The sequence below is a fragment of the Rattus norvegicus genome, chromosome 14, assembly GCF_021556685.1.
Source record: "Rattus norvegicus strain SHRSP/BbbUtx chromosome 14, alternate assembly SHRSP_T2T, whole genome shotgun sequence".
NCBI lineage: Eukaryota > Metazoa > Chordata > Mammalia > Rodentia > Muridae > Rattus > Rattus norvegicus.
The window spans coordinates 2643945-2716033 of NC_141547.1; the positions used below are offsets into that span (position 1 = coordinate 2643945).

The 72089-nt window shown below is 45.6% G+C and overlaps 1 protein-coding gene, 1 long non-coding RNA gene and 1 pseudogene across 9 annotated transcripts in view; 2 read left to right on the forward strand and 1 right to left on the reverse strand.

The window, feature by feature from the left end:
• Positions 1-281, forward strand: part of LOC102550678 (uncharacterized) — a 1215-nt gene extending 934 nt beyond the window's left edge. The window contains exon 2 of the long non-coding RNA XR_015637682.1: positions 1-281. This exon is cut by the window's left edge and continues 50 nt beyond it. This is a non-coding gene — a long non-coding RNA (uncharacterized LOC102550678).
• Positions 282-30849: 30568 nt separating this feature from the next.
• On the reverse strand, positions 30850-53115 carry Cdc7 (cell division cycle 7). 8 transcript variants are annotated; one of them, XR_015636693.1, is made up of 12 exons: positions 53012-53068; positions 52325-52509; positions 46115-46198; positions 45759-45894; positions 42808-42901; positions 42582-42724; positions 41625-41874; positions 40969-41064; positions 39958-40133; positions 39056-39138; positions 37034-37137; positions 30850-32264 (listed from the first exon to the last, which is right to left on the reverse strand). XR_015636693.1 is itself a non-coding variant. In XM_087583743.1 (12 exons), the coding sequence occupies exons 5-12, from the start codon at positions 42883-42885 to the stop codon at positions 31876-31878; spliced, it is 1365 nt and encodes a 454-aa protein (XP_087439869.1). In that variant the 5' UTR covers positions 42886-42901; positions 45759-45894; positions 46104-46198; positions 52325-52509; positions 53012-53068; the 3' UTR covers positions 30850-31875.
• A 430-nt stretch (positions 53116-53545) lies between these two features.
• Tmem258l3 (transmembrane protein 258 like 3) lies at positions 53546-53911 on the forward strand (annotated as a pseudogene).
• Positions 53912-72089: the final 18178 nt, after the last annotated feature.

The window sequence follows — 72089 nt, forward strand, 5'->3', positions numbered from 1 at the left end:
GACGAGGGCCGCCAAAGTCAGTGCCACCGTTAGACCACGCCGTCTTCAGAACAATTTCCCAGGCTTTGAAACAACTACAGATGGATTGCCGAGGTGTCTCAGAGGGAAGGGAGTTGGAATGGCACTAGCTAGGAAGCTGTATGTTGATATGATAAAAGGAATTTCCTAGGAATCCCGATCTCCCCAATATTTTTAGCAGTGTGGTTGAGTTCCTCCCATGATTGTCGAGCACACCATGAATTTTAGCAAACCTTCGTATTAATAAATCAATTGAACACGGATTCTTGTCAGTTCACTCCTTCATTACGTTTGTGCTGTACTGTTCTTTCTGCCCCATCTGCTGTGCCAACTCTATCTAGATTCCCTTACACGGGTCGGACTGGGCTTCTCCTGAGGCAGAGGTGGGTGTAGGATAAACCGAGTTTCTTGGAGAAGGAAGTGACTATGAAGAACGCTTCTTGGGAGATACGTGAGGAAACTCCACTTCATACACTTCCCTGGAAGGTCCTAGTAGATTCAGGCCACAAAACTGTGTATATTATGGCTAGGCGCGTCCCTTAAAAACCATTACAATTCTCTGTGTTCTCACTCTCCTCTAAGTCCAGAGGTCAACAAGGCAAGATGATAGGACTGTAGACCCCTGAGTCACCACTGGAAGGAGTCACCGCCACGCCCCCGGGGATGCTTGTGGCCTGGGGGTTATTTATTATAGCCTAGACTTGGCTTCCCACAGTGTGGCATACTTCTTAACTGTGGGACCTCTAAGTTTAATATTGAAGAAGACAATGACAGGTCAGGCAAAATGAACACTTCCCCACCGGAAGAAAAAAATGATACATTAAACATTAACAAGAGCAACAACAACAATAACAATAACAACAACAACAATAACAACAACGACAATAACAGTAATAACAACGACAATAATATTAACAATACAGCAACAACAATAACGACAACAAAACAATAACAGCAATAACAACACAGAACACACCCAGACACCAGGGTTCCACACGGAGAGGTTTAATGAAAGAAGAGTAGAAGCGGAAAGGCAGGCAGCCATGGGCACGTGGAGGGGGCTGGGGATGAGGAAGGGGGCAAGAGCAGTGAAAAACAAAGAGCAAGAGGGGTGCGGAGAGGGTAAGAGGGAGGAGGGGCAAGCAGCCCCTTATGTAGTCAGGCACAGCTGCTGTTGCTAGGCGACCGTGGGGCGGAGCATACCTGGCTGTTGCCAGGCAGCTGTGGGGGTGGAGCTTAAACGGTATACCAACAGCAACCAAGTTCTCCATGAAGCCAGCTTTCCACCTGAGTGTGGGCATGGCCTCGGCATTCAGCGAGGTGGAGGTTACAGAAGCGTTTCAGGTATTCGATCACACTGTGAACCCTGAGATTGTGTCATTTACTAAAAACAACTGTTTCTAGCTGTGTTGTGGCTCAGCCTTAGCACACACCTGGAATCCAAGAGCTTTCTGCTTTGAGTACTGCAAGCAGAATTCAGTAAGGTCAACCACAGGTCAAGAGGCAGAGCAAGCAAGCAGTGGACAGGGAGTGAGCATAGGATGTTTAAGGAAAACCATAGAGGAAGAGGGAGTCAGGAGGACAGTGGACAGGAGGGACGTTCCCTTTGAAGGATGTTGTTTGAGGCAGCGTTGAGAGGCAGGGATTCCTGGTGGGATGGGTCAGCTGAGATAGAAAGTGCTTTCTCTGCCTCTCTGGGACAGCAGGCTTTCACCCCAGCATCCGACGAAATCGAACTATCGAGGTCTTGTTAAAAGACCACACAGAAGTTTCTAGGAAAATTCCAATTCACAACCTGGAACGCCTCAAGACTGAAGGAAGGAATGGATGGATGTCCTTAGAATGGATCTGTAGAACTGGAGATGGCCCAGTGGCTAAGAGCACTAGCTGCACTTCCCAGGGGACCTGAGCTCAGTCCTCAGCACCTATATCAGACAGTTCACCACCTCCTGTAACCCCAGCTCCAGGTGGTCTCAACTTCTGACCACTGAGGCCACCACACACATACCACACCCTCACACATAAACACAAATCAACTTTAAAGAAAAGGAGCATCTAGTTCTCTATTCTCTCAAGTTCACAATTTAAATGAGGTAAAATAGAAGAAAAGAAAGAGAAAGTTGAGGTCTTTTTAGTCTCAGGGTGTTAGACTTGGATTTTCCCACCTGAGGAAGGCTGTCCTTAAACATGCCCCTACTCGCCTGTTGCTTGCTTGGAGAAATCCTGTGATAACTCTGCCAAAGCTTCTCTGTTGAGCTCTTAGTAATAACAACTGGAATCAGTCCAACTCTCCATGCATGCTTCTCGGCGTCGTCCCCCCCCCCCCCCCCCCCGGAGCTGGGGACCGAACCCAGGGCCTTGCGCTTGCTAGGCAAGCGCTCTACCACTGAGCTAAATCCCCAACCCCTTTCAATTTTTTTTTTAAGCGGTTTTTCTTGTTAATGGATTTTCTTTGTTTTGTAACTGACCCCCTCCAGCACTAGGATGGGGGAAGGGTACTTCGTTCCCTGTGTCTCTCACACCCTCAGCAGCAGGGGGAGCTCCATAAATGCTTACTGAATAAATGAAGGAGGGTGAGAAGCAAGTGTTTTTATTTGAGACAGAATGGCACAGCCGAGGTTGGGACCGGTCTGAAGGAAGAGCTATGAAGGCAGCCGTGTTTGTGTGAAGGGTCAGTCAGCTTCTGTGGCTTGACACCTGAAACTTACTTGCTTTCAAAGGTTATGCTACAGCAAGTCTGTTTCGGGAAAGTTGTTTCTTTAGACTTGACAAAATCCCAGTATCACGAGTGAGCCTTTTGTTATGTGTGTGTTGGGGCCATTATTTGGCTGTGGGTATTATTTGGTTACTGCTACTGTTGGATACGAGGTTCTACTGTGTAACTCAGGTGGCCTCCAACTCAGGATCCTCCTGCCTCAGCACCCCAAGTTCTGGAATTATTAGCAACCACACCCAGATTACATAGATTCCATCTAGTGGAACCTGTGTGTGTGCTAAACCTTTGCATTGTAATAATTCTAAGGGTGTGTGATATCTTATATACAGTGTTTGCTACAAAAGCTTCCAGAAGCTAGTTCAGTTTTCTTTCTTTTTTTTTTAGATTTATTCATTTATTATATATAAGCACACCGTAACTGTCTTCAGACACACCAGAAGAGGGCATCAGATCCCATTACAGATGGTTGTGAGCCACCATGTAGTTGCTGGGAATTGAACTCAGGACCTCTGGAAGAGCAGTCAGTGCTCTTAACCACTGAGTCATCTCTCCAGCCCAAGAAACTGCCTTTATTTATTTATTTTTCTTTTTTTTCCTTTTTTTTTCTGGAGCTGGGGACCGAACCCAGGGCCTTGCGCTTGCTAGGCAAGCACTCTACCACTGAGCTAAATCCCCAACCCTGCTAGTTCAGTTTTCAAAAGAGATGAAGTCTTAGGCTTGAACCGGCGGAACTTGACCCGACATCTCCAGTTTCTCTCGTTTTTCCGACCTGAGTTATCAAGAACTCACAGCGTGTGGCAGGAGACTCTGCTCTGGGACCTGTATTCAGATGAATGGTTAAAATGTCAGTTTGAACGTGAGAGCGAAAATGGAGGAGGGAGATCCTGAAGGTGCCCGCTATGGCTTTGCCAATTTGACACAGCCTGGTGTCATCTGAGAGGAGAAAACTCCTCCTTGAGGAAGTTGCAGCTCAAAGAGGCCTGTGGGCATGTTTGGGGGAGGTGTCTTATTAGACGATGTGGGGAGGGTCCAGCCCACTTTGGGCTGCCCTACATCTAGGCTGGTGGTCTGTGCTGTACAAAAAAGCCAGCTAAGTGTGAGAGAGTTGGCCAGAATGTTGTGTTCTCTCCTCACGGTTTCTGCCCGCCATTTCCTGCTTCAGTTTTGGTCCTCTAAGAATAAACTTTGCTGATCACAAAACAAGAACTTCTTGGAAGGACTGAGGGACTCACACAAACCTATCTTCAGGCAACAACGGAGTGCCGGCTATGTGCCAACCATCCTACTAAGAGCTCCACGGACACTTCATGTAATTTCTTACAAAGTGTCAGTAAGGAAAGCAGTGCTGATCTTTAGTCCAAAAATGGAGGCCATGTATAGGAATTCGAGTGAGTGACTACAATCTCTCCAACTTTAGTATTTTAATTTCCCATTTGGAGGGCTATGTCGCCCCCCTCTTCCCGAACCCCGACACACATATTATGCTTTTAGAGTAGTGGGGGGAGGGGATATCAGCATGGAATAAGAAATAGGCATATTTAGGGTGGTAGGAAAAAGAGCATGCCCCAGGGTCTGAGTCCTGCTCTGTTTCTGCATAAAGCATTAGCTTGGCTCCTGTTACCTTGTAAACATAGCTTTCATCTCCTCAGATGAGATGAAGAGAGGAGAGGAGAGGAGAGGAGAGGAGAGGAGAGGAGAGGAGAGGAGAGGAGAAGAGAAGACATGAGATGAGGAGGGGAGGGGAAGAGGGGAGGAGGGAAGGAGGGAAGGAAGGGGAAAGGGAAGAGGAGAGGAGGGGAGAAGGGGAGAGGAGAGGAGATGAGAGGGGAGAGGAGGGGAGGGGAGGGGAGGAGAGGAGAGCTGTACCCAAGCTTTACACACACACACACACACACACACACACACACACACACACACTCACGGCTTGAACTGAGCCCAGAGCATTTCTATTTAACTATCCCTAGGCCCAGGCCTGGAAGCCTCTAGCCTCCGTACCATCTCATCTTCGGCAAGGCTGGACCTTGAAGGCTTCAGCTTCCAGCCTCTGGCTGCTAACCTAGGCCTAGAATGTTCCAGCCTCTGACTGAGACTCACCGCTGAGCAAACTCACCCTTCTTAGTTCTTTCTGAACTCTGGTTGGCTGGTTCAACTCCGCTGTGCTGGCTCAAGCTCCTCTCAAAGCTGACTGGTTCAAACTGGCTTCTCTCGGTTTCCCACTGAATTGCTCTGCTTGGAAAGCTTGCTTCTGAACCTCCACATACTGAACTGCACTGACGGTAGGGACTGAAAGGAATGGCATGAACTCAACTGCACTCGACTACACTCAGCCCCGCCTGTCTCCCCTCTCCCCTCTCCCCTCTCCCCTCTCCCCTCTCACCTCTCCCCTCTCCCCTCTCCCCTCTCCCCTCTCCCCTCTCACCTCTCCCCTCTCACCTCTCACCTCTCCCCTCTCACCTCTCCTCACAGCCTTCTTAAGTAGCCTCTCTTTCCTGTCCTCATGAGAGTTGGGCGTACACTATCTCTGACTCATTCTGTCAAACATTTCTCTGATTTATCACGTTGTTGGGCCCCTCGTTCAGGCGCCATCGTTTGGGGTTAAAGGTATATACTAAGGGTGGTGTGTCTGTATCTCTGGGGAGATCACACAGACCTAGGTTTTTGAATATGAGCCCTTACCAGAGTAGCCATGTCCCTGGATTAAAATTCCTCTACATTAGCTGCTTCTCTCTACTTGCTGGCCTATAAGTAGAACCCACCCTTGCAGTCCTGAAACATCTTTCTCAAACAACTGAAAGGTGATAGGTTCTAATTCAGGTTGCCTAAATGGTCTTAGTGTTTTAACTTGTAGAATGCCACCATATAACCAATGTAATCACAGTAAAAATCCACAACCCATCTGCATGACAGGAAATAGAAGTCATTCTGTATACTGTGCTCTGTCCCTGTAAGGATGGACATGGGGAATCATATTTCTATATCAACACTATGGAGGCGGTATGGGGTAGCCCGGAAAAGAAGCGGGTTTGGGATCTCACTAGCAGCCTCTGTGGAAGGCAGCTGGTACAATCTGGCAGCCAAGATGAGCTGTGTATGTCCTCCCACACTCCCCAACATCTTCACTGTCTGGTGTAAATAACAAAGCTTTGAGATACTTCTTTGCTACTTTCTGAGTGGAAAACATGTATTAACTTCACGTGAGGTTTAACTCCATGTATAGTTTAACCAACATAGAAAGGGGTCTAGTGTGGCCATCTTCCCATAAAAGGCAGAGGTGAGTCAGAGTAAGTTTCAGGCACAGGGCTAGGGCCCTTGGGACAGGGAGACTGGGTAGCTTAAAGGTGTTGAGTAGCCTTGGTCTTGAAGAAGCTCTGTGGATGATGCGCGAAAACACAGAAACGATTCAGAACACAGAGTCCTGGCCACTGCAGTAGACATCATGTATAGAGTGGTGTGTGTCTGACTTGTTCTGAGAAGGGGAAAGACTTCTATGTGCACAAAGTTGTGAAGGCCTGATAAAACAGCGCTTCTGGGTTACAAACATCGATTTCGGTAAGGCATCAGATATTCTGAGGCAATCACACTAGACTTTAAATCCTGTCTGTGTCATGTAGACTCTAAAGCCTCAGCTGTGTGCTCACAGTGGGGACAACTTGGTTATGATTATAAAAACAGACCAAGTGCTGAGCACAGTCCCTGACTGCACAGTAGGTCACATCAGTTAGTTAGTGCTGAGCACAGTCCCTGACTGCACAGTAGGTCACATCAGTTAGTGCTGAGCACAGTCCCTGACTGCACAGTATGTCACATCAGTTAGTTAGTGCTGAGCACAGTCCCTGACTGCACAGTAGGTCACATCAGTTAGTTAGTGCTGAGCACAGTCCCTGACTGCACAGTAGGTCACATCAGTTAGTTAGTGCTGAGCACAGTCCCTGACTGCACAGTAGGTCACATCAGTTAGTTAGTGCTGAGCACAGTCCTTGACTGCACGGTAGGTCACATCAGTTAGTGCTGAGCACAGTCCCTGACTGCACAGTAGGTCACATCAGTTAGTTAGTGCTGAGCACAGTCCCTGACTGCATAGTAGGTCACATCAGTTAGTGCTGAGCACAGTCCCTGACTGCACAGTAGGTCACATCAGTTAGTTAGTGCTGAGCACAGTCCCTGACTGCACAGTAAGACTGAGCGGGTGAGGAACACTGAGCAAGGCTGCGGATTCCCTCAGGCCTGGCTTGTGTTCCCAGGTGAATAGAAGAATCAGACAGGAGACTGGGAGATGCCCTTAGGGAGCCAGCTAAAAGTTGGGAACAGGATAGAATGCTAAAACATTAAGAACTAGAGTATTAAGAAGCAGGACTGGAGAGATGGCTCAAGAGGTTAGGTAGAAGACTGGGACTCAGTTCCCACATCACGAGGGTGGAGGGTGTATGGATGAACATGGATGTGTGGACGAGAGCCACAGGGTGTGACTAGCAGGTGCAGGTAGCTGCCCAGAGGCTCCGGACACTCCCCATGGCCCTCCTAAATATACTTGAGAATGCACAGTTCAGTTCTCAGGCAGATGACTGCCTACTGTGAGAAGTGACAGAGACACAGGCTCTCCCAACGCCATGCCTCCATTTAGGGGTGAGAGGAACCAGAGTGAGGCTGTTCGAACTTCATTTCCCCTCCTTAGTTTCCATTCCTCCTACGTCCTTACTAGAAAGGGGACCATAGCTCAGGCTGCCCCGGTTTAAACTCGTCACGAAGCAGGCAACGGTTCTTACGCTGTGCTGGATCTGACACAGTCGATCTGTGTGAGGCCTCGGTTCTGCATTTCCAACTCCAGAGTGATGCCGTTTGCCTGAGGACTGTGCTTTCAGGAGATGTTCCAGTGAGTGTGAAAGGTGTCAGCTGCACATCAAAACAACGTGACTGACGTGTTTTCTTTTATTGTTCGAAGATGCTATGGTGCTAGAGATTAAGTCTCTAAATAGCATGTTCCACTGAGAAGACACATTCTCAGACCACGTGCTTTTGTTTATTAGCTATATTTTTTCACCTTGCATTTTCTTCATCTTTAAAAAGTTTTATCAGGGCTGGAGAGATGGCTCAGCGGTTAAGAGCACTGACTGCTCTTCCAGAGGTCCTGAGTTCAATTCCCAGCAACCACATGGTGGCTCACAACCATCTGTAAAGAGATCCGATGCCCTCTTCTGGTATCTCTGAAGACAGCTACAGTGTACTTATATATAATAAATGAATAAATCTTTAAAAAATGTTTTATTTAATATTTATACACCCAATTCCCTTTCCCATATCCCTCACCACTTTCCTCCCAACTTCATTCTCTCTCTCTCTCTCTCTCTCTCTCTCTCTCTCTCTCTCTCCACACACACACACACACACACACACACACACACACACACACACACACAGGAGTACATTTGGTGCTGCCTGTGTGTGCATGGATGGGGCCAATATCTCAGGGCTCACATCCTGAAGAAAACTGACTCCCTCCCCTAGCAGGTATGGAGTATGACCAGTGCTAGTGGCTGGGAGGGAGGAGAATTCATAGCCCCACCCCCCGCCCCCATGCCTGGATACTTCCGTTTTCAAAGCAGGCTTTCCTTATGCACACACTGGCCGAGAACTCAGAACAACCCTCCTGACTCAGCACCCCGAGTGCCGAGGTTTATACAAATGTATCACCTGGCTAAAATAAGCAGATTCAATTAATTAAAGAAATAATTCGTCACGGACTGGAAGGCACATTGTTCATTTGGTGCGCCTCTGTGGCTTGGAAAAACTGCGCTGAACTTAACCGCCTTCATCAGGCCTCCCTCACCGTTTCCACCAAACTTCTCTTTGGGTTGGAGGGGTGCACATAATCCACTTCTTAACATCGGGAAACATGACAACAGCTGGGTGCTAAGAAACTGGGGCTGAGGGGTTAAGAGTCTCAGTCACAGTGTTTTTCAGGGGCTACAGCAAGGGTAGAGCTATCCAGGGAGCTGAAAGTAGCAGGGGGTGGGGGTGGGAGCAGACCAAAGGGTAAGCCCTAACAGAGGCCTCCCGAAAGCGACATCCGGTTTTTAAATTGCAGAAAAAAAGATGCCTCTATTTGACAAAAGCTCACAAGGCATCATGCCTAGCAGCTTCACAGAAACCAGATCTAGCCTGCCCTCCAGCCTAAGGCACTATCCCAACACTCCCAACTGCAGATAGGGGAAATCCCCACGAGCGTGACTTTTGGTCTTTCTTGCTCAACTTATGAGCTGCTGCAGTGTTCCAAGTCCCTCCCTCCTCCCTGGCATCCCCAGGGCTGCCCCGCACAGACTGAAGGGAAAGGCGAGAATAAGGAGCCTAGTACCGGGGATCTGTGCCTAGAACGGAGTTTCTGCCTGCTCCAGAGCAGGGTCAAGTGGAAGGCACAAATGGGGGGTCTGAGAGAGAGGACGGGCAGGGAGAAGGCTGCCCGGCTGCAAGACACAGAACCGGAAACAACCCTATCTTTGCTTCATTGACAAAGGAGAATGAGGGACTGGAGCCAGGCTGGCTTAAACTGAGTGTAGAAAAGCCATTTTGTAATTCACAGCCCTCGGGGCGTCCGATGGAAACGCTGGCAAAGCAGCTGGGCCGGCGCGCACACTCCAGGAAGCAGGACTATGAGCCGTGAGATGATTGGAGGCTCTGTGGTTGTGGACCGGTTGCCCAGAGCCTTGGGGTCTTCCGGGATGTGGTAGGAATAAGAAGAGACCCTCTCCAGCCCCTGTGATTCCAGTGTTCTGGAGATACCTGCCAAGCAGTGGAGGCAGTGTGGGCTTCAACCGCTTCCTGGACTGGATCTGACCAGTTAGGCATTACATGGTACCCTAGAAGATTTCCAGAAGATATCAAGGGCCTCTAGGGCATCGATGTCCACCAGGGAGGGGCACAAAGCCCAAGTCAGTTGGTAGACAAGGAACGGAGTTTTTGCCCGCTTCAGAGCAGGGTCAAGTGAAAGGTACAACTGGGGCTTAAAGGGAGGTGAGCTCTCTGCTCAGCACAGCCGATCTTGGCTCCTGTTGGCCACCTAATCCCTTTAATCAATACAGAATATTGAAGACCTGTCTCCTCGGATGCTATAAGAACCTCAAAGATAAGATGACATCGTCCTGTTGGCTGATAATAGATTTCTTATCAGTGTTGCTAGGTGCATTTCTTCTACCCAAGTAATCAGAGAAAGGCCTTACTATCTACCACCCACCCGCTATGGTCATATAATAAATTAGGTAGCAGAGATGGAACCATCTCTGGGGCCCAGGAAGAACGAGGAGGGTGCTGGTATATGAATAGGACATGAACGAGCAGAGGGAATGGGAAGGCATCGTAGCAGGCAAGGAACGGTAACACAGCCAAGGACAGAGATGAACATGGTGGGCTGAGGGTGGCCAGCCTGTTTGGAGGTCACCAGGTGCTCCGCAGAGGCAGCTGGGGTGTGAGGAGAGGCTGGTGGCAGGACACCACAGTGCTTAGGAGGCTCTTCGTGGAAGGACACTAGCGAAAGCCGCTATTCCTCGGTAGTTCTAAAAAACCAGATGCAGGAGAAATTTGGGCTCTATCTGAAAGAGTTTTGAGGCATCCCGGGGCCAAGGAATGCCACAAAAATCACACCACACTACAGACCTTATGCAAGAGATTTGTTGGGGGAGGGGGGAGTATGACACTCAAAATGGCTGCCTCTGAGTGGGAATGGAGACGGAGACAGGTCGTGATGGCTGGCTTTATAGGGAGTGTGGAGCATGCGCATAGCAGAAAATACGGCAACTGAGACGTGACCGCGCATTGACCATAGGTGATGGAGGGGCCGATGGCGCAGAGTCAATTAAGGCTAAATGGGAAGCTCTGAGGAACCTGTTTCCAGATTGTGGTCACCGGACTTTGGATGGTTCTCAGTATGCCCAACCATACCCTTGCAAGAAATATGGGAGTTACTCATCTTTTTTTCTTCTTCTTCTTTTTTTTTTTTGAAAACAAAATAACAGCAACGACAACATGAGAAAGTTTCGGGTCTTTTAGGAAGAACACAGCTGGTGCTGAGGAGTTCCTTAGTTAAGCAGAAAGGAACTTCCTCCGCTGGCAGAGATCAAGATTCCCCTTGAAATCAAAGCATCCAGGATCTGCTGAAAGGCAAGGACGTTTGTTCATACCACCTCCCCGTTCTTCTCTATCCAGACTCCTACCAATGCAATGCGCGTGGAAGAGAGTTAATAAAGACGGGCAGATCGGAAGAGAAGAAGTAAAACTCCATTGTCTTGTCTGCAGAAAAGCCTAAGGAGTCTACAAAAACCTACCAGAACCAGCAAGCAAGCTTAGCAAGGTCACAGGATACTCCATTAACAGCCAATGGCTGCCAGGCCTGGTGGCCCACGCCTTCAGTCTCAGCACCGAGGAGGCAAAGGCAGGAGAATTTCTGTGAGCACGAGGCCAACCGGGGCTTCATAGCAAGTCCCAGGATATCTAGAGCTCCATAATAGAGAGACCCTGTCTCAACAAAACAAAACCATGATGATGATGATGATGGGGAGGAGGAGGGGGGAGGAAGGGGAAGAGGAGGGGTGGAAGAGGAGGGGGAGGAAGGGGAGGAGGGGGAGAGAGAGGGGGAGGAGGAGAGGGAGGGAGAGGAAACCAAGAAAAATTTTATTCATAGTAGCATAAAAGGTGTAGGGAGCCGTATTGGATTTGGACCTGGCCGCTTTGTGACTGTATATAGCTCAAGGTGGCTACCTGACTCTGGGCTGTATGGCCACAGATGCTCACCCCTAAGATGGCTGCTGTAAGATTATGAGATTGTTGGACAAAAGCCTCTCCCAGGAAGATTCAGGGAACAATCACAGGATATTTCAGCCTGAGCAAAGCTAGTGCCCTGCCCTGAGCAGATTCCTGAGAAGGGCTCAACCTTTTCAAAGAGTATGTCCCCGGAAGACTGCTGCCTCTTTGTTTAAGGAGGATATCTTGCAGTTTAGTGATTCACCTTATATCCTTGGACACTTCCCAATACTCCCCCACCCTAAGCTTCAATTCCTGCCTCAGAGCTTTAAATGCTGTACATTCCCCTCAATAAACGAGACCTTGGCAACAGAACCTTGCTTGGTCTCCTTCTTTTCTCCCCCCCCCTTGACCCTCAGGTAGCACCTCTTCGGGACCCTGAATAACTGGACCTGCTGGACGGGTCAAAAAGGAACAATATGGGTCCTAAAATATGGTCCTAAAAATAGGACCAATATTTATCTAGCATCATCAGATGTCCCAAAACTGGAGTTACAGATAGTTATGAGCAATAAACAGAACTAAGCCCAGGTCCTCTGCAAGAGCAACAAGCGCTCTTAACTGCTAAGCCATGTCTCCACCCAGGACCGATTTTTATCAAAAAGAAATGTAAAAGCCACACACTGAAAACTTCAAAACATTGCTGAGAAACTGAAAAGGGTCTGAGCAAACACAACGAGCCCCTGAGTTGCACATAGATTACAGCCCGCAAAAGCGTTAGGGTAGCAATCGTTGCCAAACCTATCGGAGCAGACATGTAATTCCAGGCTGAGTCGAGAAGACTGTAAGATCAAGTCCAGGCAGGGACCCTGTCTTAAGAAACAAAGGAGCAAAACAGAAGGCTGAAGATACAGCTCAGGGGTCGGGCGTGTGCCTGGTGCTAGGTTCAATCCTCAGTGATCAGGAAAAGCAGAGTCCAAATATTGATCTGTCACGTTAGTGTGTAGCAGACGGCATTACTCTGCTTACGTGCTTGTGTTGACAGGTTGGTTCTTCATGTGGAAATGCAGAGAACAGTCATGATCAGAAGTTTGGAAGATTGGCAGTCAAGTCGCAGCAATCAGGGAAATGCGGTGCTGACCTAAAAATAAAAACGTAGATCAATACAACAGAGCCCACCTCAGACACTGACATTCAAGACGGTGACCTGACTGTGACAAACCAATGTGCTTTCAGTAAAGGAAGACGTGCACCACTGTTGCCTTCACACAGGTCAACTCAGCAGACAAGGTGCTCTGGCTAGGCTGGCAGAAGCTATTAGGACCAATTATAATGAAAGATATGACGAGATCCACTGCCACTGGGGGGGCAACATCCTGGGTCCTGAGTCTGTGGTTCGCATTGCCAAGCTGGAAAAGGCAAAGGCTAAAGAACTCGCCACTAAACTGGGTTAAATGTACACTAAGTTTTCTGTACATAAATGTAATTACAAAATTTAAAAAAATAACTTTTTTCAGGAAAATGGGTGTAACCGGAGTTTTTTGTATTAAATGAAAAAAACAAGATTCAGAAAAACAAATACCGGATGTTTTACTCAATAGAAGAAACTAGATTTTAAATTATACATATACAGATTTATATATTTATATCATATATGTATATATACACAAGTGTGTGGATATATGTGCATATATATATATATATATGAGTGTGTATATGCCTGGGTCCATATGTATATTGTATATACATGTGTATAAGACAAAGTCTAACAATTCAATCAGATAAGTTGATTAAGAAATGACCAGGATTTAAATGGCTACCTCAGCAAAGCAGACCTATGACCTGAGAAGACCATCAGCATCATAATTTACGAAGGAAATACAAATTAAAGCCTCTCTTCACTACTGGAATACCACAGCCAAAGACTGACCCTTTCAAGTTTGGGCAAGAACTCAAAGAAACCGGAACCATAAAATGGTATATTTAATCTAGGTAATAGTTTGGCAACTTCTTAAGATGTTAAATATATTCACTGTGTGACCCAGAAGTTCCCCTCCTAAGTATGTAGGGTACGAAGACAGAGGATTGCAGAGAGGCTGTGTGCAAAGTTCAGAGCCGTTGGAAGGGGAGGGAAGGGAAACTGTGGTCGGGATAGAATAAGTGAGAAAAGAAAAAAAAAACAATAAATAAAATAAATACATAAAAATTTCATAGCCACACAGTATAGTAGTTCACACTGTAAATGTTTTAAATATCTACCAACCTCTACACACAAACAAAAGGTAGAGTAGACGCACAATGAACTACTGAGTGGTATAGGTAGAGTAGACGTACAATGAACTACTGAGTGGTATAGATCTTAGGGTTCAAACTCCATCTGAGAGAACCTAGGGTTGACCTCGAGTTAACTGACAAACTGGCACCCCAGGTTGCTCCCCAACAAATCTGCACCCCCAGGTTACAAGCCTGCCCCTGACACTTCACTTCCTAAGAACCGCCAATCAAGAAGAAAACAGGAGTTAAGTTTATGGCTTGACTCCCAGCTCTATCCAATTATGTTAAAGGCCATAATGGCCGCCAATCAGATGTGTGCCAGTCTAGAACCACCTTCTCGTCTCTATACATGCTTGCCTTAAACTAAGCTTACTGCTGTACCCTCCCGTTCTACTGCATTAGAAACTTTACTGCATCGAACTTCGAGCTTGAGTAAAGGGACCCTAATGTGATCGCATCGGCATTGGCTCCTTGGTGGTCTTTTTGGGGTTCATGAGCGTCTCCTGGCACAACACTACTATTTAGAAATAAAGATGGAATGATACATTCAACATGAGTGAACTTCATGTCACGTATTTGATCGTATTGATTCCCGCCATCTCTGAACATGCAGAAGTAAGAGGAAACACCCAGGAGAGCAAGGGCAGCAGCAGAGACTGACATAGGGTAAGGGAAGCGTTGGGGTGGTACGTGTCCTAAACTTGGATATTACTATTGTGCTGGCTGTACCACTGTAGACCTTTACTTAAACATCAACCACACAGCCTTATAATGGGTGAACGTGATACATAAATTATACTTAACGCATAGAGCAGAAAAATCCTAGAGGCTTTTGGGGGACATGCGTGTGTGCGTGTGTGTGCGTGCATGCGTGTGTGCGTGTGTGTGCGTGCGTGTGTGTGTGTGTGCGTGTGTGTGTGTGTGTGCGCGCGTGCGTGCGTGCCTGCTCATAGGAGAGAAAACACCCATGGGAGCTAGGTGTGAACCTGAGTGCATTGGGAAACATAGGTTTTCTGGGTCTGTGTATAGCTCTACCATATGCTAACCAGATGAGTTCCGTGACTTCTCAAACCTGTTTTGCACTTCGTGTAACCCTCGAGTAGTGAGCTTTAATGGCAGTGCAGGGCTAACCCCAGACCAAACACCACAGAAGACACTCGCTGGGGGGGGGGGGGGATTCTGAACTGATAAGTTCTACAAAAACTCGAGGCATTGCCCTAAACGTAGACTCGTGGGCTCTCTGGAGGGTATTGTAGCAGAATTCTGAGACACTCTCTCACTGTCCGTAGGGGCCTTATTCATGAGGGACACACACACACACACACACACACACACACACACACGCAGTCACAGACCATGTTTTCCAGTACTGATGCTGCCAGGATGGCTTCATGTGAGTGTACCACAGTTTCCCTCTCCGAGTCCCCAAGGTTGACCCCTCCTCCACGGTGGGTAGTCAAAAGAAGTCAGAAATGTCCTGTGTAATGTGATAATGACACAAACGGAGGTGGGGGGGGGGGTCACGCTGGTCTAGCTGAGCACTATGTCTATGGGCTGGAATACAAGAGGAGTAGTCTAGCGGGAGGCCATGGAAAATTTCACAGCCCCAACCTGGCATTTAGGAGCTGAGCTGGAAAGTTGGGAACACAGGATGTTACTGAAAATGGGCAAGGCTGCTGCTACCTGAGGCCTTGGCAGGCTTCACCCCCTGCCAGTCACAGGAGGATGTTGGGTCATCAGGAAATAGGGATTTGAAATAATCCCACAGGAAGGTGTGAACAACAGAAGTAACTGGGGGCAGGGGAGCCCAGCAGGCTCTCAAAGATGGCATTGTGGTAGATTCCCCCACCAATCCCCAACTCCAGTAACACATCCTGCGGGGGTGGGGGTGCTTTGAGGAGGGCAACTCTCTCCTGGCTCCGGATACTGGCAGCCAGCCTCCCGTGTAACTGCTTTAGTGGACACTTGCTATTTATTTTGGATTCCCGGTACACACTTTTACTTTTTTCTTGTAAACTCACTTGGATTGTTTTGGGAGGAATTTCCTCCTCCCAGTACAGTCTCCGTCAACACAGGCATACTGCCCTCCTCTGGTCGGTTACGGTCTCTCTTGGAACACCAAATAAGGATGAGTCATGGCCACACGGGAGAAAAGCTCGATGAAGCCCTGACTCCAAGGCCTTCATCCAACCTAATTTCTAACGCTGGAACCCCAACCCTCCTCCAGCTTCCTAGCTGTTTTTCTCATCTGTGACCCCCTGACCCTAGTCTATTAAGCTGTTTAGCTAAAGAGGGCTGCGCTCGGTCTATTCTGAAGACACGGAATGGAAGGCAGTATGTTTGCTCGGTGCCATTTTCATGGATGTGCAAGGGGAAAGCGTCTGCCTCTAGCCATCCACCTTTGAGCTTTCTGGCTATGTGAATGAATCCAGGTGAGTCTGAAGCCTTCCAGGTGTCAATTTCTGATGTAAAATAGGAATGTGGTTGCTTTTCAGCGCAGTCATGATTATGCGTATTTCTGCCTCACTGGCCTGGAAACCTGTGAAGAACCAAAGGAGAGACACGAACACGATGGACCTATCCTTCACGGGTCATGCGTTCCCAGCACTGAAGAGAGACACTGGAAACATATTTGGTAGTGTTACCAGAGAAGCTCCCGTCACTGAGGGAGTTAATAATAGTCCCCGAAGAATCTGGGAGGGGGATCTGGTGACCTTTCCCTCTACCTTCAGGATGTGTCTTTCTCGTCAACCACTCTGCGTGTTGTAAGCATGCTCTCTTCATCGCCAACCTCTTGCGCCCACATGTTTGAACCTGTGAATTAGGACATGCCACAAACTTTCTGATCTCATGCAGCGCCTGCCTGTTGAACGTGAGACCTAGATTCAAACCCATTCCTTCTCACAGCTGGGCCAGTTGGTGGGGACGGTGGTCCTTAACCTGAGCATAAGGAAAGGCCACGGTTCCCAGGCCCGGGAAAGGCACAGGGAGGCACTAACATCTTTAGAATTGACTGCTTCTCAAGCTAACAAGGTCGACATTGATAAAGCTGTAGTTAGAATCCAACCAGAGTAGAGGGTACTGACTAGCACTCTGCTGAGAGCATTGGCTGTGAGTCTGTCTGTGCCAGGACCTCTCATCTGGGGAAGTGAGTCTACATTCAAGGGAGTATTGAAGGCTATATACACATCGTTCTCCTCAACTCCTCCCCTGCCTCCAACTGAGAGCAGAGAGTCTGGTTGAAGCTGTGTGCTGCGAATCACCCCCCCCCCCCTTTGTCAGAGAGCTGTAGGAAGGTACAGCCAACTGGCCAACTCAGTCACATAGTCTCGAACTCCCCTCAGATCCGCCATCATGGTCATAGTCCTAATAACAAATGCACCCCTGACAATCTGCTCAATGTCCCCATAAGCCCTCCAGCCAATAACTTTCAAAAAGAAGAGGTGCGACCTCAATCTACTAGGTCAACAGTTCTCAACCTGTGGGTCTCAACGCCTTTGAGGGGGTCGAACGACCTTTCACAGGGTTCACATAGCAGATATCTTGCGTATCATATATTTACATTATGGTTCATAACAATGGCAAAATTAGTAGCAATGAGAATTAATTTACAGCTGGGGCCACCACATGAGGAGCTGCGTTAAAGTGTCGCAGTGTCGGGAAGGTTAAGAACTGCTGCCCTGGGTATTTCTCTAGCATCAGGTCTCAGAAGTGAGGAACCAAGAGTCAGCTCTCCAGGAAAAGCAGTCTTGGTTGACTTGCCATAATCCTGGCACACTGGAGTCCGTTCGACGTTCAGTTCCTGATGCATAGTCTTGGGACACGTTTAGACTTCTCCTCGAAAGTGGAGATTCCAGACTGTTCCTCTATCATGTTATCAAATCCTAGGGAATGCACCCCTGGTAAACATGCAAAACCACAAGAACCAGAGGAGAGCGAGGCTTTGTATTGATTATTGGGGACAGACAAAAGGACAGCAAGTGGCAGGTACTCTAGGATTCTGACAGAGTGGGAACACTGACACATGTTGTCACACAATATAATTTATAACAGATAATTTGTCACACAAAAGACCACAGTAAACAAATTTGTCTATGGAGTGGGTCCAATCGACATCTCTGAAAAGAAGTTCCTCTTTCCTCCCCACAGATCTCCAAAGCTGGAGGTGCCTTGTCCCCCAGACTCTTGTATGAATCAACAGCAAAAGAATCTTCTAGTCACAAGGGCTTGAAACATGACAGTTCGTTTCTGTTTCCCTCTTCCCCTGATGTCCACATCTGGTGCCTCTCGGGGTCCTTAAATTCTCTCTCCTCCACCTCATCCAGAAACAACAGTGTTGCCTTCCTGATAAACGGGAAAACTTGTATCATTTTCCTGGTTAGGGTTCCTGGGATGTCGCAGAACACCATCCGTGGAGCTGAAACCCAAACTCCTTGGCTAGCACCTGACATCTTTTGAGTTAGACTCAACTCCCATTTCCTTGCTCAAGTCTTGGTCCCCCACGTAGGAACATATTAACCATTGTTCCCATTGTATTTTAACGCCCTAGTGACCCATTAGGGACCTCGAAGTATCCTACTAATTAATCCATAGGTCCTGATGCACACCTTTCTAAACAGCCAGTGCACAGCCCATGTCTTCCAGCACTGGGACAGGGCTCTCACTGCCCAGTCACTTCCTCTAATCACCCTAGGGCTTTAATGCATTCCTAGGCCTTTGAGGTTGCCTGTCACAGCAGCTCAGCCTTGCCTGTCTCCTACCCATTCCTTCTTCCTGCCCATCCCTTCATGTGTCCGCCTCTTCTGCAACATACCAAAGATTTAAGGTCCTGGAAAGGAAGGGATAGTGGAAAGGTCACAGCAAACAGCTCCAAGCACAGCAAGCTTTGCGCCAACCAATAATCACCGAACGCCAGCCGTAGGCAAAAGACTGCGCCGGATCCTAGGTGGGCAGAGAGAGGAATCTGAGATCTAAAGACTAACACTAGCTATCAACTGCTCAAGGATGACAAGCATATAAACCATGATGCTGCCTCCAGGCAAGATTAAGAAGCTATGTTCCTAAAGGACAAAGTACTAAGGCTTTCTGACCACAGACATTAAGCCGAAATGGTATGGGGTGCCTCTAACCACAGTGGGAATAGAAGGCTGGGAGACAGCTCAGTCTGCAGCCCATGCCCTGATCCCTAGAACCCATGGAAGAAAGGCTGAGTGTAAACCAGCCGTGGCAGCACAGACCTCTAATCCCAGGATTCAGACGGAGACAGAAACACACAGATCTCGGTGGGTTTGAAGTCAGCCTGGTCTACGGGGTGAGTTCTAGCCCAACCAGAGCCACATGGTAAAACCCTGCTCCCCCTGCCCTCAAATCAATAAATGCATTTCCATTTGCCAGGTGTGGTGGTGCACACCAGCACTCCCAGCACTTGGAAGGCAGAGGCAAGACCTTTGTGTTCAAGACCAGTCTGGTCTACAGAGAGCATTATAGGTCAGCCAACACTCTACAGTGATACTGTCTAAAAAGCAATAAATGGGTAAATAAATTGGTAATAGCACCAATAGAAAGATTGATTATAGATAGGTAAATAGACGACAGACAGACAGACAGATATAGTGAGTGCCTTGTAATCTCAGCACTGGGGAACAGAGACAAGCAGTTACCTTGCCAGTCATCCTAACCCACTCAGCCAATTCAAAGTCAATGACAGACCCTACCTCTAAAGGGGGGAAGGGAATGCCCCTGGAGGCCTAAGATTGTCTGACTTCTCCTTATACATGTACACGAGTATGTGCACAAAGAACAGGGAAAATGAAATTCTCCAAAATTTATACTCAGAGAAAACTAAAAAGGTAAAGGCCAACTTCATCATATGCTGTGAAATACACACACACACACACACACACATGAGTGCACATGCACACTCATGCGTGCGCGCACACACACACGAGTGCACGTGCACATACACACGTGCACATGCACACACTCTCTCACACGCACACACATGCTTACACATGGAAGGGACGCAGTGTTCTCACTGCCACCTACTGCATGCATCCCAACTGCCAGTTCTAACATCTACCATCCCTTAAATGTGCCACAGAGCATCAGGCTTGAGGGTTCCCGAAATATTGCTAAGCCTCTATTGGACCAAAAGTACAAATGGTCTCTGAGGAGAGAAGTCACCACAGCATCCTTACATCATCACATATTATGAACACTACAGATGCCGACTAGGCAGAAACTTCTGAAAGTCCATGTGGACAAGGAGAAAGTTCTCCAGATTTCTCAATGGCAGGGCTAAGGCCAGAGTTCTTGGCTGATAACATTGCTATACAAGGAAAGTTTGCTGCAACGTTTCTCAGCTTAAGAGTGCAGGCCTGTGGCCACGCTCTTACAACATAGTTGGATTCATCTCACATTGTGGTGAGGAGAGAGTGGGAGGAATTTAAACATTCTTAGCTTTGCTTGGATTACCAAAACAATCCCTCTTTATTGAGTGCACCAAGGTGTATCTCGTGATCTGTCCGGGGCAAAAGGCAGGTTGGGATCTGATGGGGGAGGCAGTGGTTTTTGTCCCTTATTTCACAGGGGCTGGGGCAGAGGTTGGGGTGAAGATGTACAGAAAGGGAAGGCTGAAGAAGGGAATTAGGAAGGAAGCAGATGGCAGAGAGGAAAGACCCTGGGGATGCTTTGAACGTCCTTGCTGGAGCTTACCATGGAAATACAGTCAGCCATGCCACCGGCCACTAACAGGACGGTGGGCATATTGGAGGGAGAGAATGAGCCTGACAAACTTCAGGAGCAGCTTTCCTCCTTCCAGCTCCGAAGGTGGGGGCAGGGAAGCGGCCAGCATTTCTGCTCACACCCAAAGACTTAGAAAGATTTGCAAGGCGTCTCACTACCCTTAACACACAGCTTCGTTTCCAGAAGTCAGCTGTCTCTTAGCTTAATGATTGGCCTCCACTGCTGGGTTAGAGAGCTTAGAACCCTCTATTTAGAGGCCGAGAAGGACAGGCGTGCACGGGCATACACACACACATTTACAGTCAAACTGGACAGGGGTCCCTTGACCAGGTCCTTATAATCATCAAGGGCAGGACATCCGATATAATCTCGCACTCATTTACAAATGGGCTGTCCTAGACGGAAGAGCTGAGGATGTATCTTTTGAAGGGTTTCTCTTGGTCAAGTCTGTTGTGCTCAGCTTTGTTTGTTTCTCATAGCTAACGGTCTAGACCAACATGGGTGTGGGGCATATTTTATTTCACACAAACATCTTCCTACAGCTTCCATAAATTCCTGCTTTGCAGGTGATGTTTAACCTCCTACAAAATCTGTGATTAATCCTCCATTCAGTCACTGAAAATCTAAGCCAGCATCAAGCCTATTAGGCAACCCCTATTGCATCTTACCTGACTGAGCATATATTCTATGGTAGTATGCTGTGTACTGAGCCTCAGCGACACAAAGGCATGCACATTAGATACATACAGCCTGGTTATCCATCAGGCCACAGTCTTAGACAATAGACAGGAGGGACTGGTAATACAGACCTGAATGAAGTCCTTCTCCTATTGTGGGAGCAAAGCCATCCCTTCCTCTGGGGTTCTGTGTCTTGTGCCAAAGGAGAGACGATAAGTAAGCCAGGATGTTTGAGAAGGCAGTGTTTGAACAGGGCACAGTGTGTTCACAAGCGGGGGACTGGGCAGGAAAGGTGGTACCACTTTGGTGATACCCGAAGGATGAAGTCAGGTGCCGTGCCGTCTTACTGGCAGCCAGCCAGGCGCAGGCGGCTGAGGGGAAGTGCTACAAATAGGGATCTGCAAACGCCCAGAGAAGGAACAGAGGTGAGTAGAGCACGGTTAAACCACCAGGAGCTCGGTTCGCCTGTGAGAGCCCATGTTTTGTTTTTATGCCTTCCAAGTCTTACTGATACCCAAGCGTCCCAGGCAGCCGCCTCACGGAACATGCCGAAGGAACGTCTGCCATCTGGTGGCCAGAGGCGATGTCACAGCGCACAGCTCCAGGGTCATAGCATCCGGGTTCTGTTACTCAGTGAGTTAAGAAGTCTGATACAGCTGGCTCTGGTGGCCCACACCTACAACCTCTGCTCCAGGGAGGCAGAGAGAGGATCAGGAGTTCCAGGCCGGTTTCGGTTACGCGAGCTCCCGTGTAAACTTAAACGAACAACAAGGGGGCTTGGACAGTGAACCAGAAGTTGAGCTTGCTCTTGCAGAGGTCGTGGGTTTCATTCTCAGCATCCACATCGGAGCTCAAGCCATACTTAACTCCAGTTCCAGGTAGTCTGACACCTTCTGCAGGAAACTGGCATGCACACAGTGAACAGGCATGCAGGCAAAATATCCATACATGTAAAATTTAAAAATAAAAAAAAAAGAAAAAAGAAAAAATCCAACTATAAACAGAATACCCTGATGTGCGTTATTCTTTTGTTATCATTGCTACTGATTTATTTTACTTTTAATTATGTGTTTGGGTATCTGCATGTGACTTCAGGTGCCCGTGGAGGTGCCTAGCGTGGGTGCTGGGAACTGAATTTGAATCCTCTGCAAAAGCATTGACTGTTCTTAACTGCTGAGCCACTCCCCTCTCCCCGCCAGCCCCTCAGATGTACTTCACAGAAAAGTTCAGGAAAAATATGCAGGAATGTTCTCAAGAAATACAATCACGTCTGAAAGAAGACATGGAGGAAGGGGAGGGGAGGGGGGAGGGGACCCACTGCATCTCTGTTCTGATGCTGTATTTAGGGGCCACCTTTACCCCTCCAGACTGCAGGCACATAAACCCCGCTTTGCAGCTGAGACTCCTTTCGGTCTTGGCTCACCCCCCTTACTTCATGCTCCTCCAGTCAAAGTTTCTTTTACAGCTGATGAAGGGTAAGCAAGGAGGCACTAAAACGTTCCCTGGTTGTGCTGTTCATACTTTTAAATGTGAATATCTGAGGCCCCCACTCAATGCCCAGACGCTTAGAGATACCCCTCCCTCAGTCCCCAGCACAGAGGGACTTAGAAGCTCGTGTTCCGAGGGACGTACTTTTAAAATTAAGAAGCCGGAATGCATTTCTAACAAGTTATATTGCTCCCGGTTGATGGATACAATTTTATAAATGCAATTTGGACACAGCAATGTTGGGCTTCTCAGAACAAACAAGTTTTGGGAACTGACGTGATACTTTTAGAATTGGAGCTATCTTTAACCCCCTACCCCACTCCACCCCCCGAAAAAAGAAACTCAAAAGCCTCCAGAAGTAGGGTCCTTCCTGCATGTATATGTCAAGCGGGGACATTTTTGCCTTTCTGTGGTATTTTATAGGCACTGGCATTTTTTTTTTAAATGCTGTGACATTTGACACATGAGCAAGAGCTGAAAAATGAGACTATAGGAGAATTATGAAAACTGTGCTCACTGGTCTCTTGCACAAGGCTGCGAAGGGTTACTGTGGATAAACTGTCCACCAGCTGTTTCTCCTCTGCCGAGGTCAATGTTCTGGGAACAAAGTGCCAGTGGCTTGGGGGGGAGAGATTAGTACCAAGATGGATGGGACCTCGGGGGAGCTGGGAGGCCTCAGGACAGACAGTTCACGACAGGCAAACAGTATAACCCTTTAGATGTCTAAGAATTAAAGAGACTATCTTTAGACTGGGATCGTTCTGGTGGGTCTTGGAAATCCCTTCACGGGGTCAAGTTCCCAGGCAACTCTAAAGTTTCGGCTGACGACTGGTGTCTCTTTAGTGGTAAGAAATGTAAAGAAATGAAAGTGTAGTCTCCTCCTCCAAGAGACCTATACTTCACTGCAGGTCCCCGAGGAAGTCACAGACGTCCCCGGGGAATAGAAACTTCGTAGTCCCTTTGGCCTATCCTGAACTGAAGCACCATGCTGGAGTCCTGCCTCCATTCCAGTTGCGTTTTTATGAGTTGGGGATGGGGCTGCGGGGAGACTCTTGGAAAGTTATGCAGGAGCTTTTTCGTCTTTCTGTCCTTCTAGTTTCTTGTCTAAATCATTGGGTTGTCTGCAGAAAAGCTAGAGGTGATGCACACAAAGCGTGGATGTGTCCTTATAAAGCAAGCACTGTGAGCATGGTGGCACAGCCTGTAACCCCAGCCCTTGGAAAGAGGAGGCAGATCAAGGGTATCCTTGGCTACATGGAAGACTAAAGGCCAACCTGGGCTACACGAGACTGTTTTAAAAACAAATCTAAGCAGAAAACAAAACAGACACTCTTGTTTGGAGAGGTTTCTGACTGATTGAGCAGATTATATGTATCAAACAATTTTAAAATGTCCATGAATTTGAAGGAGAGCAAGGAGGTGTATATGGGAGGTCTTGGAGAGAGGAAAAGGAAGGGAGAAATTAGGAAATTTTATTATAATCTCAAAAAATGAAAAATAATTTTTAGGAAATAAAGAGGTTAGTTTTCAGTCTGGTAATATTGCCAAGAACGTAAATAAATTAACAAGTGAACATTCTTTCATGTTGTTTGTCAAGCTTCTAACTCCACCTGTAGCAGGCACCTGTCTTCTCCATGTAACTCCACCTGCAGCAGGCACCTGTCTTCTCCATGTAACTCCACCTGCAGCAGGCACCTGCCTTCTCTGTGTAACTCCACCTGTAGCAGGCACCTGTCTTCTCCGTGTAACTCCACCTGCAGCAGGCACCTGTCTTCTCCGTGTAACTCCACCTGCAGCAGGCACCTGTCTTCTCCATGTAACTCCACCTGCAGCAGGCACCTGTCTTCTCCATGTAACTCCACCTGCAGCAGGCACCTGTCTTTTCTGTGTAACTCCACCTGCAGCAGGCACCTGTCTTCTCCGTGTAACTCCACCTGCAGAAGGCACCTGTCTTCTCCATGTAACTCCACCTGCAGCAGGCACCTGTCTTCTCCATGTAACTCCACCTGCAGCAGGCACCTGTCTTCTCCGTGTAACTCCACCTGCAGCAGGCACCTGTCTTCTCCGTGTAACTCCACCTGCAGCAGGCACCTGTCTTCTCCATGTAACTCCACCTGCAGCAGGCACCTGTCTTCTCCGTGTAACTCCACCTGCAGCAGGCACCTGTCTTCTCCATGTAACTCCACCTGCAGCAGGCACCTGTCTTCTCCGTGTAACTCCACCTGCAGCAGGCACCTGTCTTCTCCGTGTAACTCCACCTGTAGCAGGCACCTGTCTTCTCCATGTAACTCCACCTGCAGCAGGCACCTGCCTTCTCCATGTAACTCCACCTGCAGCAGGCACCTGTCTTCTCCGTGTAACTCCACCTGCAGCAGGCACCTGTCTTCTCCGTGTAACTCCACCTGCAGCAGGCACCTGCCTTCTCCATGTAACTCCACCTGCAGCAGGCACCTGTCTTCTCTGTGTAACTCCACCTGCAGCAGGCACCTGTCTTCTCCGTGTAACTCCACCTGCAGCAGGCACCTGTCTTCTCCGTGTAACTCCACCTGCAGCAGGCACCTGTCTTCTCCATGTAACTCCACCTGCAGCAGGCACCTGTCTTCTCTGTGTAACTCCACCTGCAGCAGGCACCTGTCTTCTCCGTGTTTGGGGCAAATGAAGGGATGCTTTCTCAGCAGGAGGTGTAGAATGTTAGTGTTCTTAATTTTAACATAAACTTATGTTTCCTTTCTATGAATAAGCATCTGATATGAATATTTAATTATGGGATTTTTTTTTAAATAAAATGAAAAAAGAAAGTGCTGTGGCTCAAGGGTTAAGGCAGTGGTGTCCATGACTGATATTCAGTTTCCAGAACTCAACTGCTGAAGATTGTCCTCTGTCACACACAGAACCATATAAATAAATACATGCAAATAAATAAGTACATATAAAAATAATTATTTTTTAAAGGTAAGTATCGGACAGACAGCTCAGTAATTTAACAGTGTACTACATGCCTTTAATCCCAGCACTCGGGAGGCAGAGGCAGGTAGATCTCTCAATTTGAGGCCAGCCTGGTCCAAAGAGTAAACTCCAGGACAGCCAGGGCTATACAGAGAAACCCTGTCTTGAAAAAATAAAAAAAATAAAATTAAAAAAAATGCGCCACTGGTCCAGAGGACCTGGGTTCATGACCAGCACCCACGGACCAGCCCCCACGGTGAGTGGTCCTATAACTGCCTGCAGCTTCAGGCCCAGGGTTTCCAATGACCTCTCTTTGACTCTGCAGCTCACCCATGCTCTAGACACACACACAGAGGCTGGGTGAAGTGACACACTCCTTTAATCCCAGCACTGTGGAGGGAGAGTCAGGGACAGTCTCTAGGAGTTGGGGGCCAGTCTGGTCAAGAAAGTGAGTTTCAGAACATCCAGGGATATGTAGAAACCCTGTCTCAAAAACAAACAACTCTCCCCTACGCACACATATACACACAGGTACCAGCAAAACACCAGGCATTTATTTCACTCCTCTTAGAGAACAGTGTATGTTAAGGAAACATTGGTAATACTGACCACTCATACACCTCCACACACAGCATGACTAGTTTTGTTTTGTTTTTGTTGTTGTTTTGTTTTGTTTTTTATCTTTATTAACTTGAGTATTTCTTATTTACATTTCGATTGTTATTCCCCTTCCCGGTTTCTGGGCCAACATCCCCCAACCCCTCCCCCCTTTCTATATGGGCTTCCCCTCCCCATCCTCCCCCCATTACCACCCTCCCCCCAACAATCACGTTCACTGGGGACTCAGTCTTGGCAGGACCAAGGGCTTTCCCTTCCACTGGTGCTCTTACTAGGCTGTTCATTGCTACCTATGAGGTTGGAGCCCAGGGTCAGTCCATGTATAGTCTTTGGGTAGTGGCTTAGTCCCTGGAAGCTCTGGTTGCTTGACATTGTTGTTCATATGGGGTCTCAAGCCCCTTCAAGCTCTTCCAGTCCTTTCTCTGATTCCTTCAATGGGGGTCTCGTTCTCAGTTCAGTGGTTTGCTGCTGGCATTCGCCTCTGTATTTACTGTATTCTGGCTGTGTCTCTTAGGAGCGATCTACATCCGGTTCCTGTCGGCCTGCACTTCTTTGCTTCATCCATCTTATCTAATTGGGTGGCTGTATATGTATGGGCCACATGTGGGGCAGGCTCTGAGTGGGTGTTCCTTCTGCCTCTGTTCTAAACTTTGCCTCCCTATTCCCTGCCAAGGGTATTCTTGTTCCCCTTTTAAAGAAGGAGTGAAGCATTAGAGTTTCATGTGTTCTGTGCATCTAGGGTAATTCAAGCATTTGGGCTAATAGCCACTTATCAATGAGTGCATGCCATGTGTGTTTTTCTGTGACTAGGTTACCTCACTCAGACTAGTTTTATTTTTTAAGCAGAACGTTTGGTTATAGGAAGATGGGAACCAGCAACACACCATGAGAAGTAAGGGAACCGCCTTTTAGTATATGGTGTCTAGAGCTGTGTGGAGGTGCTGGGGAAGGGGGTAGAGGGAAGGTCTGGGGAGCCATCTTGAAGACTGAGTTAAAGCCACGCACAGCATGGGTCGGTGGAGCCATCTAGCTGCTTGTAAGTCACTTCCTTGGTCTTGTCCAGTTGTCATCTCTACAGCACGTGCCGTAGTCTTCAGTGAATTCACAGAAGGAATCTACACTAAGGGCAAACACGTAATTAGAGGCACGCAGAAGCACAGCACAGTGACCTCGTGACGCAGTGAGCATGCGCACCACTTCAGATTAGAAAGAAGCCGACCAGCACAGCACAGTGACCCCGTGACGCAGTGATCATGCCCACCACTTCCGATTAGAAAGAAGCCAACCGGCAGTCCTTGCGCCTTCCAGTTTGTGCTCCTCACCCACAGCTTACGATATCTAGCGTGTACTCTTTGGTTCCGGGGTGTTCCATCTTCTCGGTTTCCTGCTAGTGACTGGCATTGTCTGATCTACCAACAGAGGACAAGATTATTAATTTTCTATGTTCTTTCACGTGTTGGGATTAAATTTTCTTTTAAATACTATTAAATGTATGTGAGTACACTGCAGCTGTCTTCAGACACACCGGAAGATGGCATCCGATCCCATTACAGAGGGTTGTGAGCCACCATGTGGTTGCTGGGAATTAAACTCATAACCTCTTAACCACTGAGCCATCTCTCCAGCACGGGATTAAATTTCCTAGTGGAAGACTATTAAATTCTTGTTTTAATAATTTTTTATGTGTGAGAGATCTGCCTGCATGCCTGTAGGTGCACACGTGTTTCTGGTGTGCACCATACAGACAGAGGAGGTATTAGATCCCCTGGGACTGGAGTTAGGGATGGCTATAAACCATGCGTGTGATCCTGGGTCCTCTGCAAGGGCAACCAATGTTCTTACCCACTGAGCCATCTCTGTAGCCATCGTTTTTCTTAAAGCACTGCCTCAGTGGAGTCTGAGGTGGAATCTGCTGTGGCCAAGATCGGTGGTGTCACCCTGAAAAGGTTACTCTGCTCACAGGGCATGCTTAAAAAGAAGTGCAGAACCATCCCTGTCGTCGTTTTTACCTCACGAAGGTTAGGAAATACTTTTCAAACAGGTTTGACTGCTAATCATCCTTTTAAACTCTTTCCTGTCAGGTGTCAATGCCTAAAGCACTAAAAACAGAGTTCCAGGTCAATTTTACCTGTTTAACTAATTTTCCTTCCTCTGGAAACACAAGGTCATATCAAGCTAATGTTCCCACACACAGGGTCTGCAGCTTTCCTGGTCCCGTACAGATTGTCAGTCTGCATTTGCTAAGGACACATGCTTCCCTTGAGGCGTCTAGGGTCGTTCTGATGACGACCTCACTGTGTAGTGTCGTGCATCAGCTACTTCTGATGGCTCGTCCGGAACCGGCAGCCTACCCTTCAAGGAGAGGTGGCAGTTCAGACACACACACACACACGCACGCACGCACGCACGCACGCACGCACGCACGCACTGACAAAGGCAGCAAACAGCCACGTCGACTTTAAGAAGACGGGAAAGTTCTTGAAACAAGACTTGACACAACTGTCTGGAGGAGAGCTCTTTAAAGACCACAGAGGACAAGCACCCGCATGGGTGGAAGCAACCCATCTGCAGACACGGGCAGACAGTTAGACCCGCCAAGTTTGGCCACTTTTTTTTTTTTTTTAAGACAAATAACTTTACAGTGACATGTCGGGTTGCAATTTCATAAACAACAGAAAATACTAAGACCTAAGCCTACAAGCTTTGTGGGTTTCAAGACCTTACGCAAGCAATCGTCTGACATCTGTAACACAAATTCATTCCTACAGTGCTGACACCAGAAACTAAGGGATTACTTGATGAGTTTTGTTAGAATTTTGAAACAAACTCAGTTGGATTCTTTAGGATAACAATCCTCGGGCCACTGTTTTCTATTTGGGTCTTTTAAGGAAAGATACTCTTCTCCTTATTAGGGAAAGCCTCATTAGAAAGGCTGAGGCACAGCCTGCCTCAAAACCACTACTTGTAGCTTATGTTAATAGTTCTAAACAAAGGCCTAGTAAACGAAAACCTCAGCCATCTCTAGTTTCAGCAGTAAGGGTTTTTAAAAAGCTAACCAGGAAGAGTTGTCAAACATTGCAGAAACTTTTAGAATTGGAGAACAACATGGTGCTTGGAGACAGTCTTGTTTATGAAACCCGGGCTATGCTTGAGGTCCTAAGTCCTGCGTTACTATGCCCAACATAACCTTCATCTTTCTCTAGAAATGCCTATTTTGCCTCATTATTGCAGGGAAGTATCTACCATTATAAAATGACTTAGGTAAAGCATTTGCCACTTAAGCTGGAGGAATTGAGTTCTGATCCTGAGGGCCCACATATAAAACTGGGATCTGTTGTGTCAGTACTGGGAAGGGAGAGGCAAGCAAATCCCTGGGGCTTGCCGGGCAGCCAGTGGCCTAGCTGTGTTGGTGAGCTCAAGGCTCAATGAGAGACCCTGTCACAGAAGTTAAAGCTGTTGAGGAAGACACCTGATGGCTCCTCCTACCCGACCCCTGTGTGTGTGTGTGTGTGTGTGTGTGTGTGTGTGTGAGAGAGAGAGAGAGAGAGAGAGAGAGAGAGAGAGAGAGAGAGAAACTGATACAAACGGATTCCTTATTAATTTCAATTAACATGGTGAGGACGTTTCCCCAAAACTGATGCAACATTCTCTAAAGGGACTAAAATTTCCTGAAAACCAACTTATAATACTGGCTAACTTTGTTAACATTACCTTTATCTTCAACTCCTGCATATCAATCAAGTCCTGACCGAAAGGATCTTAAAACAAGTGTGAATTCTAAATTTCCCGAGGCTGTTGCTGTCTTGGTAAATTCTTTTACCCTCTTCCTCTCCTGATAGTCAACTTCTGAGTCAACACTTGTAGCTGCATTAAGATTTCTGATACTGTGTGTGTGGGTGTACGGTGTGTGGGTGTACAGTGTGTGTGGGTGTACGGTGGGATTATACGGTGTGAGTGCATTGTATGTGTGGGTACAGTGTGGGGTGTATGGTGTGTATGGGTGTATGGTGTGTGTGGGTATACATTGTGTGTGGGTGTACTGTGTGTGGGTGTACTGTGTGTTGGTATATGGTGTGTGTGGGTGTACGGTGTGTGTGGGTATACAGTATGTGTGGGTGTACGGTGTGTGGGTGTACAGTGTGTGTACTGTGTATGGGGTATACGGTGTGTGTGGGTGTACAGTGTGTGGGTATACAGTGTGTGTGGGTGTATGGTGTGTGGGTATACAGTGTGTGTGGGTGTACGGTGTGTGCAGGTGTACAGTGTGTGCAGGTGTACAGTATATGTGGGTGTTCATCCTCCCTAGCTCAGCTCAGCCAGGTCTCTACTTGAGCAGCTACTGTCCTGTGTAAGTGGAGGAGGGCCACTCAGTAGTCTCAGGGGGAGTCCAACTAATTTTATTTATAAACAAGGTCTCACTATAGCCCTCAATGGCCTGCCTTTGCCTGCTGAGAAGAAAGGTGTGCACCACCACATCTGGCTGAAAAAAACAAAACAAAAAAGGAAGTAAAAAGCTGTATTTTGTTCTCTTCCCCTCTTCTTTGGCTCTTCATGCTCCATGGTTCGAGTACCAGCAGACTATAAGCACAGGCCATGTGCGCCTGGCTGAAGTTATTATTCTTTAAATAAGGATTCTGACATAAGAGTCTAAAAGTTTTATTATTAAATACATATCCTGAAACACTGAAGTTTTAAAAAATTACAGCATAAGACAAAGCATGTATACACGTCAAATAGATCCATGAGACACATTTATCTACCCACATTCACAGCAGTAACGTGAACACTCAGAGACCGCTCCCTATAGTCTGTGACCCCTGGGAAGCCTGGTACGCTATCCTTGACACAGAGTTTAGAACATAAGTAAAGCACAAATCGCTGTACCAAGCCTTTTGTGCTTTGTCACTTAGTGTCTTTTTCTCAACTACCTAAGACCCATTCCTCCTGACCAAATCAACTTAAACAGAAATGCAGATGCTCCTGGCAGACAGACAGACAGACAGACAAGACAGACACACACACACACACACACACACACACACACACACACACACACCAGTAATGTTCCAGTTCTACACTCACTTTTGTGTCCATTACCTAATTAAGCAAATGAAGGTGGTGTGAGGAAAAAAAATACTATGAGAAAAAGAAGCATTTCTGTCTTATCAACCATACACACATTATTAGGCTCCAAATATAAATACTTGTAGCACTTAGTGAAGCATCCAGAAACTCTGTAGTAAGCACCGTGTAATTTACAATGACTATGTTAGGCAGTGACAAACATTTCTGCAATAATTGTTCACTTGCACACCTGTCCGCCACCAACAGCCAATTCCCACGTGCACACGGTGTAGAGCACACACTGCCTTGGAAACTGTTTTCACTCACTTCTCCCTGTCACATTGTTAGCTGTCTGACCTGGACCCCTATATCAGGCTAAGTGGGTTACTCCTGAGGCAGGGAAAACCAGGACACTAAGCCACAGAGTCAACTTGGTGGTTTCACTCCAAGATCTTGCTAAGGATCCCCCAGGATCTTCAGAATTCTTAATCTGTTTACAATCTGACAACTTACTCTTTCTACCCTGGACTCCGACACAAACAACCCGTGGTTATCTACCCCACATCACACCGCACGGCGACAACAGTGAGTGGGAAGCCACATCAGCACACATCTTTAAAGAACGGATGGACCAAGGCCGCTTCTGCTGTTATCCTGGAGGCTGGGTTTAAGTCCAGAAGTTTATCGAGCAGGTCATAGGCGTCATCAGGCACCGAGTCCCAGCCCTCTGGGTTGGCAGTTCGATCTCTGGGATGTCTCCGACCGCCGCCGCTGCCCCTTTTATACAGGGAATCCTCCGAGTGCTGTGCTGGAGAGGCCGGTGCATGGGGCGCTTTATGGTCAGTGCTCTCCGAAGCAGCAGGGTGGTGGCCAGTATTCCCTGGAGGATCAACAGCAGACTTGGGATTGGCAGAGTCCGGACCCCGTAGTCTCTCACAGAGCGTCCTCAAGTCTTGTGCTGGGACTTCTTTGCTACACAAAATTGATTTGCCTTAAAGAAAGAAAATATTCAATATATCAGAAGCAATTCATGAAAACCAAGTAAGCCCAGCCATGTGCCATGACTGTTCCATTGTCTCTGAGAATGAGATAGGGGGCCGTGTGCCAGTCTCAGCTGTACTAGACCCACACAGTAGGAAGCCAGACAGCCAGCAGGGAGAGGAGGGGGAGCAGGGACTGCTGTGCTTGGCCAGGCTTTACCTGACTGCAGCTCCACCCTTCCTCCTCCCACCCCGCCACCTCGGGGGCTCATGTCTCTTAGGATGATGCCCCAGTGTGGCAGGATGTGCCTATCTAGCTTCTTGAGATATTTGTGAGGCCTGTGTTCCAAAAGCAGGACTGAATCTTTACTTTCACTGTCATAACTAATAAAACATGTCTGTCTCACCTATAAGTCTGTGAGCTCTTTGAAGATTAAGATATTTTGAACTCTTCAAACCTATACATTTCCCAGATGTAGTTAATGTCTGTTATCCTAGAACTCCAAAACCCCCTACTTACTTGAATAATCTAGATGCTGCTCTAGAACAACGTGTCCTAAATAAGAGCTAAACCCTCTTCATATCCTTCCTTCCTTCCTTGTTCAACACCATTCACTCTAGCAGCAAATACTTTTCTCAACTAGGATTTTAGCTCTGTGATGATAAATAGAGTCCGGTCCCCATCCCAGGCAGGGTTGTGAATCAACCAAAAATAAAAACGTCAGGCTGGGCTAGGTCGGTGCATAAAGCTCGTGTTACATCTGAGGATGAGTTCCAGTCCCCGCAGCCTACACAAATGCCTGCTGCGTGTGGGGAAGCACAGCTTTAACTATGGTGCTCAGAAGGCAGAGACAGGAGGCCCTCTGAGGAAGCCGGCTTGTACGACTAGCCGAATCAGCAAGCTATGCCCCAGTGAATAAGGAGAGCAAGGAGGAAGGCTCCTGAGCAACTTCAGGCCTCCACAAGCACACACACAGGGGCACACTACACACATCTTAAAAAAAAAAAAAGTGTTTTTATTTATTTTTTTTCTTTTCTTTTTTTCAGAGCTGGGGACCGAACCCAGGGCCTTAAGCGCTCTACCACTGAGCTAAATCCCCAACCCCAAAACAGTGTTTTTTTTTTTTTTTTTTTTTTTTTAAAGATTTATTTATTTATTTTATATATGTGAGTACACTGTAGCTGTCTTCAGATACACCAGAAGAGGGCATCAGATCTTATTACAGATGGTTGTGAGCCACCATGTGGTTGCTGGGATTTGAACTCAGGACCTCTGGAAGAGCAGTCAGTGCTCTTAACCACTGAGCCATCTCTCCAGCCCCCCAAAACAGTGTTTTTAAAATCACTGACATCATGGGGCTGGGGATTTAGCTCAGTGGTAGAGCGCTTACCTAGGAAGCACAAGGCCCTGGGTTCAGTCCCCAGCTCCGAAAAAAAGAACCAAAAAAAATAAAATAAAATAAAATAAAATAAAATAAAATAAAATCACTGACATCAACTTTCTATCAAAGTGAGCAAGGTAAGGACAGAAACAGATAATCATATACTGTATACTTCCCTATATACAGGTAATCATATAGGGTATACTTCCTTATATACAGGTAATCATATAGGGTATACTTCCTTATATACAGGTAATCATATAGGGTATACTTCCTTATATACAGGTAATCATATACTGTATACTTCCTTATATACAGGTAATCATATAGGGTATACTTCCCTATATGCAGATAATCATATAGGGTATACGTCCTTATATACAGGTAATCATATACTGTATACTTCCCTATATGCAGGTATTCATATACTGTATACTTCCCTATATGCAGGTAATCATATAGGGTACACTTCCCTATATGCAGGTAATCATATACTGTATACTTCCTTATATACAGGTAATCATATACTGTATACTTCCTTATATACAGGTAATCATATAGGGTATACTTCCCTATATGCAGATAATCATATAGGGTATACGTCCTTATATACAGGTAATCATATACTGTATACTTCCCTATATGCAGGTATTCATATACTGTATACTTCCCTATATGCAGGTAATCATATAGGGTACACTTCCCTATATGCAGGTAATCATATACTGTATACTTCCTTATATACAGGCAATCATATACTGTATACTTTCCTATTAGACATGTGGCTTAAACAGTGAGCTGCATACATAGATTCCTTGAAGGAACATGCAGCATGCCAATAAAGTAATCTGAGTAATAAAAGCTGCCTTCACGTTTTTTAATATAATTACCAGATGGGAAAGAGAGAGGTAGGCAGGACCGGAGAAAGCAATGGAGACAAACAAAGACAAACTAAGTCACGAGGGTGCAGATCAATCCACTTTTACTTTGAGAACTCTCTCTTCTTCTTTGCTAGAAAGTTCTAGCCAGAGGATGACAGCAGTACAGTTTATCCCTTAATTTATCAGCCTGCTCTGACATCAAGAGACAAAGTTCTGCAAGTCCCAGGCCATATATACACAGGGATTTTAGCACTTGACCAAGAGTGCATTTAAAGTTTTGAGGGAACAACTTAGCGAACACATTTGGCGAGGATATGTTGTGTAAGGCAGTTATTTCAGCTCCAACTTAAAGCTGTTAACTGGGAGGTGGGGAGTTGTAGGTGGCTGAGAACATATGTAAGCATGCTACATTCTTTGAGAACATATGTGAGCATGCTACATTCTTTGAGAACATATGTGAGCATGCTACATTCTTTGAGAACATATGTGAGCATGCTACATTCTTTGAGAACACATGTAAGCATGCTACATTCTTTGAAAACACATGTGAGCATGCTGCATTCTTTGAGAACATATGTGAGCATGCTGCATTCTTTGAGAACATGTAAGCATGCTACATTCTTTGAAAACACATGTGAGCATGCTGTATTCTTTGAGAACATATGTGAGCATGCTGCATTCTTCGAGAACATATGTAAGCATGCTGCATTCTTTGAGAACATGTAAGCATGCTACATTCTTTGAAAACACATGTGAGCATGCTGCATTCTTTGAGAACATATGTGAGCATGCTGCATTCTTTGAGAACATATGTGAAGCATGCTGCATTCTTTGAGAACATATGTGAGCATGCTGCATTCTTTGAGAACATATGTAAGCATGCTGCATTCTTTGAGAACATATGTGAGCATGCTGCATTCTTTGAGAACACATGTGAGCATGCTGCATTCTTTGAGAACACATGTGAGCATGCTGCATTCTTTGAGAACACATGTGAGCATGCTGCATTCTTTGAGAACATATGTGAGCATGCTGCATTCTTTGAAAACACATGTGAGCATGCTGCATTCTTTGAGAACATATGTGAGCATGCTGCATTCTTTGAGAACATATGTGAGCATGCTGCATTCTTTGAGAACACATGTAAGCATGCTGCATTCTTTGAGAACATATGTGAGCATGGTGCATTCTTTGAGAACACATGTGAGCATGCTGCATTCTTTGAGAACATATGTGAGCATGCTGCATTCTTTGAGATGGAATACTAATTTCAAGACACCTATGTCACACCTCCCCTGCGTGCATCATTCAGCCTATTAACCTCAAACAAAGCGCTTACACTAGGTAACAGGCACACACTGCAGTCAGTGCTGCCCACACTTCCTGGTTATGAGCCTCTCCTGAAGTCTGCACACAGGGTCCTGGCACATCAGACCTTGGAGCTCCAAAGCAAGGGCATTTCACAGCCATTCTAAGCACAAGGAGTCCTAACAAGTATTCCCATTTTCTACATTGTATTTTCCATGAGTGAGTAGGGTAGGGGCCGATATATGCAGTTCTTAACACTCATTAGTTAGTTCTGATATGTATTCCTGGTTAAGAACTGCTGGCCCTGGGGCTGGGCACACAGTGGCTTAGTTACTGCTGGGGTAGGCCAACTGAGAGTCTGTCCACACCACCCACTGACTGAAGCACACCCAAACCTTTGGGAAGTAGCAACTATAATGCTACCTGGAGAACAGACACACACATCGTGGTCATTTGAGTTTGGGCTACCAGAGCGAGGCTGAAGTGACTCTCGGCACCCTGTAGACTGTGCCGCTGCAGTCTTAACCTGTGCTGCTAATATTTATGCTCATGAGCTGAGTGTGGTCCACACATCTGCAATACAGGCACTGCAGAGAAAGGCAGGAGGAGCCCTGTGTGCTCCAGATGGGCCACAGGTACAGTGAGACCCTGTCTCAAAACTAAAGAAATCCCTTGTCATGTGTGCATGCATGTGTGCACACATGACAGTATGCCATGATATTTCTTCTTGGCCACCCTGACCACACAGACACCAAGGGCTAGTAATACACATTTCTGTTACCTTCCTGCACAGAATCCTTACTTCAGGGCCAAGTACAATGCTTAATATACAACAGACTTAAACTTACTATAAAAATGTACAGAATAAAAGCTAATTACAATGGAAGACACAGATTACAAAGCTGACAAAGAAAAAGGAATGTAAAGTTCAGCCTTAAACACTAGTGTACACACACAGCACTCTGTAGTGTACAGACTGTCTACTCTTACACACCAGTCACTAGTGCTGTGTGTGCTGGCACACGGCACTCTACTGTAAACAATAACTGTTTAAACAAAGTAACTGTTTTCAAGCAAGTGAATGATTTCCTAAGGGTACATACATGAATACTGAGTAAGCTTACTTGTGAGGGGAATTTTGTAACATTTATTTAGCAATTTATAGGCGACAATCAAAAGCATCTGCTTGTTCTAGGATTTAAAACTTACCAAAAGCTTTAGCAGCCTGGATAGTTTCCCTGGATCCTCGAATTGTCATGATTTGGGCCAAAGCAGTTAAGTCATCGCTGGCCTTGTAAAACGGGTACCGCCCACTGAGCAAGGAAAGGAATATGACACCTGCAGACCACATGTCAATCGCTGTGACAGAAAACATACTTTAAAAACTAGCCCGAAGTTCTCAATGTATGATCACCTAAACCAGTAGCTGCAGGACTTGACTGAGAGCTAACAGCATCTGAGAAGCCCAAGTTAAGACACCCAGGCTCAATCCATCAGAACTCCCTCAAACACTTATGGAATAGATACTGAAGGTTCTTGGGAGACTCTAAAGTGCGACCACAACCCTAGCTCAACACTCTTTCTGCAGAGCAGTTTTCTCTCTTGAGCACGCTGCTGGATTAGAAATAGCTCATCATTAGAGAACTGAAAGTAAATGTACATTTTATAGGGTCAAAACAAATTCAACAAGAGCTATATGTGAAGAAGTCTGGATGTTCTTCAAGATGGTGACTTGGTAGATACATATCTTCCATTCAGTGAGACACACTGAGCATTGACAACAGCACAGCTACAAGCCTGGCTTTGAGCCCTAGCACCTGAGCAGAAACAAAGCCAGGCTGACCTGACCTTTCTCCTAACAGCCTAGTGTTACGTGCTTGGAGTTCTCCTGGCCACTCAGCACTGCCCTGTCTTAGTTTCATTTGAATCACTGTCTGCTCAGTCAGAGCTGAGGCTCCTCAGAGTCCAATCTCTTCGCCATGCATTCTCCCGTCTACTTCCCTCCTTTACCCATGCTAGACTGTGTTTCTTCCCGGCTCCTTCCCTGGGCTCCACACTGACCTCTTGCTCTGTAGGGCAATCCATCTGGATGTGCTACAGAGCTCAACCCAGCCACGGCTCAGTGCAGTTCTACCTCTGCTCTGACCAGGCTCTTGGTCATCCTGTCTTGTTTCTGGGCACACGCCCATGTCCCTCAAGCCAGTACTGTGAACATTCCGAGAGCTTTCCCTTCAGCCCACCATGAGTGTCCACACGCAGCACCTTCTTGGCTTGTCTGCCATCTGCTCACCTTCATTTTCATTCTTATTACAAACGTGTGCACCCAGGCCCTCCTCACCTCAGCTGGACCCCGGCAGGATACTAGCCTGCAGAATCTACTCTCCCTGCACTGGCCTCCTAGGACGCAGCCATTCTCTCTCCCCCTGAACAGCAGCTATGGCACACAGTCCCAGCAGTCACTCGGTGCACATCGAACGTCTCCTGACTCCCCTTTGTACTAACAACACTACTCATGGCCTCCCCCTCAGAGATGCTGTTTCTTGAGGCTCTCGGGCCCTGCTCAATGCCAATCTCTGACTGGATAGGCTTTCCTCAGGTGCCTTTTCTATCGCACGACCTTCCTTTCACAACCCTTGGGGTGACAGACGCTCCTCAATGCCCTAAGAGCGTCAGCACGTTTGACAGGTCATTTTGTGCTCATGAGCATGTGTGTCCTAACGAGAATGGGGACAGCTGTGCTCATTCTACAGCATGACAGCAAGGCAGGTGCACAGTGGAGCCAAGGACCTGCAGGAGCCGCTGCTCATTTAACTCAGAGTCTCCTAGGCTCTATGGCTTTTTGGACTCTAGTAACCTTTTACCCTTTTCAAAATATGTTAACTGCTATTATATTATTTTCATGGAAGAAAAAAAAGGAAAAAGAAAAACTCCACCTATACCACAGAGAATTTCCAAAGTACTAAGTAAACAGGTGAGCACTGCGATTCTAACCCTGACCAAAAACTAAAAGAAAAAAGAAAAAGACTGAATATACAGTGTCCCTGACAGCTGACAGCAAGAATTCTCTGTGAAATTATCTTTCAGATAGTCTGAACAAATATAATCTATAGGGTGGACTGGGGTGGGGGTTATTTTTAAAAAGCAGCATTAAGATCAGAAGTTGCATAAAGAAACACATCGTCTGAGAAGCCCTCTGCAGGGTGAGAGCAGGGCCCTTCTCCAGCTCTGTACCTGTAGTCTGGTCAGGACACTTTGTCAGGACCTCTGGCGCTCTGAATCCTGGTGTGCCTGCCCTAGGGGCAACCTGCTGCCGCCTTAAGAGGAAGAAATAAGACAGCCAGTTATGCTGAAGTTGGACTTGGAAGACAGAGGCTAGCCTCGCCTACATAAATAGTTCTGGGACAGCCAGGGCTACTTAGAGACCCTGTTTCAAACACACACACACACACACACACACACACACACACACACACACACACACAGAGAGAGAGAGAGAGAGAGAGAGAGAGAGAGAGAGAGAACAAAAATCCCTATGTAAGCTATTAATTTAGTTCACACAAAATCCTGTCCTGGTAGCAGTATAAATAAAATTCCTATAAGCAATGAAAACTTAATGTGATAAACATTTATTCCCCAACCTCCACACCCTGGCCTAATCCTTATGCCCTGGCCTTGTCCCAGACAGATTTCAACACAATTTCCAAGTATAAAAACAGATGGCAGATAATAAAAAACATAATAGAAAAATATAACTTGACAGGAATTCATATAAAAACTCTTGTTTGGAGTCCTGAGTTACTGATATACTCATTCACGTGTAGATTTTAGTTAATCAGGAAAGATCTGTGAAAACAACGTCTGAAGAGACGCATCCTTGTCCTGGTTACTGAGTGCAGGCAGGGTGGAGAGGGCAGAAACAATGCCATCTGCAAACAAAGGTCTCCAGGGGCCCTACCCATCCAGCTGCACTCAGCAACTGTGATTTCCAGAGAAAGTGGTTTCGCCCATTGAGTACGTGCCAAGCTGTCTGCTCACTGCACTGCCGTGACTAGGGCCCCTGTCACTCCCTCTCACTCACAAACCAGTATCCCAGTCATTTGCCATGACTCTCCAGCATGGCAGGAGCATGTTACCTCGACAGGCAAACGCTGCACACTCTATCTGTTCCATAGCAGTCGCACGTGAGGGCAGCTGGGCAGGACCTGGCAGAGTCCCTCATCGAGCTATTCACAGCCTTTGTAGAAACGGCCATCTTTTTTGTTGCTAGCTTTCTTGACATTATGTCCACAGTCTTCGATTGCTTGATGAGCTACAAAAGAAGTTGTGACACTCAACACGATGCCTTCCAGTGTGAGCACATTACAAGCAGCGTCAGAAGCATGAGCTTCACTCAGAACTGCTGAGGGTACTACCAGATTGCAAGTCTAAACACATTTTAAGGCCACTGAACATGGTTCTACATGGTTAATAACAGCACAACTAGGGAGGCTGAGGCAGGAGGATTCCAAGTTTGATGACAGTTTAAGCTATGTAAAAAAAAAACCCTGTGTCTCAAAAAAAAAAATGTGTAAAAACTTTTTTGGGTTTTCTGACAAATAATATTAAAAATTACTATTATATTGGCAAACATTTAACACTGTAGTAGAACACTTCCCGATACAGCAGGAAAACACTGTACCAGTACTAACAGTTACTAAGGTCACACTGTAGTAGAACACTTCCCGATACAGCAGGAAACACTGTACCAGTACTAACAGTTACTAATCACTGAGGTCTGACTCCATGTCACAACCGTCGCCTGCAGTTACACTGCCCACACCAGCCTGCTGCTCATCACAGGTGCCTTCGCCAACTGGAAACCATCCGACCTGAGGGCACTGACTGTGGGAACTGGGAGGCCTGGGAGCTCACGTGGGAAGCCCAACCTTGTTCTGACTGTTCTCTAGAGAAAGAATGGTAATAGATAATCAAAATAAAAAACTCCACCCAAAGGAGTCTGTGAAAGACTGAAGACTGAATTCTGAGTAAACGTGTGAAGTAGCAGTGCCTCTGCCAAAGCCAAACAGGCGCTACCCCAGTGGACTCGCTGACTGAGCGGTCCGTGCGGCTGACTGACAGCTGGGCTAGGAAGCTACATTACTTACTTTCTCTGCAGGGCTCTCATGTGAAATGGAGCTGTGTATATTGAAATTTCTTTCTCCAAAAACAGAGCGCTGGACAGAAAGGCCTACAGACCCCTCCTACAATACCAACAGAGACAAGGAGAGTTAAGGGTTAGATCTGTAACACTTTCTGCCAGCTGTCCTCTGCCACAGTTTTGAAAGACTAAAGACATCCCAGGCACTCGGGCACAGAGAGGAGACACAGTCTAGGCAAAGCTCGGCACCCACACCACGTCACCACAGTGCACACCCACGACACTAAGAACTCTTAAGGCCACCCGCACAGGCGCTTCATCTTCCTGGACAGCCAAAATGGAGACAGACATTTCAGAATTTCCCCTGTAATAATGCTCTTTAAAGAGAGAGGGGAGACATCTAATTTAAATTCTATAACATGAATTTTTGTTTTATCATATAATGTAATCTATAACTGCAAACCATAAGCTGATAGAGTAGAACATTTCAGTTTAAACAAAGGATATTGATTCAGTAACACTCAGTACTAACCAACTAAAACATGTAATGTAGGTTTGCAAAGGCTTCTTAACCCTAAGTGCTCTCCTAGTATTAGGTCTCCCTCTGTTGGTTGATGGGAAACATTCCTAAATCGTTCTTATTGAAAATGTAAAAGGTAGAACCTTTCCGTCTTTTCCTTGCTTAATGTGAATCTGTGCGTTTGCATAGGATCTTTTGACAGAAGTTTTTGCGGTGATGTGCTGATCCACATTTTTAGGTGCTGGGCGACTCAGTGGGCCCTTGTGTCCAATGACTCCATGACATTTGTTTCGTGAACAATCTTCCTGCTGAGCTTCAGACTGGACAAACTTGAGCAGCTCTATCTTTGTGTCACGGGTTCCTTGGGCCAAACCGAAGTCCACCAAGGCATACCTTAGAAGCAAATCGAGTATTATCACCCTCCTAGAGAGATTCAATCTTAATAACATTGTGATGTTGTCAAATCACATCCAAAACTATACTTCATTCTAGAACAATTAAGAATGTATAATATTCTTTAAAAAAAGAAAAACTAAAAATTCCCAAGAACTTAATAGCTAAGGCTGGACATTAAAGCTGTGTCCTTGAACCAACCGGCCGAGTGCTGTCTGCTGCTCCCTGGCCTGCACCAAGACGAGGCAGAAGAGGACTTAGCAGAAGAGGACTCAGCAGAGACAAACGACAGAACCCTGCCTTGTAGCAGGGAAGATGGCGCAACAGCAGAAAATTTCTAACTAAACAAGGGCCAGTGAATACTTTTAAGTCCTTACCATACCTAAGTATGATATTTATAAGGTCGTGTCCATATAGAATCAACAAAAATACTCATGTAATAACTTTGGTTTTCACACAGAAAATGGATTATGTGATCCAACATTCTCATTAAAACAAAAATAAAAACAAGGTCAAAGGTCAAAACAGGCCAGGCTCCAATTCCTTCCACCTAAGTTCGTCTCTCAGGTTGCGCATCATGTTCCTAACACAATCTCACTTTCTTCATTCCATTCCCCCTCCCCAGTCACACTGAGAACACTGCGTCTCAGAGATGGGCTCCGCAGCGTGAACCCGATGCCAGCGCTTCCTGGACTCTTGGCACTCACTTTTTCAGGCGTCTATTGTATAAAAAGTTACTGGGCTTCACATCACGGTGAACAATGCCAAACTGGTGAATCCGCTTCAGAGCTACGAAAAGGTTGAACATATATTCTCGAACTTCTTGAAAGGAAAGAGAATTCAAAATGTCCTAAAAGAGAGTTATGAACCACATCACAAATTGTTTCAATTTAACCATTTAGCTGATTAAAGTTAAAAACGATTAAAACCTACCAGAAAAGACTCATGTTCCAGGTAGGGCATAGCAATCACCACATGGTCGTTCTTCCTGAAGCAGTACTTCACTCCCATGACATTGTCCTGCCCCCTGGTGGAAAATGCACATGAACCTTAGAGGGAAGGTCGAACGCACCGTAACTTTATGCCTTAAAAAGAATTAGTTGTGCAATGTACATGTACTCACTACTAGAAGACGAAAAATCACATTCATGAATATAAGCATTTAACTGACATATAAAAGATAAAATTTTCAAACTAAAATAGCACCAGCTACAAGGCCACTCTAACAATGCAAACATGAAATATCTGCAGATAACACGAGTTATCAGCAGATGCGATACGCCTAGTAACACCCCCTGACCATCTCCATGACCAGCCAAGCTTTGGTCTAAGCATTTTACACCTATTAATACTCAGCCTGACATCCTCAAACCTCTTCTGTCAGCCCAGAGAGCTATACGGAAGAGCAGAAAATTTAAGAGCCAGAGGGGATGGATGACTCCAAGAAAACAGACTCTTCCAGATATAATACTGAAACATGCATAAATTCACAGAAGCTGGGGCAGCACACACAAGTCCAAACCAGATGGGGTCCAGCACTGCGGGGTAAGATATGGGCTCCCACCCCTAACGAGGAGACTCTCCTGCAACTGGCACCTGCTTGCAAAGGAAATTAGCCTTCCCCAACGGAGTCTCACAGGTATACTAACCACATGCAACCAACCGAGTCTCCGGGGTACTGACCACAGGGAAGGCAGGCCCTACCCAGCAGCAGACGGCCAACACAACAGCACAACAACAAAGGCTTCACTCATTTTTATAGACACACATTGTTTTGTTTGGGTTTTGTTCTGTTTTGTTCTTAATAGTCTTTGCCCTGTGTGCTATGGTTTCTGACCGTGTGTGTGTGTGTGTGTGTGTGTGTGTGTGTGTGTGTGTGTGTGTGTGTGTGTATTTTGTGCGTTTATTTTGTTTTTTGAGACAGGGTCTCTCAATGTAGTTCTGGCTGTTCTGGAACTCACTGTATACCAGTCTGGTCTAGAACTCAGACACCTGTCTCTAACTCCCAACTCCTGAGATTAAAGGCGTATGTCACCATACCTGGTCTTCTTTTGCCTGTCTGTTTTCTAAAGGGAGAAAGGGTGTAGAGTGGGTACACAGAACAGTTCACAAAAGTATGGTGTAGGGGTTGGGGATTTAGCTCAGTGGTAGAGCACTTGCCTTGCAAATGCAAGGCCCTGGGTTCGGTCCTCAGCTCTGGGAGGGAAGTATGAGGGGTGGGAGGGGAAGGGGGGTGGGAGTTATGGTGTATATGCAGGAGTTTCCTCTAGACATACATCTTACTCAAAGTGCTGGACCTATGTGTAAAAGAAAGGATTTTACAAGGAAGGAACATGGATATCAATAAAGTAGGAAAACCAGACAAGGAAGCATCTAAAAGCACGAAGACCTCAGCCCTTTCCTTTTCCTGTTCACATAATGGAAACCAAACAAAACTCTAACAAAGTAACCTAAGGAGAAAGCGTCTACTCTGGTGCCCAGTTCCATCAAGGCTGCAGCACTGGGGCAGCGGTCACATCACATCCACACAGGGAGCAGAAACCTTCTCCTGTTTACATAGTCCAGGACCCCTCCAGGGAATGATCCTGCCCAGTTAAAATGGGTCTTCTCTCACCAAATAACCTAACCAAGATAATCCCTCAAAGCCTCAGAAACTATCTAGAATCTAAATAATCCCTCACAGCCTTGTCTCTAGATTATTCCAGATCCTGTCCAGTTAAAAACACATTAACCATGACATTTTTCAAAGTGTGAAACCAACTTGCAGGGGAAAAAAGATATTTTGGGTTTGTTTTACTTGTTTGTTTTTTGTCCATAATCTCACTATAGCTCAGTCTGGTCTAAAAACTCATGCAATCCTCCTGCCTTGGCCTCCCAGCTGTTGGAATTAGAGGCAAGCCAGATTTGGATAAATTTTTATGTAGTTGATGACAGGCACCATTTAGGAGTAAAATGAAGATGTGGAGGACAATAAATACATGTATGAAGGATGATACATTCGTGTCTGGATGATATGACATATCCATGTTTGGCTTGAGCAACTGAGGAGATAAATGGTGGTATCTTTTGCACACGGGCAGACAAGAACATTTACTGGGATGGTTATCTTCTGGCCAGAGAAGGCAGACTAAAATTAAGTAGTGTATGTGCACATCCATGTATGGGAGAAATACATAGACAAGGTTGGAAGACAGTCATGGAAATACGCTGGTCACGAGTGACAAGACCTCATGCTCCGCTACATAGCGGAGTGGCAGAGTTCACAACTGACTGATATGTCATCCGCAGGACTGACACACACAGAAGAGATAAATCTTTATAGAGACAACAATTACTAGTGACTCTGATTTGACCATTATACATGATCTGCAAGTATAAAATCACTGATCATAATCTGAAAATGGCACACTGAGTAACTTTTAAGAGCACTGGTCATTAAAGAGAGCACAGGACCAATAGAAGACTAGAAGAGGGGACAAGTCAGCACAGGAGCAGGCCACCATGTCCACGGGTGACAGGAGTTACCTAGCAGAGAGAAACTCGTATGCCGAATGACTCTGCCCTAAGAAGACACAGGAGACAAGGCCTCAGAACTGAGGTGTCAAACAGTTCTTCACACCAAGAACAAGCCCGGACCATGACCCGCACCTGAGTATTGGAAGGAAGGAAGGTTACAAATACAGAGTAAGAACAGGATGCCAGGCTGGGCCTCAAGAAAAATGCCCTCTAAAAGGACTGACAGCAAGTTAAGCATCACAAGTACAGGGCAAAGCCTAGCCGAGAGCAACGTTAGCTGAAAACTGATTCAGACACACGCGAATCACCGCTACTGTAATTATGTAACCACACGCAGCCCGTCCCACTGAACGCCTGTCAAGGCCTACCCCGCGACGGTCAGACACTGAAGCTCGGCCGCAATCCTCACAGGATGGCTTGTGGGAATTAAGTGTTTCAGCGCAATCTTCTCTTCACGTCCTTCTTGCAGCTGCGCTGTGGCCAAATAAACAGAGCTGAAGGTGCCTATGAAGCAATGGGGTGAAAACCCACGTTAGCTTGAAAATGCTAACAGAGGCGACTCCATTAAGACAGTTCAGTGTCTTAATGCATGCTAAGTTAGGACTAATTTATCCTAAAGATTTACTACTTCCATTCTGTCTAGAGAAGAAAACCTGTTGCCATAGTTACTAACATTATTAAGGTTTTAACAGTTTAACACTAGTGGAACATACCTTTAACTTACCTTCTCCGATTTTGTCCTTAATTTTGAACACACTGACAAGCTGTGGTACGGCTTCGCAAAGCTCCTCAATATCTCTTTTAATACCTGTGAAGGAAGTTAGGGTTTGCAGCTGAATCGCTGAGGTACAGCCAGGGTCTTGCTGTTCCTGTTGTTTGGGTCTTCTTACGGCCCAGGCTGGCCAAGGCGTAGGATCCCCCACCTCTGCCTCCTGAGCTCTATTATAGGAACGTGACACCATGACCTAGCTTATAATTCCTTAGGTTAAAAAATAAAACCATGGATTATATTTTAAAACAATTAACCACAAAATGATAAACATCAAAACTCCATAGAGTTGCTAAGAAATTGCAAGTTGCAAAATTTTAATTAGCAGGAAAAATACAAAGCTGGAAAATTAAACAGGGCAACTGCGTTCTGTACAGGAGGCCACACACTAAGTCAGTACATCTCTGGCCTTTAAGATGAAAATGCTAAGTTTAAAGCAAAAAAGACTAAAGTTTCTCAAAGAGGTGTGGCAGTCCCACCCACTCAGGAGACCAGGCAGGAAGAGCACTTGAGCCACGGAGGCTTAAGCCCAGCAGGCATCTCTGAGTTTGAGGGCAGGCTGGTCTACATACCAAGTTTAAGACACTGGGACACACAAAGTGAGACTCTCAAAAAAAAAAATGGATTTTTTTTCAGATATGGACACCTAATCAGAGAGATTAATCATCTGCTCAGCCTCGGAGAGGTGCTACTGATGCTCACCGGTACTCTCTCGGCCACTACCTTTAAAAATAAGTCGTTTTAGGCATCAGAGTCTAAATGAACAAGCTGGTGCAGAGGGATTTCTCCAGGAGCTGAGTGTGGGGAAGTGTTGCTGTAAAATTGAAATAAATGCTTTCTTCTATCCCGCACTAGATCTGGCACCTTAGTGCCCCGAGGCATCTGGTAGATCTCTTCGTCTCAGTGAGCAAAGCGTCTCACCCGCTCTGCTCCATCCCATATCACACTGCTGATGGCTACCCTCTGAGCCTGGCAGCCATCTCTCTACCCTAGTTCCCGAGGCAGGCTGCCACCATGCCAGACACACACATCCCAACTCCACGGTGGCCCAGTGTCTCCAGCCACCACACAATCTTGAATTCTATTAAATCGCCACATGGAAGAACACACAACACAATGACCTCTGATCCAATTGATAAGATATAATTGTCCACCTAGACACACAAAGCCCTGTACACATCCATCCCTTAAGAATATTCATAACAACCTGTAAATGTGCAGAGAGGAGTCTTAACATCCACCTCCATGTTCTCTTGGCTGTACTCCTCCCTCACTCCAATCTCCTCCTCCTCTCTAAAACTTTTCTCCCACCCATCCTTCCTTCTCGTCCAATAACAGGCCTTGTTCTGTCTTGTACCTGCCTTCACCTGCATAATGACATCTTCCTAGATTTCACCCTTTTTGTCCAGTTAAAAGGCCTTTCCCCCTCAAATATAATTATCATTCTACAATTTATAAAATATAAAATACACTTAACACCCAGTCCATCAATTTTATCAGTTAAACAGAACATTTAGTTATCCATTTCAGCTTAAGAAAGGCTTAAAATCTATGTTATATCCTGGCTAGCTTGTATAGTATCTGATACCTATCTAATAAAATATGTATTTTCAAAGTTAAACAATCTGATACGCTACGAGACTATAATCAGTCATCAACCCCGTCAGAAATCTTAAAATGACCAAATATCTATAAACACAGGAAGCCTAACACAGCTTTAGAACTGAGAGGTTGTGGAGACAAATCTTCACTAGCATAGTCCTCTGTTAGCAACATGTGTGAGTGTAAGTCTTCAGCCTTCTGGCCCAAAATTAACTGACAACTCTGGAAATGTAGAAACCTCAAAGGGCTGATAATTCTGACTCGGTCTGCCCAGATTATCAGTCAACTATTCTGCATAAAGTGTCCCTTTTTGGACAGTATTGTCTGTAGATGAAATGGGCAGTTTCTGCCCAGTGGCTGCCTAGCCACAAAGTATTATCTCACCTGGAGGTAGAGATGCTCAATGGGCTTCTCCAGGAGCCAAATGTGGGGAAGAGGGGGTGCTCTCACTCTCAAAGCTGTATGAAGGGTGCAAGTGCATATACAACCAGGTACAGGGATAAGGGGCGGGGCAAAGAAATGCCTCTGAGGTGACAGCAAGCCTTCAGAGGGTATCACCCCAATGGTGACAAGATGGGTTGCATTTCAATGTAGAACAAATTAAAGAGGTCATTTTAGAAAGAAGGAAATGATGTCTGCAGAGACACTGAAAAGCTAACAAAATACAATCTAGTCATAAACAGGCAAAGCAGAGAACGTGCTATGGAAAGGTTCACACAGAGAGGAGGGATGAAAGACGCAGGGATCAGGAGGGTCCAAAGATCCAGGGCAGGGACTTCCCACTACAATGACCTCACCTCCCACAGTTTCAATACTGGAGGCAATTTAATACAACGCGGGGGATGGAGACTAAACTGGAACCTCGGATCCACTGTATAGCATCCTGTTATTACTGGCTTGGGTGGAGCTCACCTCTGTGAATCTAAGTTTTCTGTCTACACGTATACATTTATTATCATTATTATTGCTATTATCATTATCATTATTATATTATCATTATTATCATTATCATTATCATTATCATTATTATTATTATTATTATTATTATTATTATTATTATTATTGTAGCGTTGAGTCAAACCTTGTGCATCCTAGTAAAGTGCTCTCCCAGCTACTGAGTCACAGCACCGGCATTGTTCCATCATTCACAGAAAAATAAGAGTTGGAGATAAGGTTGTAACAGCACCCATGCCATTTGGGTACTCCAAGGACTAGGATGACTTATGCACACACTTTACACACAGCTGTCACCCAGCAATGCTAAGTGTATGACTACGGTGACCTTTACTATGACAGTTACATTTTGTTGGGGGGGAGGATTGAAATGGGGTCTCTATGCAGTCCTGGATGTCCTGGAGTCAGAGATCCTCCTGTCTCTGCATCCCTAGTGTGTGAAGGCATGTGTCACTACTTCTGGCTACAGTCAGCTTGAGAACATTAATTTATGCTCTGATTGTTGACTATCTCTAATACCTGCTTATAACAGACATGTGGTAAGTACCTCTTAGAGAAGGTTTTCAGTCTCATCATGGAGTAATAGTATAGGAGTATGTTGTGTTTATTTTGGGACTTTATACGCTGACTTAAATTTCCTATACTTAGGGCATCATATATTTTCATACAGGCTAGAGTACTCTGAAGAGTAAAGAGAGAGCATTAATCATTATTTGGTAACAGGAGGTATAAACTGAATCTGTCCCACACAAGCCAAGATGGCTCCTGAAACTCACTGTGGAAACAGGCACCACGTGGGTGTTAAGACCTCTAGTATGACACCTCATTGGAGACACTCAGCATATAAGTTAAACTTCATTCTTTCATCAAATAGATGTTTGTCATTAAACTGGGAATATACAACTTGAAAGCCATGCTTGTTGAAACAACAATAAACACTCAACCCAACCCTGTGCCAGGTTCTTCTGCACTGAAGCATTTTCAACAGGGAAGAACTGAAAATGATTGTAAAAGGCAAGGACAACGTATTTAGGCAATGGCATTTAAACTGAGCTGTGGAGCAGTTAAGTACATAAGACATTTCCAAGACAATACAGAGGAGCTGGGGGTGTTGCTCAGTGGTGGGGTACTTGCCTAACAACACAAAACTCTGGATCTAATTCCTACCACTGAGGGGAAACAACATTAGAAGTAAGTTGACTATGATCCCAATGAGTGTTTAAAATATGTATCCTAGGCCTGGGAAGATGGCTCCGCTGTTAAATGCTTGCCTTGAAAGCATGGGAATTGAGTCTGATCCCAAAACCCATGTAAAAAATCAGGCATGGGAGCACACACCAGCGATCCAGTGAGTGCCGAGCAGCAGACACTTGGGGCACACTTGCCAGCTAGCTTAGCTAAACGGGTGAGCTTTAGGCCAAAGAGACCCTGTTTAAAGAACCAGAACGGTGGGCAGTACTTGAGAAATGATATACAAGATTGTCCTCTGGCCTCTACATGCATGTATATGCGTGTTCTATTTCCATAGACACAGACACATACACACACACACACACACACACACACACCACAGACACGAACACACACAGACATAAACACCCACATACACAATACTAAAGGACTAGACAGTGGAAAATACTTTAGCTTTCAAAATTTCCCAAATTTTCTTCAATAATCATGAATAATTTGTTATATTACAAAACTCAACAATACTACTAAACAAGGGCTTTGCTACACCAAGTATTTATTTAATACCATCAAGCCCCTACTGTGTGCTGAATCTTCTTTGGTTCTACATATGCAAAGACAGACAAAAAGTTCCAAAACTCCTACCAAAAACCCAGCAAAACTTCAATAAGGAGTTAGACAAAGTCTAACCTCATGTACAGTATGTACAGTATATGCAGACCTCATCAGTGTTATGTTTCCAATACAGCGAGTCACATTAGGGGCTGGAGAGATGGCTCAGTGGTTAAGAGCACTGACTGCTCTTCCAGAGGTCCTGCGTTCAATTCCCAGCAACCACATGGTGGCTCACAACCATCTGTAATGAGACCTGGTGCCTCTTCTGGTGAGTCTGAAGACAGATACAGTGTACTCGGAACATAAAATCAATGTTTCAAAAGCATCACATTAAAGAATCCCATGGATAAAAGTTCAGCATGCTTTATAAATTACGTAATTTGTAGTTCTACCACAAATTTGTAATGTCCTGTTCACATTACATAAGTTACAAAAGTTGTCAAATGGGACATAAAATTCACCCTATTAATCCACCAGGTTTTCAAGATATTAGAAAGAGGAGTACTCCTTGAGAATCCCTCTAGAACTAGCTCAGATCCACGAATGCGACCCCTCTAGTTAACGAACAATGCCAACCTGAATACGGGGTAAAGGAGAGGGGAACCAGGCGAGAGCAGTATTTCAAGGTTAATCTAAAGGCACATGAGGTGGGTTGGGCCGCAGAGTAATAGGAGCAGACGGTTTAGGTTAAGGAAGTTAGTGGTACTTCTGCAAAGAACCAGCCCGTGTGGTAGACACGGACCGGGACAAGCAGTGATATACATGGCCTTTAACATGCAGAGAGCTGGAGGACTGCCACAGGAGCAGCACAAGGGCAGACGGAAGGGGACTCCCAAGTCTTTAAGTTCTGAAGTAATAGTGTTGTTCATCACCAGGAAGAGGACCGTTGGGAAAAGCACTTGTTCTAACAATCACGAACAGTTTAGTTTTAGCCAGAAGTCAAAAATATGTGACGTTACGCTTTTTTAAACAGGGTTAAAGCTTTTGGGGGTATATAACGTGCATATCATAAATTAAAAGTCAAAATGAGTATCTTTTTGGACAAGCCTAAATTTTCTTAGGGCCAAGACAATGGCTACATTTTAGGACAGAATACGGCCAAACGGAATTTTGTTTAAAAACATGTTATGTGATCACCTACACATGGGCACTGTGCACAGTTCGTGGGAAGAGACACCCTGTTTCTCGGGTGGGGCTGAGGCAGGGTTGAACTCCTGATCCTCCACCTCCACCTGGGTCTACAGATGTTTACCACCATAACCCGCTGAAGGTACACAGTATGGGAACTTTCAATCACCTTCTAAAGCTGGAGTCTGTGGTAGAACTGCATCTCACTTCGTGAAGATCAGGGACATGGTACTGTGTCAGCTACAAACATTCCATTCGTTTCTGCCTGTGAATTCTGTTTATGGATCCTTAATCCCTTCCCCATCAATTCCTAAAACCAAGCTTTACACAGTCTGGAAGAAAAGTTTGGCGTCGACAAGCATGTTTCCCTAAAAAAAGCCACTAATACTTGGACCTAACCAACATCCTATAAAAGGACAAGGCTGGATTCCAGCTCTCTTAAAATACGACCCAATTCTAAATCTAGACCTCAAGCTATTCCGTGGACATGTGAAATCCTACATAAACATACAACTCAGTTTATGAGTCAGGTGTGTGTGGTTTTCTGTTTATTTCTGGGGGTGTAATTTAATTACGTCTCTTCCTTCCCCTCTCCTCCCAGTTTTTAAAGAATTAGAAGATGCAGACTGGCGGCCCGTGCGACTTCAGAACTGTACAGCCGGGGCATTAAACACATACCTGAAAGTTTAACACTCTGCTCATATTTTTTTAAAGAGTCATCAGCCGGACACCTGTCACAGCCACGCAGGGGAGAAAACGCCATTGGCTCCTCCATCTGAGTCCCCAAAGAGGCTTCCACCACGCACGACTGGGATGCAGAGAGCAGTGGGCTACCGAGTCATGCGCACAAGCGAGAGCAGCAGCTGTGAAAATCACAACACGGTGAGAAGGGCGAAGTCGCTCACCCAAGCAGGCACGCACCAAACCACCTGCCCTTCAGGAGATAACACTGAAACCCGCACCATATGTCCAAGTCCCAACCGGGGAGGCGTCGCTGCCACTGGCCTGCGGCGAGCACTCCCGCGGGGACGGGGTGGAGCGGGCCACAGCGGGCTGGGACCCCCGGGGACTGCGAGGGAGGGTTGGCGGTTTGCTCCGGAGGAAGTCGCTCGCCAGGGCGTGGCCCTCTGCCCGACTTGAGCCAACCGAGGGCGGCTAGGTGCTAACGGAAGGATGAATGAATGGGCAGCCCTGGGCGAGCGCGCAGGGCAGAGCGTCCGCCAGCGCCAACGGGAAGAACAGTGCGCAGGCCCAACTCTTCCCGCCGCGGGATGCTCGCAGGGAGACACCATCTAAGTCGCGATCAGGAACTCGTCCCCGGTCCCTCGCAGTCCACGGCTGTGGGACAAACTGTGAGAAACTCACGGTTCACGGAAGTTTGGACGTCCGCGGTCGCTGCCTCCCGGAGCGTCCCACTGAGCCGGCCCGCCAAACGCGCAGGCGCGATTCTTCCCGCGCTGCTTTGAATTGCTCATGCGCACTCCGAAGCCCTCTGCGCCTGCGCAAGAGGCGTGGTCTGTCAAGGCCAGGCGGTCGGGGAGACCGTAGCAGTAGCTCAGTAGTCCTCTGCTAAGCTAGGGAGCCCAGGGTTAAAGAAAGCGTCGGAGAGAGCTCGCCCTGCTCGCTCGCCCTGCTCGCTCGCCCTGCTCGCTCGCCCTGTCTTTGGGGTCCTGTTTCCGCATCACACTGATCACAACTGGACACTTGGTTGAAAAGGCACATGGTTGAGTCGGGTTTTACTTTTCTCCACTGAAAACGAAAAGTGTAACTAACCGCTGGTTCTTGAGGATCTTAGAGACGAGCAGCTGTGTATGTTGATCATTTATCTAGCTGTGATATAGACCACAGCAGTCAAAAAGCTATCCCAATTTCGCTTCTTTTTTTTTTCTTTTTTAAATAACCCACTAAGTTCATATTGCATGGGTGTGTGGTGATCCACTGGATTATGCATGGGACTCTTATCACTGATCGCATCTCCAAAAAGAATGATCCTAGGATCGGTGGTTTATCCTTTGCGGGGCAAAATGGAGCTCGAGGTCATGAGTAGGTATACCAGCCCAGTGAACCCGGCTGTCTTCCCTCACCTGACTGTGGTACTTCTGGCCATCGGCACGTTCTTCATCGCCCGGTTCTTCATTTATGAGCTCACCTCTACCAAGTACACACGCGGTATTTACAAAGAGCTCCTCATCTCCTTGGTGGCCTCACTCTTCATGGGCTTTGGAATCCTCTTCCTCCTGCTCTGGGTTGGCACCTACGTATGAGTCTCCAAGGGTACCTTTTGTAAATTAATTTTTTTTTTTTTTACCATTGCTATGTGTCCCACCTGCTGTTTACAATAAAGGCAGATGTGTGACCAAAAAAAAAAAAAAAAAAAAAAAAAATCCTCCTGGCCTGGCAATTACCACTGCCTCGGTAAGGGATGGGGCCAGGAAATCACCTACCCCTTCTAGGCTGGAATTTTGGCCGGTCTTGTTCAGATAACTGCACCCACTGAGAGCCATGCCATAGCCAGACCTTCACCACCCCCCAGCTCTGACATTCTTAGATGACAGCCCACTCCCACTAGAGCAGCCTAGCCCAGAACAGAGAGACTGCCCAGCTGCAGGCTGTAGGCATCTTTCTTCAATCAGTAGTTTTTGCTAGCTCCTGGAATATCAGAATTGTGATTTTCATGCTACCATCAGTTTACATGGCATACAGGTGTGTATGTGTGCATAAATGCATACATAGTAAAAGAATTTCTAAGGAATTAGTATTATTATTGCCATGCATTAAATCAGTTAATACAGTGAAAGGACACAAATACTTATTTTTTTACTTTAGCATTGAGAGTAAAGAATTAGAGTAGTGTTTTCTCATAGCTCCCCCCCAACTCCCCACTCCCCCTACGCCCCTACCCCTAACCCCCATTGGACACTCCTGGGTCCCCTACAGTGTTTGACCCCTGCCGAAGCCCTGCTCATGCATGTAGAAGCCTTTTGTTCCTAACCAAGGAATGCCCTGGCTCTGTAGTGACACACCTGGGTGGTACACCTGGTCAAGAATCTGTTCCTGTCGGGGTTGGGGATTTAGCTCAGTGGTAGAGCGCTTGCCTAGCAAGCGCAAGGCCCTGGGTTCCGTCCCCAGCTCCGGGGGAAAAAAAAGAACCAAAAAAAAAAAAAAATCTGTTCCTGTCTTTTGTTCTTTGGTCTTTGTTCCTGAGGGCTTAAGCCGGTTTTCCCGCTGTGCTTCCTGGAATTTTCCACCTGGTGAACTTGGGGTATATATTCGGTGAATAAAGCAAAAGATTTGGCATTCTTGTGAATGACCCGAGTATGTGTTTTTTCTTAAACCCTGCAGGCTTACACCCGGCTCTCAGTAAGGTGTCAGTGTGGGCAACAACATCCCCCCATTTTTTTTCAAGAAAGCCCCAATACACCTTTGGCACATGAAAAGTACATTTACCTCATGATCTTCCACAAGGTGGAGATGGAGGAAATATGACAGAACTATATGTTGATTTTACTAGTCAGGGTTCTCTTAAAGGAACAGAATTGACAGAATGAATATGCCTATGTGTGTGTATATGTAGTATGTATGTATGTATATCTGCATGTGTGTATGTATGTATGTGTATATATGTATGTGTGTATGTATATGTGTATGTATATGTGCATGTGTATGTATGTATGTGTGTATATATGTGTGTATGTATGTATGTATGCATGTGCCATCTCTCAGAATGGCATGCATGCTATGGTCCAGGTTGTCCAACAATGGCTGTCTCCTGCTGAAAAGGCAAAGAATCTGGTATCTTTGCTGGATGTCTCAGCAGTCCCAGTCTGCTGCTGGTGTCCCAGGGAATTCTTAGCAAGCTTCTGGTCTTCAGTTTACGTTGGATTCCCAAAGAAGTGGTTCTAACACCAGTGACAGAGTGCCTCAGCGTCAGGGTAGATGGACTTGCCAGGGAGAAGGAGGGAAGCAGGTAAAGATCAAAGCGTCCTTCTGTTATTTCCAATTGTGTGGGCTGCCAGAGCAGCTGTAGCTCAGATTCAAGGTGGATCTTCTAATCTCAGATGATCTGGATTTGGAGTGGCTCTTTCACCTCAAATAAACAAACCAAGAAAAATCCCTCACAGGAGTGCCCAGATACCTGGGTTTTAGTTAATTCCAGATGATCTCATGCTGAGAATCAAGGTTAGTCACCGTGTTCTTGTCTTTGTTAAAAGCATGGCTGGAGGGCTGAAGAAATGGCTTAGTCATTAAGAGCATTGGTTACTCTTCCAAAGGACCCAGGTTTAAATTCTAATACCCACATGGCGGTTCACAGCTGTCTGTAATTCCAGTTCCAGGTGATCTGACATCCATACTGGCAGAACACCAATGTAAATAAATGTTTAAAGTTTTGTTTTGTTTTTTTGTTTTTTGTTTTTTTGTCCCCAGCATGACTGGTCAGTGAGTCTGATGATAAGAAGGAAGGGAAGAAACTAGAAATGATGGTCATGTTGTAATTTCAGTCCTTGGGAAGATGAGGCAGGAGGATCACTACAAACTCGAAGACAACCACGGCTACATTAAAGAGACCCTATTTCAAAAACTAAAAAGATAAAAAATAAAAAGGTAAGGAAGAGCTGTCATAGGTATGAGTCAATGGTAGAGCTCTTCACTCTAAACTACAAGGCCCTGAGTTCAATCCCTAGTACCAACACTGAACACACAGACACAATCAGTCACACACACACACACACACACACACACACACACAGAGGCACACATACACACAGACACACACACTCCACACACAAGACACACATACAGACACAGTCAGTCACACACACACACACACATTCACATACATACACGTAGACACTCACAGAGACACACACAGACATAATCACATACACACACAATACACATACAGAGACACACACTCACATACACATACACAGATACACATACAGACATAATCACATACACACACAGAGACACACACTCATACACACACACACACACACACACACACACACACACTCAACACATATACAGTTTATCCCCAGCTCTCATTCAGTGCTGGAAATACCTCCCTAAGACTCTTCCCCCAAAGCAAGGATGTTGATCTCAGAGATATAGGGAGCCAGTAGGGATCAAAGTCTTTTCAACATCTTGAGTTATATACTTTGTACGTGAGTGTATGCACGTGTGTGGGAGGCTGCACGTGTTTGTGTGTGCAGGTGGGTGGAGAACAGGGGACATCCTCAGGTTTCATCATCTCTCAGGTGCTGTCAATATTTTGTTTTCTTGAGATGGGGTCTTTATTTGACCTCGAACTCTCCAACTAGGCTAGGCAGGCTAGCCAACAATCTACAAGGATCCACCCACCTCTACCTTCTGGTGTTGGGATCACAAGTTCACCCACAAGCCTCACACTTTTTACAATATGGGTTCTTGGGATCCAGTTCTGGCAGGTCGAGGGCTTTACCAATGGATCGATCTCTCCAGCCCAAGCTATACACTTTAAGAATATAGAGCTCCCATCTCTCATGGTCATTGCATAGCTAAAGAAGTAGGTGAATGTGGGGACCAAATATCAGAAGAGAAAACAAAGATCCGCAAACGAGAATCGTTAGTGCCTTCTTAGATACAACATAAAAGAGGACCTCTGAAATATCAGCCTTAAAGTTAGGAGTAGAAGCCAGTATACCTTCTGGTATTTGATCCTAGAAAGAGACAAAGATCATCTAAACACTCTTCTACCTGACAGAAATCACATCTCCAGGACGGTGTTAGGCTTCAGTAATCGGAATTTCTGGTCCCATGAATCACATCTGGAACTTGTCAAAGCAGGTTAACTTTACAAGACAGCTCCTTGTGGCAGCACCCCTGGCCAGGGTGCTCCTTCTGTCGAATTCCCACCGTCCTTTCCCCTTGAATAGTCACTGTGATTATAAAAACAAGGGGAACATTCCCTTAGACCTCAGGTTGTTCTTGGGGGGAAAGTGGGGAAGAAAACAAAGTTACCATAAAAATAATTAACAATCGGTGTTCTGAACGTTCTTCTTTTTTAAGCAAACCTTGAGCGGGCAGTTAATGGAAGTGAATGTGGCTATCCTTTTATATTTGTGCTTCTACAGTATGAGATTAGGAAACCCTTTCAGCAAAAGTAATAGAAGGACTATTCAGTTGCAAGGCCTGCAGATCCGTCACCATATTCTATCAGAATCCAGAGTCTGAGTCTATGTGACTAGGCCCGTCGGCCCCAGTGTGGGTGCAGTCAGTAACTCACCAGAGTGTTACCTCTGCCTTATGAATCAAGCAATGTGCTGTAGTTCACAGCCCTTTCTGCCATAGTGTTCTAGCACGTACCATTAGCAGAGAGTGAAGCATAGGGCGACAATTTGTAACAGGGCAGGTCCAGGAGGGTGCACCCCATGCATTCCAAGAAAGCACCCAGCAATGTGAGAAGGGAAGAGCTGTAACCAGGCTCAACCTCTGGTTTGTGTTTATTCAGTAGTATCAAAGCCCTCAAGGTCATAGATCCTAACACGGAGCCCCCTAAGGTAAAGGGGCGGGAGCTCCTGGGTATCCTGATGCCGGTCGTCTTATAACAGCAAGCACTGGTAATAATAGAGCCAGGAAATAGGATGCTCTAGACTTGTGGCCTCCGAGGAGGTGAACTTAGTCCTCATTGTGTAATGTAACCATTCCTTAACCCCCTCACTCTGTGTCATGCGTGCTCTTAGGATCTCTGGGTGTCAACTTCATTAGTCTTTCAAATGAAACATTGGCTTGATCAGTAATTTGCACACACAGTGCCTTGCCATTTAATCTTCAGGCCCCACCTCCCACTATCCACATGGCATTCTTCATAAAGACGAATCTAAAACACAGGGCTAGGAGTTGCCTACTTGCTAGGATGCACCTTTCTGTGTGTAGATGTACGTGTGGTAACATCTGGTGTAGACACATCTTTCAAAACTTACTTTATTAAGGGTTCTCAAATGCTTCGACCTCCCTTCTAGGGCAATGTCTAACCCAAGATAGTGGAGAGTAGGTGGTAAATAAGACAAGGGGATGGGGACCTTTTTAGAAGTAGCTCTTTGGGAGAGATTCCAAAGGCTTGTGCATCTTTAGAAAATCCGCAAAGGTGAGAGAGCCTAGTTAAGGTTTGTTCCCTTCTCACATTGCCAAGTGGTTTCTTAGAATGCATTTGGGGTGCACCCTCCTGGGCCTGACCTGTTACAAATTGTTATTCTGTGCTTCACTATCTTGGTCAGGATACCAGCTGTTTAGTTCAGTGGTATCAGGATGTCAAGCATAAATCAGCAATGGTGGCATGATGCAGCAGAAACTGCTAGGCCTCCACCTAATCAGCATGAGTGACCAGAAACAGCTGGAATGCCAGGACTTCTCTGTTGTGCCTCTCTCAACAAAGTGAAGATCAGTAAAGATGCAAAACCAACAAAGTGTGGGAGACCAATGAAGTGTTGCACAGCTATTTACACTCTCTCCAAACATCATGTGTCCTCTGGTCTTGCCTCACTTGCATCACTGGTCTTGCCTCAGCAAAATACCATGTGAGTCTACACCACATGACACAACCAGAAACTTTCACTTCAATCTGATCTTGGTGTATTCGTGCTGATGTACACTGAGAGATAAACCCAGTCGGTGCACATGTGGTAACATCTGGGTCTTGGGGTATGCATGTTAATGTACACTGCTCCTGGCCAGCAGCCCATGTAAGACCCTGTGAGTCATTCTTCATGAGTTCATGGCAGGCACCCCAACAAGGGCCTCTGTAGGTTGCTTCTGGGAGCCAGCCTCAGTGATGGCCAGGTCCCTCAGAGCAGGTAAAGAATCTGCAATCAGCATACTTCTTTATTAGTATAGAACTCAGTAGACAGGGATAGTCATGTTGGTCCAAAACATAGATCATATCATTTTGTCCCCAGACACGCATTTTAACTTCCTCTTGGTCATATATTTAGTCATCATTGATAAACCATAGCAGAGCGGAGTTGTCTTTTATGATCATTTTCCCTCACTGACCCCATAACCTGACATTTAAGAATCTTACACTTCCAAGGGCGCCAGACAGAAAGAAATTCTCCAAGCCAGCCTGGACAGACTGCCAAGTATTGCAGTGCATTATTAACTCTTTTTTTTTTCTTTTTTCTTTTTTTTCGGAGCTGGGGACCGAACCCAGGGCCTTGCGCTTGCTAGGCAAGTGCTCTACCACTGAGCTAAATCCCCAACCGCATTATTAACTCTTAATGGTCATAGTGTTGATTGTCATTAGAAATAAGAAAAATCTTCAGGTCAAAGCTGCTACAGTGATTATTCAATTTCTGCCACAATAAAATGTTTATATCCATGTAGAATTTATTCATATGTCTAATCTTGGTATATTTTTGATCCTTGGTTGTACAACACAGTAGTGGGCCTGCACAAGCTAACTTTCTAAGTGAGGGGGTCTTAATACTTCATTCTTTTATCATTTATCCACACCATTCTGTATCAATATAAGCCCCTGTGTAGGGCAGAGATAACTCTGGTCAATCTAACTTTGTTGCTGTATATGTGGCCCCAATCATATATGCCATGTAATCACCTGAGCCTATAGTAGGAAAAGACTTCAAGTCAATCTGCTGCCAAATCCTTTATCTCTCTGAATTTTGTTTGCCTTTTAAAGTTTACTTTGTTCTGATCATCTTGTTCCTGGGTAAGTACAGGGGGCAGATGTTCCAAGAGTATCTTGGAGCTAGAGCGTCCTAAGATCTTTAGTGTCTTTATGTGAGTCACAGCCTAGGGAGCAAGAAAGATCTTCAAGTAGGCCAGATAAGGATATTTCTCCTAAAATCGGGAGGTGTTTGCTAAGGACCTGGGGAAGCTTAGAAGTAGTACTTTTCAGAGAAGGCATAAATAATTCGTAAGAAATTTCCCACCAATCCAATATCCCCAAGTTGCACAACTATTAAAAGCACCCCTCCCCAAGCATGTAGCACATGTCAATGAAGAAAAGAAGTAAAGGACAGAATGACAGCAATTGCATTATACAATGCAATTGTATATATAGCTCGGCTATGCTGGATCTTTGTCAAGTGTCCATGCTGGCTTCATGACTTCTGCTGTTGCCATTGGACATCTGTCCCGTATAACATCTATTCTGCTATATTTCTGGACACATTTTACCCAGACTCCTCTGACATTGTGGAGAGCAGGTGCACTCAGCAAGCTTGTTAGTTTAAACACCACAGGACTAATTCCGCTCCTCCCTTGCCCTAGAACTGCCTTTGGGGAAGGAGTCTGTAAGCTGTGAGCCTGTACTGGTCTGCGAACCAGTTTGCACTGCGTTTTTCTCGTTGCCTCCCCTTACTATTTTCTTGGCTTTAGGGAAAGGATTGTTGAACCCCATCTCCAGACCTGATTTACATTTATAACTCTTCTGATATTCTTCCCCCTCTTCCCGATGCTAGGGTGACCTCGCTACCCACTGACGGCCTTTTAATCTCTTAATTTACACACCAGAGGCATGCAGTATAGTGGACAAGCACCAGATTCTGGGACCACCTGTACCTGGCCTCTCTGTAACCAGCTCCCTGACCTCAGGAAGTGAACGTAGTCACTTCTGCTCCAGTTTTACTTCATGCAAAACAACATTATGAGCATCCTCACCAGTTTTTTATTGCTGTGATATTAATTTACCACAAACACAGTGACTGACACACACCAGATCCATTGCCTAGAAGTCCTGAGGAGATGATGAAATCTGCTTTTTTTGTTTCCTTTCATATTCGACATTCGAGCTTAGCCAAGGGGCCACCAAATGATATCTTTTTCTTCTCTTGAGACCACCTGAATTTCACAGGTTCCTCTGCATTCGAGCTGCTTTCTCTCCGGGCACCTCTGCTTCTTTCCGCATTACAAAATCAGCTTCCCTGATTTTGTTGGAGTCCAGCCTGGATAACCTAGGTTAGTTTCCTCATCTTAAACATCTTAAATTAATCATATTGCATGCTTGCTTTTGATCCATAAGATTACAAACATCTGCCACAGTTTGGGGGATTAGGAGATGGGCAATCCTGGCGTGAGGCATTGTTCTGTCCCCCTACCGTCTAACAGGATTATTGTGAGGAATGAGGTGAAAGAATGCAGGTCCATACATGCTCCAGAACAAGCACCTAAGTGCCCAGACCAGTGGTTCTCAACATGTGGGTCATGACCCCTCTGGGAGTTAAATGACCTTTCACTGGGGTCACACATCAGATATCCTGCACATCATATATTTACATTGTTATTCATAACTGTGGTGAGATTATAGTTACGGAGTTAACAATGAAATAACTTTATGGCTGGGGGTTACCACATGGTGAAGAACTGAATTAAAGCATCACAGAGTTAGGAAGGTTGAGAAATAATCATCTAGATGCTGTCTTCCAAGAACGAGCTTGCCTGAGGTCTCCTCTTGGCTTTTCTGTCTACCTTGAGTTTCTCTTGTCCTTTCTTCCTTATTCAAATCCCAAGAAGTCATGTAAATCCTCAGAGGGACAGTACAGTCTGAGTTTAGTGCAGTGCACAGTCGCATCCTGAGAAACAGAGCCCCATCCCAGGAAAGGAAGAATGCTTTATAATATTCCTGAGTTACAGAGCATACGTAGCAAGGTGCCAGTGGAAAGAGGCTAGAACTTGACACTGAACTGAGGTAGTCTTGCTTGGTTCCTCTGAAGAGAACCAGCTGCTCTTCCACAGTCCTCAAGAGCTATGCTTGCTGGACCAAGCCAAGGCAAGACTGCAAACCATCAACGGTCACATGACAAAAAATGGACAGCCCTGAGATCCGAAGGCCAGGAAGGAAATTCCTCTTCAATCCTGGGAAAAATATAAGAATGTGTATTCTCTAAAGCAGGGTCAGGAAGTCCCCAGAGGGAAGCTCTGTGTCTCGTTCTGTAAGTGACTTCTAGAAATCAGCAGCCTGGGCCTTGTGGGAACTGAGGGGCTGTTTTAAAGAAAAGAAAGAGCACTAAAGACAGAAGCTGTGGGGAAAGGAGAAAATGCATTCATTTAATATTCAGAGCAGCTGCAGTATATCTAGGCCAACAGAGATGTCTGGTCAGAAGACACAATGACCTCCGGCACTTAACGCAGATCAGTAAGGCTCGCCAATTTCTGAGTTATTGACATATTCAGGACCAGATGCTTGGGACTTAACTGTTCATCTTGGTTTTTTTTTTGTTGTTGTTGTTTATTGTTTTTATTCATTTGATTATGTTTTAAGTAGATTTCTCTAGGAACTCGTGGTGATTCCACCCCAGCTAGCCTGTGTCACCATGCTGGCTTTATTTTATCTTTGTCAAAGCAAACTGTTAGGACACTGTTTTATTCTACATGGGGCACTTCAGCTGAGGTGAAGGATCATATTGTCTTACAATATTTCTGGGAGAACAGAGTTTGATAGTATATGCTGACAGGCTTGGTATTTAGAAGATGTTCTGCCACCCCCAAAACACAACATTAGAACGCTTACAGCCTAAAGAACCCGGCTTACAGAAAACACTAATCAGGTGATATTTTTAAATTAGAACTTAATGTTACATACTTTTGAACAGGACACTTCTTATAAAGGGTATTTCTAAAACCAGAATGGGCATTATATGATTATTTTTGTACTGGGGATAAGTCTACTCTTTTGTTTCTTTTTGTTTTAACAGAGTCACACCAATATAGGAGTAAGCTACCATACCCAATTTAAATGTACTCAGAAAAAATAGTCGGAGGCTTGGTCATGGAGTGCTCACCATGAGTGAACATGGTCTTCATTGCTATTCCCAGCACCAAAGAAAAAAATAAAAGGAGAATGAAGAATGGTAATTGGGAAAAGAGATGGAGAGAGATGGGGCAGGGGAATCTGGTTCGACTGTCTTGGAAATTGGCCTATGAGGTAGCATCAGAGAGGCAGACAGGACATGAAATCTTACTAGCACAGTTTTAAGATTACATTTTTATACCAAACGTGCAAAGGACCCATTGAAAGACATTGAAATTCTTCCTCTGTTCAGATTTTCAGATTAAAAACACTGGAACAGTGTGGAGGGAAGAGACACAGTGCTCGGTATAAGGAGAGTCAGGAGACAATAACCCCATGTCTTGGCTTTCCTTTTTCTTTCTTTCTTTCTTTCCTTCTTTCTTTCTTTCTTTCTTTCTTTTTTTTTTTTTTTTTTTTTTTTTTTGAGCTGAGGACTGAACCCAGGGCCTTGCACTTGCTAGGCAAGCGCTCTCCCACTGAGCTAAAGCTCCAACCCCATGTCTTGGCTTTCTTAGCTGTGCAATCAAAGTAAAAATATTACAGACCTCATAGACCCAGTGCAATTTGACAAAAGAGTTGTCTGTAAATAAATGCAATACAGAACAATACATCATTGCAGCACCGGCTGTATCATGAGGCCAAACATGTTATCTTATTGTCTGTGGATGAGAAATGACAAGTATCTGGGATAAGGCAGTGACAATTGGGAAGGAGGGAAAGGTATCAAGCAAGTGGAACCGAAAGGACTTATCCTGAGATGTTTAAGGTGGCTTTAAATGGAATGGAGAGTCAGGCCTGGTGATTCAAGCCTATGACTCCAGCCTCCGGAGAGCCTGAGGCAGAAGGATCCCAAGGCCTTCTTTGATTACAGGACTTCCTGGCTACAGGTGGAGTTCAAATATGACACTTTGTCTTAAAATAATTAAAATAAAAACTTGGGAGACTGAAGAGATTAATCAGCAGTGAAGAACATTTGTTGACCCTGCAGAGAACCTGGATTTGAATCCCAGCACCTACCTGGTGGTTCACAGCCACACATAATTCCAGTTCCAGGGGATCCAACATTTCTTCTGACTACTACAGGCCCCAGGTATTTACACTGTGTACATACATGCATGTATGCAGACATTTATACACATAAAAATAAGATAAATGAATCTAAAGATGTTTAAAAGGAATTATTTCATATGTCGAGTCCTGCATGGCCATGAGGAAGGGACAGCTAACATAGTTCCCAACCCTGGAGCAGAACCAGCAGGGCACGGGCCTCCACGAGTGTTGAGAGTTGTGTGGGCTAGGGGTTTGCTTGTATAATAATGTATATAATTTACTCCATATTCCTCCTTCAGGAAATTTTCTCCCTATCAAAGTTAACAGGGAACATTCTCCTTGCCAAGGTTAATATTTCTATGATAATTAGAAGCAACTTGAGTCTGGGAGGCCAGGGTGTGTCTAATGTCCTTAGCAAAATGATAAACACTATGACCTTCAGGACAGCCCTTAAGGCTGTGGGAAAGAATTCTGAAAACATGAGTTCAAGAATGTATAGTTTCTCAACTATGCAAAATATAAGGATGCAATATGCATTTATATGAGGGGTTTCATAAACGTAAAAGAACATAGACAGCTGCACTGTGAACCAGCTTATCAGCAAGATATTAAGGAAAGAGATAAAAAGATTTAGGGAGTGGTATTTGAAGGGCAAGATCCCACCTAGTTAAGTTTATTGTTTGTGCTTAAAAAGGCAGGCAGATTCCTGAGTTCAAGATCAGCCTGGGATGAGCTAATTTAGGCCCAGGTGGGGTGCGAATGGTGATCTCAGAGCTGGATTCCACCCAACTACCCTATTATCTGTTCCTACCAAGTCAGGCAGATCTCTGAATTCATTGCTATGTCAACAAATGTATTTGCTGTCTTTTCTGAGAGTCAAGGAGCTAAGGTTATAAAATGCTAATTCATGGGATAATCAAAAGGGAACCTGGAGTGGATGATTAATTTGATAAGCAAATAAAAGGGTAGGCTTTGGTCTGCAAGAGCTGAGCTGTCTAGAGACCTCTGGAGAGCAGAATACAAACTGCCAGCTTGTATCCACCATTGTCTGTGAGTCATTCTTTCGATGTCCCAAACACAAACACCCTTTCCTCAGAACCCCTCTCCAAGCCTGGGCTGGTCCTTGGCACTGATATATTGAACACATGAGAAGGGAAGGACGGCTCAGTTTTTGGATCATATTAGACAAGATCTGGCATGGAGGCACATACCGGACATCTTAGCATTAGGACTCAGAGGCAGAAGGTTCTAGAGTTTGAGGTCAGCTTGGATTATGTAGGGAGACCCTGTGAATAAGGACATAAAAAGGAAGGGAAGGGTAGGAGAGGGGAGGTAAAGGATAAAAAGAGAGGGGAGGGGAAGGAAAGGGAGAGGAGAGGAGGAGGACAGTAGGCTCAGGGAGCTATTCCAATTCACTGGGAAAATGTGGAAATCTGTACTCCAACTTCCTGGTTTACAGTCTTCTCTAAACTTCCTTTGAATAGGTCATGCAGTGACTGTCATCTTCCTTGACTTTTCTGAGCATCCCATTCATAAGTGTGCACAGAATAGAAACTCTTTCTCTAGCTAAGATTTGTGTGTTGTTGTTATTATTTATAACCTTTGTTTTGGGTGGAATGTTAGTCAGGATTCCCTAGAGGAACAGAACTGATGGAATGAATATCTATATTAAAAGGGAATGATTTATTAGAATGGCTTATAGGCTATGGTTTGAATAGTCCAGCAATGAGTGTCTCCTGATGGGAAGACATAGTGTCCAACACTTGTTAGTTCACAAAAATTGGTTATCATAGCTGGCCTTCAGTATGTTGGAAACACACACACACACACACACCACACATAATACCACACACACAGATACACACACACACACACACACACACACACACACACACACACTCTCTCACACACACATTCTAACATTGGTGAAGGAATGCCTCAGCGGCACAGCATGTGAACTGCCAGTGAATATGAGGGCGACCAGACAAAGAACAGAAGCCTCCTTTCTCATGTCCTTTACGTGGGCTGCCACCAGAAAGTGGGGCCTGGATTTAGGGTTGGACTTCCCTAAATGGATGGTCCAGTCAAGAAAAAGCTCTCACAGATGTGCCCGACTGGTTGGGTCTTAGTTGATTCCATAGGTGGCCATGCTGACAACCAGGGTCAGCCATCACAGGAGGCAACAACATCATCCCAGGTCAGCACCAGCATCTTCTTTTTTCCTCATGTGCCCTAGGGTTAGAGCCATCTCAAACCCTCACCAGTTATATAATCACTCTGCTTCAAAAGTCCCCATTTGAGGAGGTTCAAGAAATGATTCAGTCAGTGAAATGTTTGTCTTGCAAGCATCAGGACCTGGGTCCAGAACCCCAGCACCCACAAAATGTGTTGTGTAAGCTGACACGTGTCTTTACCCCAATACTGGGAGGCAGAGACACACATATTCCTGGAGATTACTGGCTAGTCAGGCCAGGCAAATCAGTGATCAGTGAGTGCCAGATTCAGAGAGGGCGGTGTCTCAGAAAACAAGGTGGAGCTCAAATGGGGAGAACGCCCATTGTCAACCTCTGACCTACACACACACACACACACACACACACACACACACAGAGAGAGAGAGAGGGGGGGGGTGTTTATACAGAGATAATAAATACCCTTACCCCAATACTTGCCTGAAAACCCAAAAAGACTTATTTTGCTAAGAATTCTTTCCCCACATTGAGTGAAATAAAAAAATATTAGGGAAGATCTCTATATAAGTCAACTATATAAACAATAATTTCAGTACAAACAAATATGCATTCCATTTAGCCCTTTCTCTCTTACATCATCATTTCTTCTCCCCTTCCCCCCTTCTTCCTCTTCCTCCTCCCCACCTCCTCCTTCCTTTTTTGACACAGGGTCTCATGATGTAGTCCTGACTTACTTAGAACTTGCTACATAGAGGAAACTGGCCTGAAGCTCAGAGCTCGTCCTACCTCTGCCTCCCGAGTGTGGTTTTAGAAGATGTGCCATCATTCCCACTTGCTTTGCTGTGGTTTAAAACTTCTTCACTGCTCCTGTAACTCAACAAGGAGACGCTCAATCGTCTACTGCTGCAGGCTCATTCTTTCATTTTGGAATTCTGATTGTCTGGGATAAAGTGGAAACACACACGTGGAAACACACAGTTCCTTGATAAAAGTTGTTTCTTTCCACCATTGATGTGGTCGCCCACTAACACAGTCTCTAGGAAAACGACCAAATTTCTATTTGTCAGATGTAGGTTTGTACATGTGTATGTGTGTGGACCTGCAGGTGCTGTGTCTGGTCATAACCCAATTCCCTGATTCCAACACGACACCTTCCTACTATATTTTTGGGGAGAAGATGAGTGTTGTACCCTCATATGGTGAGGACTGGGAAGGCAAAGGGGAATGATAGAAATCCCAGTCTCATCCTGCATGAACGTTATTACATTCCAGATTAAATTTCAGCACGAGTTTCGTTGGCTGACCTCCTTAGAAATCTCTAATTTTATGTACAGAATGCTATTTTCGGATGTGCTCTGAGGAAATATGATTCCTTCTCTCTTTTCTAATGTTCTTTTGCAGAACTGAGCCATCACCTGTGGGATAGGAGCAAGGTTGGAGGGCAGACGGGGCAGGCTTGCTGCTTTTGTCACAACTATCTCCAAGTGTCTAAGGGGCACACGAAGAATACCCAGCTCACTCCATTCCTGTGGTCCGAGCTCTTTTTATTTGCCTATTATTTATATATGTATTTATTTATTTATAAAATTCCAAGGCAGGGTTTCTCTGTATAGCCCTGGCTCCTAGAACTCAATCTGTAAATCAGGCTGACTTAGAATGCAGAGATCATCCTGCCTCTGCCTCTCAAAGGTGAGATCAAAGGTGTGCACTGCCACCACCACCCAGGTGTGGTCCAAACTCTAAAAGGTGCTCCTACCTTTCAATAGCACCACCCCGAGAACAAGTCTTCTATTACAGTGGATCACGAGGGGGCACAGACTGTACTCACGTCAGTCCGTCAGAGGGGAGAGGGGGCTGTTCTTTTGAGTATTTAGGGGGAAATGCATGAAGGCAAAGAAAGGTGGAACTTTATGCTTACAAGGACACACTGGAAGCGGGTTCTGGGTTCCTCAGGCATTCACAAGTTCTGACTGTTCCTCTTCGGAACTTGAAATTCTCTTCCCTCTGCCTCTAAGACCACATATATTCCAAATTCCCTTTCAGAGTGATTTTCTGGTTCTTAGGTTTGATTTTCTTCATGTTGTTGTTTTGTCTTGTTTTTTTTTTTTTTTTTTTTGTATTTTGTATGGTTTCACGTAGCCCAAACCATCCTTGAATTCCCTATGTAGCTGAGGCTTCTCGAAAGCTCCTGCCCCTCTTGGTTCTACCTCCTATGTGCTGGGATTACAATATGTACCACCTATGCGATCTCTCTCTCTCTCTCTCTCTCTCTCTCTCTCTCTCTCTCTCTCTCTCCCCCTACTTTTGCATCCTCATCCTCTTTCCATCTCTTTTTTACTCTCTTCTTTATTCTGTCTCCTTATTTCTATTATTTCTAATTTAACTTCTCCAACATTCTCTTAACAAATGTTTCCCCACTTTTATTAGATGCTGGATACTGTGTTAAGTAATGGAAATGCAAATCTGTCCCCAAAGTACATCTAGTATGGAAAACATATCAGTCATTAATTATGGGATGGGATGTATAGTAGGACCTGTGAAAGGGAGGCTCAGAGTGGGCTGGACAAAACAAAAGTCAGTGTATGAAAGGGTGTGTGTGTGTGTGTGTGTGCAGTGTGTGTATGTATTTGTGTGTGTGTGGTGTGTATGGTGTGTGTGGTGTGTATGTGTGGTGTGAGTGGTGTGTGTGGTATGTGTGTGTGGCATGTGTGGTGTGTGGTGTATGTGGTGTGCGTGGTGTGTGTGTGGTATGTGGTATGAGTGGTGTGGGGGGGTGTGGTGTGTGTTTTAAAATAAGTTAGAAACTAAGGGAACCTTAGAGAATGTTCTTTTGCTGAATTTTTCAAAGAAGCTTGGGAGGATAAAGGAAGGACTGTAGTGAAAGAAGCTGAATAGCACTCACAGAGCAGCACTCTCTGAGGCGAAGCAGCATGCATTCCCTGTGGCTGTCAGCCATTTGCTGAACTAGGTAGTACCTGGAGATTCACAGGCCACAAACAAACAAAAGAGCTTTGCAGAGTTTCTTCAGATAAGGCTAGCAGCCTAAGTAAATTACAGAAGAGGGCAGACCGTGACAAACCAGAGAAAACACCCACAGTCCAAACAGGCAACTGCCGGTCATTCCACCCATTCTGCCACTGGGAATGCAGGCCCCCAAATGGACAGATTCTTTTGTTGTTTTCCAAGAGAAGTCTAAAACTGCAGGTTTTCCCCCAATCGTTAAAGAATCATGGGACCAGACAGAACACATCTGCTCGCAACCTCTGAGTCAAGTCATGAGGACCCTTTTCTGTGGGGATAGCGACAACATGCCTCCTGAACACACCCAGGAGGCCATCACTGGACATTTGGATGTGGGATTGACATCTCGTACTTATGTTCTGCAAAGGTTACAGCGTGCTTGTAGAGGACAGGTTGGGGAGAGATTAGAAAACAATTACTTGCTACAAGCTTGTGGTAGGAAACCAAAAAGAGCAGTGAGAGAAGATATTGTGGCAGTGGGTGGGGTAGAAGGGAGACTGCAGATGCAAGGTCAGAGCAAGAGCTGCAGTGGGGCAGGGGGGTCTCAATACATAGACAATATAAGGGAGGGAAGATCCAGAATCCCCTGCTTTCTGCATATAGTAGTTTGTAGAAGCCCATGGACAGTTCTTTTGGAAGAATTCTGCAGCTAAGACAGGAAATAGAAAACACACACACACACACACACACACACACACACACACACACACACACACACGAAATAGCAAAATATCTCAGGAAATTGAGTCAGGGTTTGTTTGGTAAAATAACTAAATATAGCATTTGTGAGTGCTTTATGAACCCTCTCCACTCTGGGCCTAGTGTCCATTCAGCATAGAAGCTAGTTATAACTGTGGAGTTAGGAGTCAGTTAATTTCCACTTCGAATTTCCTTTCTGAGTGTTTCTGTTATAATTTCATTTCTGTTGTTGTAACAATGGTTAAAGTCTTTCATTGATGGTTAAAGTCTTTCATTGATAGGGAAATCAAGGTAGAAACTCAAACCAGTTAGTCACATTGTATCCACAGTCAAGAGCAGAGAGAAGCATATGAACTCCTGCTGACTGCTTGCTTGCTTTCTTGTCAGGTAGCTTTCTCTACTCTTATATAGTCCAAGACCTTCTGCCTAGGGAATGATGCTGCCCACAATGGGCTCAGCCTCCCTTTGTAAATTAACAATCAAGGCAGTCTCCCATAGATATGTCTACAGGCCAGCCAGATGTAGGTACCTCATTAAAACTCTTTCCTAGGTGACTCTAGGTCCTGTCAAGTTGACAGTTAAACTGAAGACTATAATATCTTTCAAAATTTTCTCTTATTTATTTTAGCTGTGCTAGGGATTGAGTCCAAAGCCTCACATGTGCTAGACAAGCACTCTATCACCGAGCTACACCCCAGTCAGAATGTGTTTTTCATACAGCTACTGATTTAGTTCATATTCTTAGGCTCTGGTTATGACAATGGCTACCTCATTAGTCTTCCTGACTTTTAGTCTCCATTCTTTAACTAGTCTTCAATATAAAACTTCTTTCTGACATATCAAAATTAAACTCCTTTTTCCCCCCTTGGTTTTTGAGGCCTTCCAAAATCTAGCATTGACTGGTCTATGAATTAGGTTTCTAACTCTTTCTTCAAAGTGCTCTCCTGACTATGGCCACGTTCTTCACAGGCTAGTCTCACCAAAGCCTGGTTTTGTCTTTATGACCTAACTTTTTGGTCTCTTCTCCCAGTGATGGTTTGTATATGCTCTGCCCAGGGAGTGGCCCTATTGGAGTACGTGTGGGCTGTAAGACCCTCACCCTAGCTGCCTGGAAGTCAGTGTTCTGCTAGCAGCCTTCAGATGAAGATGTAGAACTCTCAGCTCCTCCTGCACCATGCCTGCCTGGATGTTGCCATGCCTTGATGGTAATGGGCTGAACCTCTGGACCTGTAAGCCAGCCCCAATTAAATGTTGTCCTTATAAGAGTTGCCTTGGTCCAAATGGTTGGAACTGGAAAATATCATCCTGAGTGAGCTAACCCACTCACAGAAAGACATACATGGTATGCACTCATTGATAAGTGGCTATTAGCCCAAATGCTTGAATTACCCTAGATCCCTAGAACAAAGGAAACTCAAGACGGATGATCAAAATGTGAATGCTTCACTCCTTCTTTAAATGAGGAAAAAGAATACCCTTGGCAGGGAAGGGAGAGGCAAAGATTAAAACAGAGACTGAAGGAACACCCATTCAGAGCCTGCCCCACAGGTGGCCCATACATATACAGCCACCCAATTAGACAAGATGGATGAAGCAAAGAAGTGCAGACCGACAGGAGCCGGATGTAGATCGCTCCTGAGAGACACAGCCAGAATACAGCAAATACAGAGGCGAATGCCAGCAGCAAACCACTGAA

What these genes read in the sequence shown, in the direction of transcription:
- Cdc7 (XM_087583741.1), bottom strand. Translation starts at nt 52,421, where the DNA reads ATGGAGGAGCCAATGGCGTTTTCTCCCCTGCGTGGCTGTGACAGGTGT. An exon ending in TAAGGACAAAATCGGAGAAG is followed by an intron (nt 45,895 to 46,114) that starts GTAAGTTAAAGG and finishes ATTGCTTCATAG; the next exon opens with GCACCTTCAGCTCTGTTTAT. An exon ending in GTGTCCTGACCAGACTACAG is followed by an intron (nt 37,184 to 39,055) that starts GTACAGAGCTGG and finishes TTTCTGTCACAG; the next exon opens with CGATTGACATGTGGTCTGCA.